The sequence below is a fragment of the Pristis pectinata genome, chromosome 23 (assembly GCF_009764475.1).
Source record: "Pristis pectinata isolate sPriPec2 chromosome 23, sPriPec2.1.pri, whole genome shotgun sequence".
In the NCBI taxonomy this organism is placed as follows: Eukaryota; Metazoa; Chordata; class Chondrichthyes; order Rhinopristiformes; family Pristidae; genus Pristis; species Pristis pectinata.
In genome coordinates, this window is record NC_067427.1 from 2,209,404 (window position 1) to 2,269,075 (window position 59,672).

General features: G+C 48.4%; 1 protein-coding gene across 1 annotated transcript; it reads left to right on the top strand.

Annotated features, from left to right (window-relative positions):
- The first annotated feature begins 6,615 nt into the window (after positions 1-6,615).
- Positions 6,616-59,385, top strand: LOC127582269 (uncharacterized). The gene is made up of 11 exons (XM_052037441.1): positions 6,616-6,720; positions 17,978-18,116; positions 20,257-20,405; positions 30,541-30,642; positions 30,742-31,173; positions 32,367-32,435; positions 36,867-37,473; positions 49,446-49,606; positions 50,609-50,675; positions 53,015-53,228; positions 58,921-59,385. The coding sequence occupies exons 3-11, from the start codon at positions 20,375-20,377 to the stop codon at positions 59,383-59,385; spliced, it is 2,148 nt and encodes a 715-aa protein (XP_051893401.1). The 5' UTR covers positions 6,616-6,720; positions 17,978-18,116; positions 20,257-20,374.
- Positions 59,386-59,672: the final 287 nt, after the last annotated feature.

Sequence of the window (59,672 nt, forward strand, 5' to 3'; positions counted from 1 at the left end):
TGAAACCCACCGGATACCGAAAAGCCTGGATAGAGTGGACGTGGAGAGGATGTTCCCATCAGTCCAGGATCCCAGGGCACAGCCTCAGAATAAAGGGACGTCCCTTTAGAACTGAGATGAGGAGGAATTTCTTCAGCCAGAGGGCGGTGAATCTGTGGAATTCATTGCCCCAGACGGCTGTGGAGGCCAAGTCATTGGGTGTATTTAAGGCAGAGATTGATAGGTTCTGGATTGGTAACAGGGTTAAAGGTTACCTGGAGAAGGGGGGAGAATGGGGTCAAGAAAAAAAAAGCCACGATTGAATGCTGGAGCAGACTCGATGGGCCGAATGGCCTAATCCTGCTCCTATATCTTATGGTCTTATAATGTGGTACAGCAGTGTGTAGACAAAGGTTTCAATATTTATTGAACAAAATAGGAACTCAAGAGTGGAGATTTGCAAATTACGTAAAATGTGTGTTAGGATTTTATATTAATTGTAATTGATTAATTACATCGTTAGAAATCTTTGTGAATATTCTCACTAAACACATGGTGCTGGGCCCATTGTTGCTTACCATCTATATTAATGGTAAACTGGATCAGCAAATTTGCAGACACCACCAAGATTGGGGGCGTAGTGGACAGCGAGGAAGGCTGTCAAAGCTTGCAGCGTGATCTGCACCAGCTGGGAAAATGGGCTGAAAAATGGCAGATGGAGTTTAATGCAGACACGTGTGAGGTGATGCACTTTGGGAGAACAAACCAGGGTAAGACTCACACAGTGAACGGTAGGGCACTGAGGTGTGCGGTAGAACACAGGGACCTGGGAATACAGATCCATAGTTCCTTAAAAGTGGCGTCGCAGGTAGACAGGGTCATAAAGAGAGCTTTTGGCACTTTGGCCTTCATAAATCAGGGCACTGAGTACAGGAGTTGGGATGTTATGTTGAAGTTGTACAAGACATTGGTGAGGCCAAATTCAGAGTATTGTGTGCAGTTCTGGTCACCTACGTACAGGAAAGATATCAATAAGCTTGAAAGAGTGCAGAGAAAATTTACACGGATGTTGCCGGGACTTGAGGACCAGAGTTATAGGGAAAGGTTGATTAGGTTAGGACTTTATTCCCTGGAGTGCAGGAGAATGGGAGATCTTATGGAGGTATACAAAATTATGAGGGGTATAGATAGGGTGGGTGCATGCAGGCTTTTTCCCCTCAGGTGGGGTGAGACTAGAACGAGAGGTCATAGGTTTAGGGTGAAAGGTGAAATATTTAAGGGAATCTGAAGGGGAAACTTCTTCACTCAGAGGGTGGTGCGAGTGTGGAATGAGCTGCCAGCAGAAGTTGTGGCTGCGGGTTCAATTGTAACATCTAAGAGAGGTTTGAATAGGTCCATGGATGAGAGGGGTTTGGAGGGATATGGTCCGGGTGCAGGTAAATGGGACTAGGCAGAAAACCAGGCTGGCATGGACTAGATGGGCTGAAAGGCCTGCTTCTGTGCTGTAGTACTCTATGACTCTATAAATGGAGTATCTGCAGTCTGGTGTAACCCAGCTTCAGTCTGGCCTCAGGACCCCCGGCCAGACATCAGAGCAAAACCTAAATAAGAAACACACATTTATTCTCATATTCTCTCACGAAGTAAGAGACCATTTAGCCCATCAAATCTATGCCAGCTCTCAATGTCGTCCCATCAGTCCCATTCCCCCACTTAGTCCCCTGTGGTTCATTGTCTCTCACACTCCTACCATGCATTGATACGACCTATCAACCAGCATGTCTTTGGAATAACATCCGAGCCTACAGTTCAGCACCTGCAGTGTTTGAAGCAATGTCCCAGCTTCTTTCACACAGTGTCTCTTTCCTAGGTTGGAAAGCCTCAGTTAATCTACCCACTCCTTGTGCAATGACTGTCTTTGTGACTGGTCTCAGAGCTGCCTCTTGTACCTGAACGTACCCCTTATACCTCGCTAATCTGCAGGATTTCGGTTCTGCTGGTGTGGTGTGACTGGAATATCGCACAGTTTGATCGTGTGCCTCCAACATTCTACAGATATTTGAGGCCTCAACCTGCCTCAACCACTTCCTCTGGCAGCTCATTCCATATACACACCACCCTCTGCGTGAAAAAGTTGCCCCTCGGGTCCCTTTTAAATCTCTCCCCTCTCACCCTAAACCCATGCCCTCTAGTTCTTCATTCCCCAACCCTGGGAAAAAGACTGTGTGCATTTACTCTATCTATGCCCCTCATGATTTTATACACCTCTATAAGGTCACCTCTCAGTCTCCTATGCTCCAAGGAATAAAGACCCAGCCTGCCCAACCTCTCCCTATAACTCGGGCCCCAGAGTCCCGGCAACATCCTCGTAAACCTCCTTTGCATTCCTTCCAGCTTAGTAACACCTTTAATCACCCTATGGTTCTGGGAAAGTGGAAAGTTAAAGTTTTTATGGTTTGGCTGATACTCTGAGGTTTGACATCACCTTGTGGGGTATGGTGGGGGAGGGGGAGAGTGGAGGGAGGTTCAGGTTTTTCGGATCTTGTATCTCCTGATTACAAAGACAGCAGAATACCAGTTTATTCCCTCCTGAATTCACCCTCGGCTGGTTCTGCTCACTGAACTCTTCCGTGCTCGATTATACGATCAGCGCTCACAGTCTAACAATGTCCTTACGATCCTCCTCATTCCCGTTCCTGGACCACTTGCTTCTGTTTCCAATCCACGCGCCCGCATTGTCCCCTCGTCTGCGCATACCGCTAAAGTTCAGAAGACTTCAGGCGACAAAAGCAGATGATTCCGTTTTTTGACAATGTCACATTTCCCTTCATTTGTGCTAAAGTGTTTCAGTCTGAGAGCAGCACCCACCCACAGTGTCTCCACACCCGATGGCAGATAATGGGATCTCGAATGTAATTGTATTCCTCCCACAGGTCAGACTCTGTCAACTGTTACACTGGTTCAAGTGCTCGTTTACTGTAAAAGCGTACATTATATTTCAGTTCTCATCAGATTATCATATATTTTCTGCCTCTAATTAATCCACAATTCAATAGATAAGATGAACATGATTCATGGCAGAAGTACACACTTTATTACTCAGAGCTTGGATCTTGCAGTTAGTTTCAACAAAATGGATCGCAACTTTATTTACCTAGTGGCCCAGAGTTTGCAGGTTCTGGTAAGCAGTGGTTCTCACCACTGACTCCGAAGAAAGCTCCCCAGAAAGATCTTGTGATTTCTATCAGGCATAAATTCAAGAAGATCCCAGGCACCCAGTCACTGCAGTCACTGTGCCTCCATCAAGCTGGCAGAGCAGCCAATCACTTACACTAATTCTCACAGACAGCAAACCAGGAAGCAATTTTTAATTAGCTGTTTAAGTTTTATGCAGATAGGTAGAGATGGCCATATACTTGTCTAAGTATGCTGGGATGTGGATTGTTATAAATGGAGTATTGAAGAATGATCCTTAAATATAAAAAATAGTTTTTTATGGCTGGAGAGTTTGTTTAGTATCATTGGTGTGCTATTAAAAACTCTGTTAGATCTCGCGCAGTGAAGATTTTCTGGGTATTTTGCCGGTGAGTTTGTAAATAGCTTAAAGTTCTTGTCAATTTATCTGCTTTCCCCTCAATTCTGGTTGAGAAAGCTGCAACTGCACGGTGTCTGCTGGGGCATTGAATCACTGATATAACTGACAAGCAGCCGAATCACTGAAATCACTGAATCACTGACAACAGCTGAATCACTGAAATCACTGAATCACTGACAACAGCTGAATCACTGAAATCACTGAATCGGTGACAGCAGCTTCAGCATTTCTGAGGTCAACATACGCGTGAAAATCTCACAGTTGCTTCAGTTTTACACAGCAGTTATATTCAATGAACAGCTGCAATATTACGATTGCAGCAAGTGCTGGAGACACTCAGCAGGTCAGGCAGCATCCGCAGAGGGAGAAAAACAGAGCTAATATCTCAGGTCAACAACCCTTTCCCTAATGTTCTGACAAAGAGTCTTTTCTGGTTTTGCTTCACGTTTCCAGCATCTTCAAAATTTTTGATTTTCAAATAAGATTTATGAGGATGGTCCAGGACTCGAGGGGCTGAGTTACAGAGAGAGGTTGGAGCATAGGAGAATGAGGGGTGATCTTATAGAGGTGTATAAAATTATGAGGGGCATCGATAGAGTGAATGCACTCAGTCTCTTCCCTGGGGAAGGAACCAAAAACTAGAGGGCACAGGTTTAAGGTGGGAGGGAAGAGATTTAAGAGGGATCTGAGGGGCAACTTTTTCACGCAGAGGGTGATGCGTAGATGGACCGAGCTGCCAGAGGAAGTGGGTGATGCAGGTACAATAACAACATTTAAAAGACATTTGGATTAGTACATGGACAGGAAAGGTTTGGAGGGCTATGTGCCAAGCACAGGCAAATGGCACTGGTTTGGGTAGGCACCATGGTCGGCATGGATGAGTTGGGCTGAAGGGCCTGTTCCCTGCTGTGTTACTCTGTGACTGTCTGAGTGCAGCCACCTCATTCCCCAGGACTGACTCTCGCCAGAGGCAGCGGTGATAAACAGCGTTTTAATTGAAAATAAAATAATTTTGCTGAAGCAGTTTTATAATCTGAGACTTTTGATTTACAGCTTCATTCTGTTTAATCATTATACATAATGTATTCCTTTCTGCCTTATGAATGTGCATTGCACACCTTTATCCCAGTATGTAACAATGCCAGTTCAGGCAAGAACCTCTCCGACTGATCTATAAAGGCAGAATTTACATTTTCAAGATATTATGCAGACTCCTTATTCCTAATTGGCCAGCTTTCATTTTCGATAACTTTGTTTGAAATTATCTGTGAGGATTTAAAGATAATTCACAGTCGACTGCAAATCAAAATTCATCAATTTTCAAAATAGGCTCAGTTCCATTAACAAGTGGCATGGTAACTGAGTGTTTCTGCTCCCGGATTCTTATTTAGAAGCATTTTAATTGCTTTTGATAGTTTTTTAAAATGAAAATTTGAAAATATGTGTAGTGTCTGCTAGGCTTTAGAGGTCTTACTGTAGTTTTAGGTGAACTAAATATCGCTTTGATCAGTTGGATCAAAGCGACTGAGCGATGGGGCTGTACTTAACGCAGCGTCTATTCCCACATCCTTCACTGGGAGCTGAGCCGAAGAGGCAGCAGGAAAGCCAAGGCAGGCGATCACCATGATCCCAGCACCTTCTGGTAATTGGCTGCCTTCTCACTGACCCCTGAGTCCCTCAGTGGGGAATCTGTCCCCTAGATCTGCAGCAGGCCGGACTTGACGCAGGGACAGCCAGTCCAAACAGAGAGCAGAGGCTGGAGGGGAGAAGGGTAAGTGTGAATAATTAACCTTCCCTTGATTTTATTGTTGATTTCTAACTGTGCTGAGGGTTCCTTCCTGCACCCCCCTTTCAGATGGTGGAAGAAGCTGCCGTTGAACCTTCAGGTGTGGGTTTTTCACGCAGAGGGTGATGCGTAGACGGACCGAGCTGCCAGAGGAAATGGTTGAGGCAGGCACAATAACACCATTTAAAAGACATTTGGTTTCGTACACGGTTTAGAGGGATATGGGCCAAACTCAAGCAAATGGGACTAGCCTAGGTGGGCACCATGGTCGGCATGGACGAGTTGGGCTGAAGGACCTGTTCCCTGCTGTGTCACCTCATTCCCCAGGACTAACTCTCGCCAGAGGCAGGGGTGATAAACAGTGTTTTAATTGAAAATAAAATAATTTTGCTGCAGCTCTTCCAGACCACCAGCACTCGTCGAGGGAAGCAATCTTTCCTCAACTGCCCTTGAACCCCTGCCTCACATCTATTCCCCGGTTATTGTGTCTAATGGACGGTTTGAGGGAATCCGCGGGCTGAGGGTTAGGTTGAATGTCAGTGGGATTTTCACCCTGCTGAGCTGCTACCTGCTGGGCTCTGGCTCCCGTTGTTAGTGTCCGAACAAAAGTCATTTGGAGTTTCCCAGCTGGCCAAAGCAACGATTGACGCTGTCTCCCAGAGTCCGCCAGGGGCTTAGAGCGTCAGAGGGGGTTGGTTTTACGATATTTCGGGAGGTTTCACATCTCCCCTCCTCACCAGGTGATAGCCCTGCCCATTCTTCCAGTTCCATTGTGGGCACAGCTCTCCCCACCATCGAGGACATCCACAAGGGGCGATGTCTCAGGAAGGTGACATCCATCATCTGGGCCGTGCCCTCTTCTCGATGCTGCCATCAGGCAGGAGGTACAGGAGCCTGAAGACCCACACCTCAAGGTTCAACAACAGCTTCTTCCCCACCACCGTCAGGTTCTTGAACCCACCTGAAAAACCCCAACACCACCTCGGACTAGATTTCTTTTTCTCTCTCTCAATCTTGCCCTAGTGTTGTTGTGGTTATTTTGTTGTTCATTTTGGTGCATGTGTAAGTTATGTATAATTTATGTTAATTTACGTTAACCTGTCATGTCTGTAATGTCCTGTGCTGTTGCTGCATAAAGCTTATTTTCATGTCGTTTATACCCCATGTGTGTCTGCCCATGGCAAGGAACTTGAAGATATGGGTTTGTGTCCACAGATTGACCAGACCTTCCTGTTTTCCAGGGTAGGGCATCCTTGCCCATCAGTACAGGCAATGCTGAGAGCACGAAGCGAGGTTCTGCTGCTCTGGAGTTTAATCCGTGTCTGCCGGATTCGGAAGAGCTGCTGCGCCCCGGAGAGCGGTAGGAACCTCACCACGGCAGTTAATGCAGTGGTGGGAGGAAATCTTGGGTCGTGGGTTAAAAACCAGAGAGGGAGAGTCAACTGTGCAAAGCTTGTCCACTTCCTCGAATTCACTCAGCATGCTGGTGGAGTGCCAGAGTTTAGTTGCTAAATTACCCGTTAAAGGAGAAGGCACCATCCTCAGAGACGGCAGGGCTTGTTTATACAGGTTTATACAAACACAGCAAAACTCCACCCGTCCACTGTCCTCCTGTCCCGATCATTTGGCATCAAGCGACCCCGTTTCTCACACTCCCTTTAATTCCACCAGGGCCCTTTTCCTCAAACCCTTCCTTTAGACTCACTGGGGCCACGTTTAAACTCACACAGATCACTGGAAACTCATTATACTGCTGGGAACATCTAAAATAAAGTGAATTAAAAGATTGTTGGGGTAATAGGAATAACATCCAATGGTCTGGGAAGTCTTCCATCCAGCACTACCTTAGTCTTGAGGGTACCAGATTATCAGGGTGTTACTGTAATTTAGTGGGTTTCGGTAGCATTGCTAAATCTACATTGTATAAAGGGACGTAATTACATTGAGACCATCAAGGGGGAACATCAAAACCAGTGTTGGTTTGAATTGGAATTGGAACTGGAACTGGTTTATTACTGTCACAAATACTGAGATACAGTGAAAAGCTTTTGTTCATGTGCCATCCAGACAGATCTTTCCGTACGTATGTACATTAAAGTAGTACAAAGAAAAGCAGAATGCAGAATTTAGTGTTACAGTTACAGAGAAAGTTGGTTAGAGGCCGTGAGGATTTTGATCAATTTTGCAAATGGGAATAGACTTCATGTCAACAACACAAAGAGAATCTCACCCGAGTTGCTGTATCTGGAATGAGCTGCCAGAAACAGTGGTTGAGGCAGGCACATTAGCAACATTTAAAAGCCGTCTAGATAAGTCCATGGATAGGAGAGGTTCAGAGGGCTGTGGGCCAAACGCGGGCAGATGGGACCAGCTCACTGGGCAACACAGTCGGCATGGACGAGTTGGGCTGAAGGGCCTGTTCCCATGCTGTGTGACTCTGTGACTCTGTGACTCTATTCAGAAGTGCCATGTGCATTTTTAGCTTAGATATGAAATTTAAATTATTTTTAGGATTGGAAAAAGGTTTGAATTGATATGGTCCCTTTTATAATCTCTAGACACCCCTAAGCTCTCTTTAGCTAAGAAAGTTGTACTGAAGAATAGATTCTGTCGTAATTTAACAGATGCAGCTCACTCACAGCGAGGCCTCAGAAACAGCAGTGTTATAATGACCTGCTCCCTGGGTTTTAGGGAATGCTGAGTGAGGAGAAATATCAGTCCTCTACCTGACCTTGACCAGTGAAGCAAAAACAGGAGAGTATTTGTTCTATTTTAGTTTACTTTTTTCTAATGTTTCTAATTTCAGCACTTAAAGATTAACTTCATTTTTAACAATTTTTTAAACTGTTTAACTCTATTTGATCTGTTTCTAAATGCCAGAGGCATCTTAAAACTGTTCAAAGGCTGTGAACAGCAGTGAGCTGTCAGGCGTGAATCAGAGCAAAGTGAGGGTGAGGCATCAGGATCTATCACCCTGTCGTCACCCATAGCAACTGGCCTTCCAGGGCGATTGGGCCCCTGGGGCTGGAAGAAGCAGGTGTGACCATGTGTGCACTGCTTCAGGGACCCTGGTTCAATCCTGACCTCAGGCGCTGTCTGTGTGGAGTTTGCACGTTCTCCCTGTTTCCTTCAGGGCGCTCTGATTTCCTCCCACGTCCCAAAGACGTGCATGCTGGCAGGTTAACTGGCTGCTGTAAATTACTCCTAGTGTAGGTGAGTGTAAGGACAATAGCGAGGAGTTGATTGGCATTTGAGAGAGAATAGGCTACAGGGAAATAAATGTAGGAGCAGGATTCATGTGAATTCTCTGAGAGCTAGCAAAGACCATAGGCTGAATGGCCTCCTTTGTGTCATAAGAAGAATTGGGATGTAAGATGTAATAGTGTAGACCTGAAGACATTGGAGCAGAATGAGGCCATTCAGCCCATCGAGTCTGCTCTGCCATTCATTCGTGGCTGATTTTTTTTTCTCAGCCCCATTCTCCTGCCCTCTCCCTGTAACCCTTAACTCACAGAGCAGTCGAGAACCTATCAATCTCTGCCTTAAATACACCCAATGACTTGGCCTCCACAGCCCTCTGTGGCAACGAATTCCACAGATTCACCACCCTCTGGATGAAGAAATTCCTCCTCATCTCTTGTCCTAAAGGGACATCCCTTTATTCTGAGGCTGTGCTCTCGGATCCTGGGCTCTCCCACTGATGGAAACATCCTCTCCACGTCCACTCGATCCAGGCCTTTCAGTGTCTGGTAGGTTTCAATGAGATCCCCCCCCCCCCCCCTGCCATCATTCTGAACTGCATCGAGTACAGGCCCAGAGACATCAAATGCCCCCAACCCGACCTGCAGCATCTACATTCTTCTACTTCTGAGGCTCTTGAGCTGTTGGTGCTACTCCTGTGGCCAGTTACATTTCCCATGACTCAGTTTCATGCCGTTTTTCTATAAGCCCTTCTTGCTGACACTTCCTGACTCAAAAGCAAAATCCTTTAGATGCTGGAAACCTGGAAAATGCTGGAAACACTCAGCATCCGTGGAGAGAATGAGACAGAGTTAATGTTTCGGATCACCAATCCTTCACTAGAGCTGGAAGAAGTTAGAAGCAGGTGTTGGGGTGCAGAGGAAGTGTGGAGAGGAGGAGTTAATGACGGGGAGGTCCGATGAGGGGGTGGAGGGATGGAATGATATGGGAGAGATGGTGCCAGATGAAAGCAGGAAATGAGACAAATAAAGGACTTGGAGGATCATCACCAAACACCCAAATAAGCGGTTAAGATCTAACTCCTGCATGGTTATGAGCTTATTTCTGTATTTTTTGGGAAATTAGCTGCTGTACTGTGATTGGTCAACAGTCAAAGTGGCAAAGCTTCTGTTTTATGAATGTGGGTCTGGAGGAACAAGAACTGAAGGGAACATTGAACATAAAATGAGATCATTTGTAGAGAAAATTTATTTCCAAATTTTAACAAAGAAGGTGAATTATTTGCTGGATAGAAGCTTAATAACCTCCTCATTGGTTTTTACCGTGAGCCCTCGCATTTGTGGGAGCCACAGAGCACCTTGATCTGCTGATGTGGAGGGGTTCTGACATCACACAGGAACAACCTCACCACAGCAGCATTCACATTCTTCCACGTCGAAGGCCCGTGAGCTGCTGGGATATTCATTTTCACCTTTTATTGAGTCATTGATTTCAGTTTAGTCTGTTTTTTTTAGTGGGGGTGGTTAAGACACCATCAAGATGATTAATGATTGATCGTTAAAGTGACTTGGCCCAGTATTGAGAACATACTAAACAAAACTGCTAATGGAACACTGCCCTTGTATTCAAAGAAATAAGATCGACACCAGCTGTGCAAAGCTGGTTAGACCCCACCGGTAGCACCGCGAACCCCAGGAATCCTGGAACCAGTAGGAGCACTGGGAGCACCAGAGGATGCCAAGGAATGGCAGATGAAGTTTAATTCGGATAAATGTGAGGTGTTGCATTTTGTAAGTCAAATCCAGGTAGGACTTTCACAGTGAAGGGTAGGGTCCTGGGGAGTGTTGTAGAACAGAGGGACCTTGGAGTACATGTACATGGTTCCCTAAAGGTGGAGTCACAGGGAGACAGGATGGTGAAGAAGGCGTTTGGCACGCTGGCCCTCATCAATCAGGGCATTGAGTATAGAAGTTGGGAGGTCATGGTGCGGTTGTACAGGACACTGGTGAGGCCACACTTGGAGTATTGTGTTCAGTTTTGGTCACCCTGCTGTAGGAAAGATGTGATTAAACTGGGAAGAGCGCAGAAAAGATTTACAAGAATGTTGCCAGGACTTGAGGGACTGAGTTACAGGGAGAGGTTGGACAGGCTGGGACTTTGTTCCTTGGAGTGTAGGAGACTGAGAGGTGACCTTATAGAGGTGTATAAAATCATGAGGGGCATAGATAGGGGAATGCACTCGGTCTTTTTCCCAGGGTTGGGGAATCAAGAAGTAGAGGGCACAAGCTAAAGGTGAGAGGGACCTGAGGGGCAACTTTTTTTACACAAAGGGTGGTGTGGACGTGGAACGAGCTGCCAGAGGAAGTGGTTGAGGCAGGTACAACAACAACTTTTAGAAGGCAGTTGGATGGGTTCATGGATTGGAAAGGTTTAGAATGTTATGGGCCAAACGCTGGCAAATGGGACTAGCATGGATGGGTACAGACCAGTGGGCCAAAGGGCCTATTTCCGTGCTGTATGACTCTCTGAACTCTTTTCAAGTTATTTGTTGTTGGCTGGAAGTGAAAGACTTTCAGAAGAGGCACTTCATGCTATCTTTTTCCAGAGGGTTTGAGATAATGTAAACAGAACAGTGGACTGTAGTTGGACTGAGATCAGGGAATCCATTCACTGTATCTTATTGTTTGCAGAAGCAGGAAAGATATCTTTGTACTGAAGACAAACATTTACTCCTGGGGTAGTGGTGATGGGGAAATTGCAGATAATACCACTGGGTCAGAAGCAGAGTAGTTTGTTCACAGAATGCAAACTACATTCATTGTCACGTCTTTTGTTGAGAGTGACAAAAGAGCTTCTCTACAAACAGTGGGTAGGTTCCCGTTGCCTGGAAACCCTGAAATCTACAGTTTACCATTTTTACACAAACAAAAAGAGAGAAAATGGAATGATAATTCCGGTTTATTATTAATGCAAAGCTGTCTGGGCAACCCCAAAGACGTGAAGAGCTTTGGGTCAACAGGGTGCAGTTCAATAACAAACAATCTGCTGGAGGAACTCAGCAGATCGCGCAGCATCTGTGGGGAGGGAAAGGAATTGTTGACGTTTCAGGTTGAAACCCTGCATCAGAACCAGAAACGTTGACAATTGCTTCCCCCCCCACAGATGCTGCTCGACCCGTTGAGTTCCTCCAGCAGATTGTCTGTTGCTCCAGATTCCAGTGTCTGCCGTCTCTGGTGTCTGCACTTCAACATCCTGTACATAGATGCAAAATACAGAAATGACTGTGGTTCACCGGCTGTTTTGCTGCTAGGTTTTGCTGACAATTTTGGTTTTACTGACAGATTCTAGGACTCCACACTCAGCCAAATCTTGTAGGGCAAAGATTTAAGAGATAAGAGGGAAAGTGCATTAGTTTTTAAGGAATTATTTTGTTTCAGTTGAACGTTTTAAATTATTTATGTGTTTTAATTAACTTTCCTTTCTTATTTAAGCACTTAATAATAACTTATATTTTTACATTTCTTTGCAATAAGCTGTTAAAAGCAACCACAGCTTTTACAGCCGGTAAAGCCCCACCATCCTGCCTTGTCAGACCGACAAGGGATTCTGAGTCGGGGCTTCCTCATGGTGTTACTTGATGCCCTATTACATGTGACCAGGTCACAGTGCGGAGGGCACCGCTAACAGTGGGGGTTCTGCACATAACCAGCCACTCTGCCTACACGTGTATTGGTTAAGGGCACAACATATTTATGAAGTAATTTGCATCCCATCCAAGGAGGCCACACTGACCAATGCTGGAGGCTGGGAAGTTCTCCTAGTGAGTGATGACGACTTGGCTTCTTTCCCTGAGCTTCCACAGGGGAGACAATTCCAAAGGTTCCCCACCCTCCTCATCTCAGTCTGAAACAGACAGTCCCTTATTCTCAAATTGTGTCCACCAGATCCTGGACTCCTCGGCCGGGGGAAATGTCCCCCCTGTACGTGTCCTGTTGGTCACATCCGGTCAGCCTGCTCTTTGCTTCCTGTCCAATAACCAGGTCTCAATCATAGAACATAGAACAAAGAACATAGACCATAGAACATAGAACATAAACCACAGAACATAGAACATACAACAGTACAGCACAGGAACAGGCCCCTTGGCCCACAGTCTTGTGCCGAACTAATTAAACTAGTAATTAAATGCCCAACTGAACTAATCCCTTGTGTCTACACAGTGTTCATCTCCCTCCATTCCCTGCACATCCATGTACCTATCTAAGAGACTCTTAAACACCTCTATCGTATCTGCCTCCACCATCACCTGTGGCAGCACATTCCAGGCACCCACCACTCTCTGTGTAAAAATCCTGCCCTGCACATCTCCTTTGAACTTACCCTCTCTCACCTTAAATGCATGCATTCTGGTATTAGACATTTCAACCCTGGGAAAAAGATAGACCTGAAGAAGGGTCCTGACCTGAAACATTGACCGCCTGCTTTTCTCCACGGATGCTGCCTGTCCTGCTGAGTTCCTCCAGCATCATCGTGTTTTTCATCTCGATTCCAGCATCTGCAGTCCTTTGTTTCTCTCAAAAAAGATACCGGCTGTCTGCTCTATCTGTGCCTCTCATAATCTTACAAACTTCCATCAGGTCTCCCCTCAGCTTCCACTGCTCCAGAGAAAACAACCCAAGTTTGTCCAACCTCTCCTTATAGCTCAGACCCTCTAATCCAGGCAGCATCCTGGTGAACCCCTTCTGCACCCTCTCCAGAGCCTCTACATCCTTCCCACAATGGGAGCGACCAGAACTGAATGCAACACTCCAGATGTAGCCTAACCAGGCTTTTATAAAGCTGCAACCTAACTTCCCGACTCTTGAACTCAATGCCTTGACTAATGAAAGCAAGCATGCTGTACGCCTTCTTTACCACCCTATCAACCTGTACTGCCGCTTTCAGGGAGCTATGGACTTTAATCCCAAGATCCCTCTGTTCATCAACACTAAGGGCCTTGCCATTAACAGTGTACTGTCCCTTTATATTTGATCTCCCAAAGTGCAACACCTCACAGTTAGCCAGATTAAACTCCATCTGCAACTGATCTATATCCTTTGGCAACCTTCTACACTGTCCAAACGCCACCAATCATTGTATTGTCTGCAAACTTACTAACCCGCGCATCCACCTTTTCATCCAGGTCACTTATATACATCACAGACAGCAGAGGTTCCAGTACGAATCCCTGCGGAACACCACTGGTCACAGACCTCCAGCCAGAATAAGTCCCATGGACCACTCCCCTCTCTTCTATGGGCAAGCCAATTCCAAATCCAAACAGTGAAGTCACCGTGGGTCCCACGCTTCTCAATCTTTTGTCAGTACATTCCCCAATTCCACATGCTCTGACCCTGTTAAATGTCCCGTGCAGAACCTGATCTAAAGCTTCCCGGAAATCCAAATCCGCCACGTGTACCGGTCCCTCCTCACTCACCAGTCAAATCCTCAAACAACCCCAGCAGATTCATCAAACATGATTTTCCTTCATGAATCCATTATTCTTTTCAAGAGTTAGTGTTTCAGTCAGGATTCTGATCTGAACTGTTAACTATCTCTCCCTCCACAGATGCTGCCTGACCTGCTGAGTGTTTCCAGTAGTTTTCATTTCAGATTTCCAGCATCTGCAATATTTTGCCTTTGTTAAAATTGCTGGGAATTGTACTTGCAGTATTATTGTGTGCCAGCAGGAGGGGGCATTGCTCATATCTTTATAGGAAAGGAAGAAGGTCGGAATTAAATTTGTCGTCAATCTAAAGCGGAAAAAACAGCTCCCTGATTTGGTTTGGGGTCTCTTTAAAAAAAAATTTTATTAAATGAACTGAAATGCAGAATAGGTGTTTTCACATGGATTGGAATTGTGGCTCAGTGAGCAGCTCACTTTCCCTGGAGTCAGACGTTGGTGGGTTCAAATCCCACTCCAGACACAGTGAGACACAGGCGGGGCGGGTGTTACAATGACACCAGCACTGGGTGTATCAGGCATCGCCCATGTGGCTAATTGTGGGACATCTTCTATTGGGATGTGACCTCAGAAGCCAGGCCCAGTTTCCTGTGAGCCTTCAGCTGGTACGGACTTGATGGAGCAAATGGCCTCTTTTGCAATATTGGCTGCCACCACTGTGCCGGTGCTGTAGTGTTTACCCTCTGCCCTGCTCCCCTGCTGTTCCTTGGGACCCACTCCCCGCTCCCCCTCCCCTTCTGATGGGGAGCTCCTATCAGAATCAGAATCAGAATCAGATTTATTATCGCTGACTTGTGCGTCATGAAGTTTGTTGTTTTGTGGCAGCAGTACAGCGCAAAGATATAAAATTATCATAAGTTACAAAAATAAGCAGTGTAACAAAAAGGAATAACGAGGTAATGTTCATGGGTTCACGGACCGTTCAGAAATCTGATGGCGGAGGGGAATCCTGAATCGTTGAGTGTGGGTCTTCAGGCTCCTGTACCTCCTCCCCGATGGCAGTAACGAGAAGAGGGCATGTCCCGGATGGTGAGGGTCCTTAGTGACAGATGCGGCCTCCTTGAGGCACCACCTCTTGAAGATGTCCTCGATGGTGGGGTGGGTCGTGCCCGTGATGGAGCTGCCCAGGGTTACTTGGGAGTTACAGAAGGTTGAGAATTTTCGGGAATTACTGATGGCCATTATCACATCTCCTTGCTCTCAGAGCTCTGTTCCTAAATCACTCTTGGGTCTGAAACCTGTGCTCACGTCATGCTGACCTTGACCCCAGTGACGTGTGGCCAAGATCCAATCAATACTTCACACACAGGCTTCAGGGCCTGGTGAAGGATGTGGTACAATGTGTAACTGAACTATATCAGTGCTCAAAACAAGGTAGATCCTCGAAAATACCCACCTCAGCAGGTCAGTGGGAGAAGCAACGTTAAAGTCTCAGGTCGATGACCTTTCATCTGCACAAAAATAGATCCCTGTTCATTCTCTTGATGAGACAGCAGCCACTATCCCTGTGTCCACGGTGCACACCATGCTCAGGAACTCTGAACAATGCTCAACTTTACTTCCTCATCACTGTGAATGAGCTGGTGGTTCCAACACAGACTGAGAACATCACCATCGGACCGGATCTGTGGCAGGTAGTGAGTGAATAAACCTTCTGCGAGGGATAAACCTTGTCCCCTTGACCCCATCTTCAACCACCCACTGGCGGCAGTTGTATCTGCTTATCACAGCATCGATAGAGGTGACAAGTGCCTCTTCCTCGCGGAGGCAAGGTCCCGGCTTCACACCAAGGGCAGGGTCTTGATCCGAAACATCGACAATTGCTTTCCCATTACAGACACTGCTCGACCAGCTGAGTCCGTCCAGCAGATCGTGTGTTCCTCCGGATTCCAGTGTCTGCACCCTCTGTGTGAACACCCCGCATTGTGTTGTGCGGCACTGCTGTTGTGTTAAGTGGAGGAGACTCAGCACATATGGGGCAGCTCAGAACCGGGCATCCATGGGGCACTGTGGACCATCGGCAGAAGTGTCCGCCCCACAATCTGTAACCTCACCGCCCAGCACATCCCTCACTCCACCGCTACTGGGTCAGTGAAAGTGTAGCTAGACATAGCAGCACCAGGTGTATCAACAGGAGTAAAGGGACTTGGGAGTCCCAGTGCAGGATTCCCTCAGGGTTCACTTGCAGGTTGAGTCGGTAGTAAAGAAGGCAAATGCAATGTTAGCATTCATTTCAAGAGAACTAGAAAAGCAAGACGTACTGCTGAGGCTTTATAAGGCACTGGTCAGACCGCATTTGGAATATTGTGAGCAATTTTGGGCCCTGTATCTAAGTAAAGATGTGCTGGCCCTGGAGAGGGTCCAGAGGAGGTTCACAAGAATGGTCCCAGGAATGAGAGGAGTGTTTGATGTCTCTGGGCCTGTACTCGATGGAGCTCAGAAGGATGAGGGGGGATCTCACTGAAACCTACCGGATACTGAAAGGCCTGGAGAGAGTGGACATGGAGAGGATGTTTCCATCAGTGGGAGAGTCCAGGATCCCAGGGCACAGCCTCAGAATAAGGGGACGTCCCTTTAGAACTGAGATGAGGAGGAATTTCTTCAGCCAGAGGGTGGTGAATCTGTGGAATTCATTGCCACAGACGGCTGTGGAGGACAGGCATTGGGTGTATTTAAGGCAGAGATTGATAGGTTCTTGATCGGTTTCGGGGAGCAGGAGAATGGGGTTGAAAAAATGAGTCATGATTGAATGGCGGAGCAGACTCGATGGGCCAAATGGCCTAATTCTGCTCCTTTAGCTTATGGACTTATGGTCATATGGTGGACCTGAAAGTGATGAGAGACCACTGGGCTCCAGACCTCAGCACGGCCTGGGGCCAAGGAGGTGAGCTCTAGAGAGGGTGATTGCCCCCAACAACAAGGCAGCATTCACAAAGGAAGGTGGGTGTAGTTGTCAGAGGTCAGTCCTCCCAGTCCCAGGACATCACAGCTGGAGTTCCTCAGGGCTGTGTCCTGGGCCCAACCATCTGCAGCTGCTTCATCAGTGACCTTCCTTCCATGGTGAGATCAGCAGTGGGGATGCTCACTGACGATTGCACAGCATTCGGTTAAATTCACAGCTCTTCAGCAAATGAAGCAGCCTATGCCTGCAGGCAGAAACCCCTGGACAACATCAGGTACGGGCTGATAAGTAGCAAGTAACATTCGTGTCAGAAAAGTGCCAGGCAATTGCCATGTCCAACACGAGAGAGTCTAACCACCTGCCCTTGACATTCAGTGGAAATACCATCACCATCAGCATTCCGGGAGTCACCATTGACCACAAACTCAGTGAGACCAGTCACATCAATACTGTGGTCACCAGAGCAGGTCAGAGGCTGGGGGTCCTGTGGGAGTGACTCACCTCCTGACACCACAAGGCCTTTCCACCATCGACACGGCACAAGTCAATACTCCTTCCACACTCCAGCACCTCCCAAACCCACCACAGAGGATGGGGCAGCAGCTTCAGGGCAACACCACCACCTTCTGAGTCCCCTCCAATCTGCACACCACCCTGACCTGGAAATATATCACTGTCCCTTCGCCGTCACTGGGTCTAAATCTGGAGCTCCCTCTCACAAGGGAGTGCCTTCCCCAGAAGGACTGCAGCTCACCCTCCCACCACCTCCTCAAGGCAACTAGGGATGTGCAATAAATGCCCGCCTTGCTTTCAACGGCCAGTTCCTGAAAATGAATAAAAGAAAGTAGTCTGAGAGTCACAGAGCCAAACCAATTCTTTATTCTTTTGTTGGCTTTGCTTTGTGGTACAGAGAAGCACAGCACCTGAGTATCTGGTGATGGCCCAGAACGTGATCTACAGAGGGTTGTTGAGGGGAGGTTTGGTCAATGCCTTTCTGTGCTCTCCCTTCAGCTTCCGTGTCTGAACTGCTCATCTCCCAGGACCCACAGAACGTCACCATACACTGCATTGTTCTAGCGCCCTGGCTACACATCAGCTGAAACAGAAACAATGAGGAACGAGGGGGCAGCAGACCATCCCAGGTGTCACGGTGAGAACTTGTACTTTCTTCTGAAGTGAAGGGTCTCAGAGTGAACAGAAGCCTCTCCTTTATGGGTCTGTCCTCTGCAGGCAGAGTTTGCTCAGTCGTTTCAGTTACATTGAGCATTAGTGAGAGCTTTGGAGTTTAGAGTGTTAGTGGGACCTTTAGGGTATTGGTGGGAGCTCTGGTTATACAGGGTGTTATATACACCACTGTACCCAGAGGTAGCAGAGTATCTTTAAGACAGAGGGGGATCGATATTCGGTAAACAAGAGGGTGAATGGTATCTGTGGGTGATCGGGAATGTGGAGTTGGTAAATTGGTTTATTATTGTCACATGTACCAAGGTACAGTGAAAAACTTGTCCTGCATTCTGTTCATACAGATCAGTTCATTACACAGTGCATTGAGGTAGTTCAAGGGAAAACAATAACAGAATGCAGAATAAAGTGTTACAGCTACAGAGAAAGTGCAGTCCAGGCAGACAATAAGGTGCAGGGTCATAACGAGGTAGATTGTGAGGTCGAGAGTCCATCTTATCGTATTCAATAGTCTTATAACAGTGGGATAGAAGCTGTCCTTGAGCCTGGTGGTACGTGCTTTCAGGCTTTTGTACCTTCTGCCCGACGGGAGAGGGAAGAAGAGAGAATGTCCGGGGTGGGTGGGGTCTTTGATTACTTTGGCTGCTTTACCAAGGCAGTGAGAAGTGTAGACAGAGTCCATGGAGGGGAGGCTGGTTTCCATGATGTGCTGGGCTGTGTCCACAACTGTTCACAGTTGAGGTTCTAGTTGGGACAACCAATGGTGGGACAGGCTCGAGGGGTTGAGTTCCGACTCTTGCTCCTAATTCATACATTTGTATTTCACACCTTTGCTTTGGAGTAGAAAGGATTGGTCGGGATCAATAATGAGTGCACCCTGTGTGTGGCAGTTGTAGACCCCGGGTTTTTGGGAGGGTGTGAGGCTGTTCGAGGGGATTCAATGTCTGGCCACCTCTGTCACTCTCCATCACCTTGGACTCCCCCAGATCTCTGCTGCCCCAGGTCTGCCTCCAGCCACTGCCCCTGGTGCTCACTCCTCTACCCTGGGTCCCGGTCAAGAAGTGGCTCCATCGTAGGTGTTTCCCCTGTTCTCAGACCCCTCCCGGTTCTCTGGAACACACGGGCCAGACCAGGTTAAAGTGAGTTGACTCAGCCGTATCACCTGGACAACCCCCTCCTATCACAGACATTCCCTTTGATCTCATCTCCCCCACCCTCTCTGCAACTCCAAGCGCACTTCTCTCACCACCGGAAGGTCTTCAGCCTGAAACTTTAATCCCATTTCTCTCTCCACAGATGCCACCTGACTCACTGAGTGTTTCCAGCATTTCCTGCTGCTGTTTTTAGATTCGCAGTATCTGCAGTTTCCTACTCTTGAGTTCCTGAGAGAGTGCTGTGTGGTGGGAAGTGCTGTCTCTCTGAGTCATTAAACTGAGGCCTCTCGAGTTGACCCACTGGTATCATGCAGAAGACCAATGCAGTTCCCTGGGTGTTGTGGATAATATTTATCCCCTGGGTCAGCATCACACTGCTGTTTGTGGGAGCTTGCTGTGCACAAATTGGCTGCTGCATTTCCTGCATTAAAACCATGACTGCACTTCATTGACTGGATACAGTGAAAGGTGCAGTGGAAATTCAAGTCTTTCCTTCACTTTTTCTGTGTTGTTTTATATCCTTGTAAACCTCAGTGATAAACCTGGTGTGTGATATCAGAAACAAATGCATAACCACATTCCCGTGACACTCCTTTTGTTAGGAAGCACATTGATTACTAATACCACAGAGAGACTTAACACCTCTGCAACACACGAGATGTTGGAGGTTCCGGTATCTCGTGTGTTGCTCCAGAAAGACTGTCCATTTCCCTCCACAAACGCTGCCTGACCCACTGAGTTCCTCCAGCAATTTGTGTGTTGCCCCAGATTTCTGCACCTGCAGTCTCCTGTGTTTCCATTTAACAGCTTTGCCTTTGGCTCCCACAGTTTTACAATGGACAGATAAGCTGCCGAAGAGCTCCATGTCTGCTTCACGGCGACAAATGCAAAGGAAGTGCCAGGGGCTTTGCAGCTTTTGCTGCATCATCAATTCATTCATGTCTCGTTTTGCAGGAACATATATCCACCTGGAACCCAGGAAATTCATGACTTCTTTCCAGTGACTCGTTCCAGACTCCAGGAAGGCAACGGATTCTGCATCTATCGAGCTGTGAAACCCAGTGTCTCTCGCATGGCGTGGTTGGCCAGTCCCCGGGTGCTGGGTGAGTGAAAGTCTTTTTTTTCAATCTTTTTATTAGTTTTCAAATTAATACAGATTAATATATAACATCAATGTTTGTACATGTAATACAAAGAGATCGGGAGAACAATCATGGCGTGGATAGTCATAAAAGACAATAAAGTATGTAAAAAAATCTGTAGATCCAACGATCTCTTAGTGAATGAAAATAATATAAAAGAAAGAAAAGAAAAAGATTTATTATAAAATGTAAAAGAAAGAAAAAGAAATCCCCCAAACACTAAGAACATTTATAAACAATATATCAACCAAACTAAGCTGAGGAAAAAAAGAAGTTCAAAAAAAACAACAGAAAAAAAAACTGGACTAAAAATTTCTCGGTAGAAACAGAGCAATATTATGTCATCAACTCCATTCCTCTAAGTTGAAAGGTTATTACAGGGGGATCTATATCATGTGAAAATATTGAATAAACGGACTCCAAACTTCCTCAAATTGAAGCGAAGGATCAACAGTACCGCTCCTAATTTTTTCCGTTTAAACATGACATAGTTTGAGAGAACCATTGAAAAGTAGTCGGGGTATTGGATCCTTCCATTTAAGCAAAATGGATTGTTTGGCCGTTAATGTGACAAAGGCAATCATACGGTTAGTGGAGGCAGAGAGATGGCCAGACTCTATGCTTGGTAATCCAAAAATTGCAGTGATAGGATGAGGTTGTAAATCAATCTTCAATACAGTTGAAAGAGTGAAAGTCTCCTCACAATATTCCAAATAGGATTGGATCTCATCAGCTGTTGATCTTGGGATTCCTTGTGAATAGATTGGTTTCAAAATGTGCCACTTTGTAGAAGTTATTCATTTTATAACAAACATCCTGAACTAATCATTTTGTGAGCAAGAGATTGCAATTGTCGATTATATATCACCCCCCCCCCCCCGGATAGATTTGAACTGAAGGCGGTATTGGACCGAACTCTGCCTCACCTCGGCTTCTCCCAGTACCACAAGCCCAGAGCTGACCGCTGAGTGAAGATCAAGGCAGACTTACCCCCTCCACCTGTTCCAGCTGGTCAACCGAGACAGAGAGAGGGGGCATCTGAAGGACGGGGGAGATCATAGCTGAGTGGGAGGCTGAGGAAGATGTGGGCAAGACTGCATGTGTGCATGTGTGTGTGTCCACATGCGTATGTGTCTGGAGTGTATGTGCGTGTGTTTAGATCATGCGTGTGTCCATGCACATGTCTAGGTGGGAGTGCCTGGTTCCTGGTTGCCCATTGTCTCCAGTCTTCTTGCCACTGGACACCTCGCTCTGTCCTGTCCGTGTTGACCTGGTGTGCAGTAGTTGCCCCAGGTCTAAAGAACTCACACACGAGCACCTCCATCCTCGAGAGTGGAGAGAAGCCATGTTCGACTGTGAGGAACTGCCTCGGTATAGGAGAGGAGGGAGACTGGGCTCAAGTTCAGTGACAGAGGAGGAGCCATTGTTGGATTTTGTGGCACCATTGCCCAGAGGCGTCCAACACCAATGATTTGCATTGTGCAGACATCGATAGATGGCAAGACAGTAAAATTTGCACAAAAATTCCAAGATGACAATGTTGTTAACGTGGTGAGTAAGTTTGCGGATGACACCAAAATCGCTGGTGTACTGGACAGTGAAGAGGGTTGCCTAAGATTACAACAGGATCCAGATCAGGTGGGTGAGTGCGCCGAGGAATGGCACATGGAATTGAACTCAGACAAGTGCAAGCTGTTGCATTTTGGTAAATTAAACCAGGGCAGGACTTGCACAGTAAATGGCAGGGCCCTGGATAGTGTTGTAGAACTGAGAGACCTAGAGGTACAGGTACATAGTTCCCTGAAAGTGACGACACAGGTAGACAGGGTGATGAAGAAGGTGTTTGGCACGCTGACCTTCATCGGTCAGGGCACTGAGTACAGGAGTTGGGACGTCACGTTACAACTGTACAAGACGTTGGTGAGACCACATTTGGCGTACCGCGTGCAGTTCTGGTCGTCCAGCTATAAGAAGGATGTCATTGAGCCGGACAGAGTGCTGGAGAGATTTATGAGGATGTTGCCGGGACTGGAGGGCCTGAGATATAAGGAGAGACGGGATAGGCTGGGACTATTTTCCCTGGAGCGATGGAGGCTGAGGGGTGACCTTACAGAGGTTTATAAAATCGTGTGGGGAATAGATAAGGTGGATGATCACAGTCTTTTCCCCAGGATAGGGGAGTCTAAAACTAGAGGACGTAGATTTAAGGTGAGAGGGGAAAGATTTAAAAGGAACCTGAGGGGCAAGTTTTTCACACAGAGGGTGGTGAGTGTGTGGAATGAGCTGCCAGAGGAAGTGGTAGAGGTGGGTACAATTTTAATGTTTAAAAGACATTTGGACAGGTACATGGATAGGAAAGGTTTAAAGGGATATGGGTGAAATGCAGGTGAATTGGACTGGCTCAGATAGACATCTTGGTTAGCATGGATGAGTTGGGCCGAAGGGCCTGTTTCTGTGCTGTGTGACTCTGTGACTCTGAGAGTTAAAGGCTGGCTAATTGTCGAAACGGCCAACGTCAGTCCTCTCGGTGAAGCACTGTGCCATCTGATGGTCTGACGTGCTTAGGACAAGCCCAACATCAGCTCATGTCTGGGATCGGAAAGTCTCAGAATGTCAAGAAACAGACAGACACTGGCAGCTTTAAACTGACTGAGCAAGTAAAGAATTTTAATATTTTCAGTCTCATACTTGCCTTATTGACGTAAGGAAATGCAACATTTAATGTACGTTACTGCCTCCTAACCAGAAACATGTGAGAGGCTGCGAGAGGAGGTAAATACTTTAATAAGAGAAATATGCTGAGATGATGTTAATTGTTCATTTGGGACCAGGAATGGTCACAGCCTGTCTTTTATTATTGTAGACTGAATATTTGACTTTAATCCCTGACCACAATTCCAGCTACAACTCCTGCCTCATGTCTTGGCCTCAACTCTGCTTCCCAGCCTGATCCCCTTGACTCCTATTTCCTGTGCCTGACATGTCCGTGCCAGCTCTCTGTGCAATCCCGTCGATCCCGTTCTGCCAGACATTCCCCCATGACCCATTCTCTCTCGCATTTCCATCAACTCCCCTGTCTCTCCTGTCACCTAACCCACCCACACACGAGGGACAACTTACAATTAACCTACGTCTTTGGGATGTGGGAAGAGACCGGAGCACCCACGGGCAACCCAATTGTCATGGAGAACGTGCAAACTCCACACAAGCAAAGTCAAAGTCGAGGTTATTGTCATCTGCACAAGTCCATGTGTGCACAGGTGCGATGAAAAACTTACTTGCAGCAGCATCACAGGCACAGAGCATCAGATAAGCAGCATTCACAAGAAAAACATAAATTAAACATAAATTATACACAATTTTTACAAGAAAGAACACAATTAGAACAAAAAAACAAAGTCTATTTTAGTGCAAAGTGATCAAAGTGGTCACAGTATTGCTAAACTGTAGTGATTAGGGTTTTGCCAGTTGGTTCAAGAACCGAATGGTTGAAGGGAAGTCGCTGTTCCTGAACCTGGTGGTGTGGGACTTCAGGCTTCTGTACCTCCTGCCCGATGGGAGCTGTGAGAAGATGGCACGGCCCGGATGGTGGGGATCTTTGATGATGGATGTTGCCTTCTTGTAGATACTCCCGACGGTGGGGAGGGATGTGCCCGTGACGTATCAGGCAGAATCCACCACTCTCTGCAGCTTCAGAGGTCAGAATTGAACCTGGGTCGTGGAGTTGTATGACAGCAGCACCACCTGTTGAAACTCTGTGCCACCCACTCTAGACTTCCCTAAAGACCATTGACTAAGTTCAATGACTCCATCTCCACAGCCAACGATCCACAGCTCTCCTGACAGCAGAATTCCATCTTGGTTCCCCTGTTCTGGGCGCTGACGGTGGAGGGGTGCCCATCCAGCAGGCTGCTCTGTCAGGGATAAAACATGGAACACGGGACAGTACAGCACAGTAACAGGCCCTTCGGCCCACCATGTCTGTCCCGAGCACGATGCCAAATTAATCTAATCCCTTCTGCCTGCACATAGTCCGTATCCCTCCATTCTCGGCACATTCATGTACCTGTCTAAAAGTCTCGAGCGTCTCTATTGTATCTGTCTCCTCACCACCCCTGGCAGCCCGTTCCAGGTGCCCACCACTCTCTGTGTAAAAAACTTGCCCCGCACATCTCCTTTAAACTTCCCCCCTCACCTTAAAGCTATGCCCTCTAGTATTTGACATTTCTACCCATTTGTGGCTGTGTACCCTATCTATGCCTCCCATAATTTTATAAACCTCTGTCAGGTCTCCCCTCAGCCTCTGCCGCTCCAGAGAAAACAACCCAAGTTTGTCCAACCTCTCCTTACAGCTCATACCCTCTAATCCAGGCAGCGTCCTGGTGAACCTCTTCTGCACCCTCTCCAAAGCCTCCACATCCTTCCTGTAACGGGGCAAACAGAACTGCACGCGATTCTCCAAGTGCGGCCTGACCAAAGTTTTATGCATCTGCATCATGACTTCCTGACTCTTATACTCAATGCCCCTGGTGATGAAGGCAAGCGTGCCGTGCATTTCTTTACCATCCTATCTACTTGTGTTGCCACTCTCAGCATGGTATGGACTTGCACCCCAAGATTTCTCTGTATATCAATAGTCTCGAGCTTCTTGGGACTTGTTGGAGCTGCCTTTATTTAAGCTAGTGAATGTTCCATCACACTCCTGAGCTGAGAATTGGAGATGGTGGAAAGGCCGTGGGGTATCAGGTGAATCACTCACTGCAGGATCCCTGGTCTCTGAGCTGCTCCTGTAGCCACAGTATCTGTGTGGCTGGTCCAGTGCAGTTTCTGCTCAATAGTGATCACAGGACATTGGTGATGGAGGATCCAGGAATGGTAATGCCGTTGAATGTCAACGGGTGGGTGGTTACTCCCTCTTCCTCTCTCTGGAGAGAGCCATTGCCTGATACCTTTGGGACACGACTGTTACTTGCCATTGGACAGTCCGTAGTCTGTGCCTGAATGCTGTCCAGGTCTTGCTGCGTGCGGACAATGGCTGCCTCATCTGCTGAGCAGTTGGAATTGAACACGGTGCAATCATCGGCCAACATCCCCACCTTTGACCTTATGAAGGAAGGTCACTGAAGTAGCTGAAGGTGGTTGGGCTCAGGACACTACCCTGAGGATGATGTCCTGGCACTGGGATCACTGACCTCCCTCAGCCACAGGTATTTTCCTTTGTCCAAGGGCTGACTCCAACCACTGGAGTGTTTTCCCTTTTGATGCCCCTTGACTTCCTAGCGCAGAACCTGGCCCACAGCCCCACCTCGTTGATGCCGACCTTTTGCCCGTGTACACTGATGCCAACAATAGGACTGAATCCTTCTACACCTCATGTACCAGTCTAAGTGTCACCGTGAGTGTGTCTGACTCCACCACTCCTCTGGCAGCGAGTTCCAGACATCACCCGGTCTCTGTGTAAAAAAAGCTTTCCTCTCAAATCCCCCATAAAACCCTTTCCTCCCTCCCTAAACCTCCAAAAAATTTTGTTTTTGATACACTTACCGTGGGAAAAATTATAACTTATTACCCCATCTATGTTCTTACAGTTTTATACACCTCCATCAGGTCCCCCCTCAGCCTCCTTCGCTTCAGGGAAAACAGCCCCAGCCTGTCCAATCTCTCCCCACAACTAAAGTCCTCCAGACCAGGCACCATCCTGGTGAATCCCCTCTGCACTCTCTCCAGCGCAGTCACATCCTCCCTACAGTGTGGTGACCAGAACTGCACGCAGAGCTCCAAGTGCGGTCTGACCAGGTTTTCGTAAAATTGCAACATAACGTTCCAAGTTTTATATTCTACAGCCTGACTCATGAGGGCAAGCGTGCCGTCTGCCTTCTTCCCCACCCTATCCACCTGTGTTGCTTTCAGGGAACTATGGACTTCAACCTCAAGGTCCCTCTGTTCTCTAACATTCCTTAGTGCCCTACCATTTACGTATGTGTCCTACCCTCTCTGACTTCCCAAAATGTATCACCTCCCACTTGTTGGGACTTCAGTTTTACTGGGTCAACCTGATGCCACACTCAGTCAGTGCCTTGGATGTCAAGGGCAGTCACTCTCACCTTACCCAGGAGGTCAGCTCATTGGTCCGTGTTTGGACCCAGGCTGTGGTGAGGTCTGGAGCCCAGTGGTCCTGGTGAGACCCAGACTGGGCATCGGTGAGCAGGTCACTGGTGAGGAAGTGCTGCCTGATGCTCTGTTGGTGACACCTTCCATCACGGTGCTGATGATTGAGAGTGGACGGATTGTGCAGTGATTAGCCGGATTAGATTTATCCTGCTTTTTGTGACCAGGACACACCTGGTCATTTTCCACATAGTTGGGTAGATGCCAGTGTTGTATTTGCACTGGAACAGCTTCACTAGTTCTGAAGGGAACTGAACTGGCTGGAGACTGGCTCCTGTGCTGATGGGGATCTCAGGGGGAAGTCGAGTTGGATCATCCACTCCTGGTGAACATGTGGTGATTGTTTCAGCCCCGTCTCTGGCTCCCACATGTTGGACCCACCATCACTGAGGTGGGGATGTTGTTGGCATCTCCTCCTCCTGATTACCTGTTTATTGTCCATCACCATTCACAACAACATGTGGTGTGAATGTAAACCTTTGATCTAATCATTAGTTGCCAGGTGTATTGCATGCTGTTTAGGACACCTGTAGAAAACAGAAAATGCTGGAAAAACTCAGCAGGTCAGGCAGCATCTGAGGAAAGAGAAATCTTGAACGTTTTGGGTCTGGGCCATCAACTGTTTCTCTCTCCACTGATGCTGTCTGACCTGTGGAGTGTTCCAGCATTTTCTGTTTTTGTTTCAGCTTTCCAGCATCTGCGGTTTATTCGGTTTGCATTTACCGGAGACGTGTGTGGCAGCTTCGCTGGGCTGGTACCTCTTCAGTACTAGGATGCCTGGTGGTGCTGCCAACACGTCCTTCTGCACTGCACTTTGAGCCAGGGCTAGACCATAAGATGTAGGAGCAGAATTAGGCCATTCAGCCCGTCGAGTCTGCTCTGCCAGTCAATCATGGCTGATTGTTTTTTCAACCCCATTCTCCTGCCTTCTCCCCCGTAACCTTTAACCCCCTCACCGAATCAAGAACCTATCAATCTCTGCCTTAAGTACACCCAATAACTTGGCCTCCATAGCCCTCTGTGGAAACAAATTCCACAGATTCCCCACCCTCTGGCTGAAGAAATTCCTCCTCATCCCAGTTCTAAAGGGATGTCCCTTTATTCTGAGGCTGTGCCCTCGGATCCTGGATTCTCCCAGTGATGGAAACGTCCTCTCCACATCCACTCGTTGGACTGAAGGATGTGCCAGACCATCAGCTTCCAGAATGTGGGAGAGGACATTTCTGCTTTTTGGATGCCTGGTTTTGAGTTGCCAGATCTGTTCTGTGTCTGTCCCATTTCACGCAATTGCAGAGGCACACAGCCCTGGTGTTAAGACAGGACCTGTCTCCACAGGAACTAGCAATAACAACTTAGATACTATCTTGTATCTATTTATGCTCAACGTTAATTTACCATTGTTTGCCTGTTCTCGGAGTTTATTGATGTCTTCCAGCTAATTATTGCTGCGCTGGTCTTGGCTTGCTCCCCGAATTTGGTATCAGCCAGACCTTCAGAAATTGCATCCGGTTTTGGCAGCTGGTCAGCTCATGATCCAAGCCACGATAATGTAAAACCAAATGGCTGTGCTACAATGACTGCCAGTGACAATTATTTATGATTATTGAAGGAGACTAGAAATAGATACTCCGAGATTCACATTAGTGAATCTAGAGAGAACTGTCAGTTGACCAAGAGTACGTGACTTGTTTGTCAAGGAAGTTCATTGTAAAACAGCAGTTAATACAGGATATTTGTTGGCAGGCCAGAACAGACTGAAAAGGAGCCAAAACAATCAAACTGGAGGGCTTGCAGCTATAAGGGCAGGTCAGGGGTTGGGGAACCTGCAGAGAGCGACTCACCTCCTGACACCCCAAGGCCTTTCCACCATCTACTCTCCACTCTCTTGGATGAGTGAAGCTCCCACGCCCCTCAAGAAGTTTGACGCGGTCCAGGATAAAGCACCCACTCAATTGACACTCCACCTGCCACCTGAACATTCATTCCGTCCGCCACCAGCTCCCCACGGCTGCAGTGTGTACCATCTACACAAACAGTATGGTTACTCACACAGGCTCCTCCATAACTCCTCCAAAACCTTTACGCCAAGCAGGACAAGGTCAATCAGTGCATGGGAACACCACCACCCCAGGTTGCTCTCTCAGTCACACACCATCCTGAATTTGGATGTATATCACCAGCCCTTCCTCGTCACTGGGTCTAAACCCTGGAACTCCCTCCCCGTCAGCACTGTGGGAGCAGCTTCACCAGAAGGCCAAGGTGGCAGCTCACCACCGCTTTCTCAAGGGGGCAATTAGGGATGGGCAATAAATGCTGCCCTTGCTAGTTGGTCCAGATCCTCTGAAGGAAATGATAGTAAAGAACTCTAGACCGGAGAAGAAACAAGTATGAAATAAGGTTTTCAGGTGATCGGTACCAGGGTAGTTTGTGAGAGTTTGACCCTGTCTGGGTCATGGTGATATGTAACATATTCACACCTGGGCTTCCCTCTCCCTCTGTGCTTTCTCGAAGGTGCTAATTCCTGGGGTTTAATGAGCATCTCTCACACTCGGACACCCAGCCATGGTAAGTCCAGAAGCAAGCCTACAGGTGCCAGGCAACTGGGGGCACAGATAGAGTGAATGTACACAGTCTATTTCCCATGGTAGGAGAATCAGGAACTAGAGGGCACGGGTTTAAGGTGAGAGGGGAGAGATTTAATAGGAACCAGAGGGGCAACTTTTTCACCAAGAGGGTTGTCAGTATATGGAACGAGCTGCCAGAGGAAGTGGTTGAGGCAGGTACAATAACAACATTTAAAATAAATTTGGACAGGTACATGGATAGGAAAGGTTTAGAAGGATATGGGCCAAACGCAGGCAAATGGGACTGGCTTAGATGGGAATCTTGGTCAGCATGGTTGGTTGGTTGGGCTGAAGGGCCTGTTTCCGTGCTGTATGACTACGACTTCTGCTTTGCCTGCTCCTTGCTCGGCATCACTTCTGGCCTCTGCCACCGAGCAATGAAGGGGGGAAGGAGAATCTTTCCCTTTCACTTAGAGCCATAGAGGTGTACAGCACAGAGAAAGGCTCCTCAGCCCACACGTGACCATGCCGACCAAGATGTACATTCAAGCTAATCCCATTTCCCAGCACTTGGCCCATATCCCTCTAAACCCTCTTCATCCATGTACCTGTCCACATACTTCTTCAATGTGTCTACTGTACCTGCCTCAGCCACTCCCTCTGACACCTACCACCCACTGGGTGAAGAAGTTGTCCCTCAGGTTCTTATTAAACTTTTCACCTCTAACTTTAAAACTACGTCCTCTAGATTTCGATTCCTCAACCCTGGAAAAAAGACCACTCACCCTATCTCTGCCCCGATGAGATCACCCCTCAGTCTCCTATGCTCCAAGGAGTGAAGTCCCAGCCTGTCCAACCTCTCCCTGTAACTCAGTCCCTCGAGTCCCAGCAACATCCTTGTAAATTTTCCCTGTGCTTTTTCCAGTTTAATCACACCCTTCCCGTAACAGGGTGACCAAAACTGAACACAATACTCCATGTGTGGCCTCACCAACATCTTGTACAATAGCAACATAACCTCCCAACTTCTATATTCAGTGCCCTGACTGATGAAGGCCAGCGTGCTAGAAGCCTTCTTCACTGCCCTGTCTACCTGTGACTCCACTGTAAGGGAACCATGCACCTGTACTCCAAGGTCCCACTGTTACCCAAGGGAACGGATCCGTTGAAACCCCGAATGGCCTCCTGTTCCACTTTCCCTATCGGCAGCACATTGGGCTTAGATTCTGGGCCTCGGCTCTCCCGTTCTGTGTCGGACTCCCCCAGGGCTGACCCAGCTCCAACCACACGAGCCTGTAGAATGTTGTAAAGAGGAGAGAAGACACTGCCATTCCACAGACCATCTGATTTTCTTTGCCCCACAGGTCAGGAGGAGCCGCTGGTGCCCGGGGTTAATGCGAGTGATGACCACCCTTACGGCAGTGGAGGGGACAGAGACCAGAGGGCAGGAGCGGGACAGCTGAGCGGTAATGGTGCTGAGGACATTTTATTGACTTTTGCGAGTGCTGCAAGTTTGAAGTTCCTGTGCGCTAACATTTATTGTGAATTTATTTTTCTGACCTTAGCTCCGGCCCTGTCCTCCTCCTCGCAACCGTACTCTGCGCTGCTGCAATTCCTTGGCTGCATCTTTGCCCGTTTATCACCTCCATCCCTGGCCGTTTGTGCCCAATGCTTTTGCTTCCTCTGCATCCTCTCTGTCACCCTCCGCTCCCCTTCCACCCTGGGCTCCCGCTTCTGCCTCGCCTCCTGCCTGCTTTGCTGGGGTTTCCCTCCCACCATGGCGGGGTCTGCGGCACCCCCCAGCATCCTCTTCCTGAACGCATCAGCTCAGGTGCACCGCGGCGTGGAGTTCACCCTGCTCTGTGTTGCCTCTGGCGTTCCGGAACCATGGACTTCCTGGTCCTTCAGGGACAGACCTGTGACTGCCGGTGATCGGTACGGGATTCTCACGGAGAATGGAATGCTCACAGTGAGGAAGGCAAAGCCAAACACAGAAGGTGCGTGTCAGCTGGGGACTGTTAAGGAGGACCCTACAGCAACCTCAAAGATCTCAAGGACCCATTGTTTTATAACTGAACTGATGTCCAACAAAATACATCACAGATTCCACCATCCCTCCCTGCTGTGATGTGGTAAAAGAGGCACAAAGGGAGTTTATAGAGGGCAGCATAATGACACAACTCATAGGTCTAGGTTCATAGAGTTATACAGCACAGAAACAGGCCCTTCGGCCCAACGTCCATGCTGACCAAGGTGCCTTCCTGAGCTAGTCCCATTTTGTCTGCATTTGGCACATATTCCTCGAAACTTTTCCTATCCATGTACGTTCCTAGCCACAAAATTTCTTTTAAACATTGTAATTGTACCCACCTCTACCGCTTCCTCTGGCAGCTCGTTCCACACACCCACCACCCTCTGTGTGAAAAACTTGCCCCTCGGGTCCCTTTTAAATCTTTCCCCTCTCAACTTAAGCCTGTGCCCTCTAGTTTTAGACTCCCCTACCCTGGGGAAAAGACTGTGAATTATCTTGCCTATCATAATTTTATAAATTTCTCCAAGGTCACCCCTCAGTCTCTTTCATTCCAGGAAGAAACAGTCACAGCCTGTCCAATCTCTCCTTATAACAGAAACCCTCCCATTCCAGCAACATCCTTGTGAATTTTTTCTGCATCTTCCCTAGATTAATCATATCCTTCCTTTAGCATGACAACCAGACCAGCACACAATACTGTCCCACCGACGATTCGTACGTCTCTGCCTCACAGCTCCAGGGACCCAGGTTCGTTCCTGAGCTCTGGTGCTGTTTGTGTGGAGTTTGCACGTTCTTCCTGATTCTCCCACCACTCACCCGCACCAGGGCCAATTAACACACAACCAACACATCCTTGGGATGTGGGAGGAAACCGGAGCACCCGGGGGAAACCCACGCGGTCACAGGGAGAATGTGCAAACTCCACACAGACAGTGCTGGGGGTCAGGATCGAACCTGGGTCACTGGAGCCGTGAGGCAGTGATTGTATTATCTGTACCACTGTGCCGATGATATTAACCCGTAATGTGTAGAAAATGGCCAACTGTGATTTAAATGAAAGTTAAATGAAATTGAATAAATTTAATCAATGTAATAAATTTAATAAAATAAATTTAAATGAGACAAAAGGTTTCATACATTCTGGTCACTTTATTGCAGGTGTTTACGGATGTGAAGCTGTAAATGAAGCAGGTTCAGCCAAGCGATCGGTGACAATATCTGTCAGTGGTGAGTTTCCATCTGTGGGACTCCGGGTTCGCTGGGGATGGATTCCAACAATCCTGGACTGATTTAGTAGTGACGGCAGAACATTTCTGTTGAAAGATGTGCTCAAACCTTCTGCTATAACCACACGGTTCTCAGGGTTAATGTGCACATATTTGGAATATTGTGAGGAATTTTGGGCCCTGTATCTAAGGAAGGATGTGCTGGCCCTGGAGAGGGTCCAGAGGAGGTACACAAGAATGATTCCGGGGATGTATGAGGAGCATTTGATGTCTCTGGGTCTGTACTCGATGCAGTTCAGAAGGATGAGGGGGGATCTCATTGAAACCTACTGGATACTGAAAGGCCTGGATAGAGTGGACGTGGAGAGGATGTTTCCATCAGTGGGAGAGTCCAGGATGCAAGGGCACAGCCTTGGAATAAAGGGACGTCCCTTTAGAACTGAGATGAGGAGGATTTTCTTCAGCCAGAGGGCGGTGAATCTGTGGAATTCATTGCCACAGACGGCTGTGGAGGTCAAATCATTGGGTGTGTTTAAGGCAGACATTAATAGGTTCTTGCTTGGTAAGGGGGGGTTAAGGGTTACGGGGAGAAGGAGGGAGAATGGGGTTGAGAAAAAAATAGGCTATGATTGAATGGCAGAAGTTACTCGATGGGCTGAATGGTCTAATTCTGCTCTTATGTCTTATGGTCTTATAAGCTGAGTAGGAGTAGGCCATTTGACCCCTTAAGACCACTCCAGCATGACTTCCCGCACAGGAGGAAGGATCCTCTCCACATCCATCCTGTCACTTTCCGTCGTTCTCCTTGTCCACAGCCATTGGCCCACAGCACCAGCAGCCTGTGTGAGGAGGTACCAACCCGGAGCAGCTGTTGTCCTTGAAGGAATCGTGACTGAGTCAACAACTGTAATCCTTAGAGTCGACAGTGACCACGAAATGACTTGTTCGTCAGAAGTTTCTTGGTTAAGGAGGAGTTCCTCTCTGAGAACAGGCTCCAACATACTTCACTTTTAAATGACCACTTCAAATTTCATAAGATAGGACAACACTCTCATGCAAGGAATTAGCCTCGTGAACTGCCAATGTATCCTTAACTTATCCTGCATCCTGACACAGTGACCAAACACAGAACAGTACAGCACAGGAACAGGCCCTTCGGCCCACAGTGTTGTGCCGAACCAATTACATTAGTAATAAAATGCCCAACTAAACTAATCCCTTCTGCCGACACAATGTCCATATCCAGTACTTTATCCGCTGCACCATATCCCATTGGTCTTTGACTAGACAAGATAGAACATAGAACATAGAAAGCCTACAGCACAATTCAGGCCCTTTGGCCCATAAAGCTGTGCCAAACATGTCCCTACCCTAGAAATTACTAGGCTTACCCATAGCCCTCTATTTTTCTCAGCTCCGTGTACCTATCCAACAGTCTCTTAGAAGACCCTATCGTATCCGCCTCCACCACCGTTGCCGGCAGCCCATTCCACACACTCACCACTCTCTGAGTAAAAAACTTACCCCTGACATCTCCTCTGTACCTACTCCCCAGCACCTTAAACCTGTGTCCTCTTGTGGCCACCATTTCAGCCCTGGGAAAAGGCCTCTGACAATCTACCCGATCAATGCCTCTCATCATGTTATACACCTCTATCAGGTCCCCCCTCATCCTTCGTTATTCCAAGGAGAAAAGGCCGAGTTCCCTCAATCTGTTTTCATAAGGCATGCTCCACAATCCAGGCAGCATCCTTGTAAATCTCTGCACCATCTCTATGGCTTCCACATCCTTCCTGTAGTGAGGCGACCAGAACTGAGCACAGAGATGTGGGCAGGTTCCTTGGCTGAGATGGAGAGGAGAGGAGGACGGGTCACAGAGCTAATGGAGAGGGTTCAGCTCCATATAACCCTCCTCCAGCCAGAGGGGACTCCACACCAGCAGAGAGCCGTGTTAAATGTGCACTCAAACCCTTTCTTTTCCCTTTATCACTGACTTCGCAATGCATACTATTTACAGTTTCAAATCACAGCACAGACATCAATGCACTTGAATCATAGAACAATACAGCACAATACAGGCCCTTCGGCCCACCATGTTGTACTGACCTTTAAACCTCGCTTAAGACTATCTAACCCCTTCCTCCCACATATTCCCCTATTTTAAATTCCCCCATATGCTTATCTAACAATCTGTTGAACTTGGCCAGTGTATCTGCCTCCACCAGTACCCCAGGCAGCACATTCCATGCCCCATCCGCCCTCTGGGTGAAAAACCTTTCTCTGATATCTCCCTTGAACTTCCCACCCGTTACTTGAGCCCCAGAGGCGCCCAATGGTCCCGGAAATCCTCCACTGTACCCGTGGATACCGCGTGCACCTTCTCCAGGGACACACGGGCACAGACGTAACCCCGGACAAACACAACCCCTGGCGTGTAGAAGTGGTAGACTATTAATCTGCTTGTGTGACTATCAGTAAACATGGAAACTGTCAGCAGATTTAAGAAGCCAGTTCTAGCTGAGCTGCCACAGATCATCCAACACCTGCCGACAATTAGATTTTGTTTTAATTTATTTGTTCACTAGTTGTGGACATTGCTGTCACTGCCAACATTTCCTGTTCATCTCTAATTCTTCTTGATCTGAAGGAACGGTTAAGAGTCAATCTCATCAGTGGTCAGGGGTCAGGTAGAGGTCAGACTGGGTAAGGAAGGCAGATTTCCATCCCTCGAGAGCATTCATGACCCAGATGGTTTCATTAACAACAATCCAGTAGTTTATTGCTACTGGTTTTTAATTCCAGATACTTGAATTTAAGTTCCCCAGCTGCTGTGGTGAGATTCAAACCTGTGTCTCTGAATCATTGGTCCAGACTGCCGTCTGCTGGTCCAGAAACAACCGCTGCATACCTCATAAACACAGATATGGATGATTGTCAAAGAAAATGTGTTCTTCTACATTTTAGGAAAGATAGGTTAAATATTTTCTGGGCTCGAGGTGTAGGGATCAAATGTAAATAGAACTGGACTCACCACTGGGCTTCATAGAACCCGTTCACCCAGCCTCACGCCGAGTAATCCCAGGTCAGAGCTCGTGTGAGTTTAAATGGCGTCCTCTTGTCAGCTTCCGATTTGAAGGCTGGTGTTGGGGGTGGGTGAGGGGTGGATGGGGTCAGTGTTGAGGGTGGGGGAGTGTGGGTGAGGGTGGAGGAGGGTGGGGGAGGGTGGGGGGGGTTGGCTGGGGGTCGGGACTGTGCCCAGGGGAAAGGACTGTCTGTAAACACAGAAACAGGTCCGACACTTTCCCCAATTCTGTTTCACCCTCACCGGGTGATCCAACAAGCAGAAGTTCTGTCTATGAAAGGTCAGAAGCTGAGGGAAGGTGCTGTGTGTTACAAAGTTAAACACAGTCAATCATCACAAACTGGTTCACAGTTTCAAAGGCAGAAAAAAAATAAAATAGTCACCAACACACACGCTGCTGGAGGAACTCAGCGGGTCGGGCAGCGTCTGTGGAGGGAAACGGACAGTCGACAATTCGGGCCGAGACCCTTCATCAGGACTGGAAATAAAGAAGGGAGATAGCTGTTGTAAAATTTGGAGCGGGGTGGGGAAAGATCTGGCAGGTGATTGGTGGATCCAGGTGAGGGGGGAGAGAGGGAGTGATGTCAGAAACCAGGAGGCGAGAGGTGGAGGAGGCAAAGGGCTGAAGGAGATGGCATCTGATCGGAGAGGAGGGTGGAAGCTGAGTTCCTCCAGCTCCTTTGTGTGTTGCTCCAGATTTCCAGCCTCTGCCGTCTCCTGTGTCTCTAAAAAAGTCACCAGTGGCTTTCCTGAATCAATGAATGATTCTCTGGTGTGTGCGACCAGCTGCCGTTCCACTCTGGAAACCTTTAACACTAACTGCAAGTGAAGGTTGTCCTCCCTGGCTTAAGCCTGGGTTAGGCTGGGTTCGGGAGGGGGTGGGAGGTGGACGGACCAGGGAGTGAGTACTGTGTGGAGAGTGTCCGTGGACCCTGAGAGACCTGCTGCCCTTTGGCACCACCTATTGTTTGAGAGGGACGGAGATCTTGCATTAACTTTAGACCAAACGAAAACAGAAAGTGCCGGAAACACTCTGCAGGTCAGGCAGCGTTTGCAGGGAGAGAAACAGATTAACTTAGGGTCTACGACCTGCAGTCTTGACTCTGTTTCTCTCCGCACAGACACTGCCTGACCTGTTGAGTGTTTCTGTTTTTAAGTCAGATTTCCAGCATCTGCAGTTTTGATTTTCATTTGTTTTACTGAATTTTGATGTTTCAGCGCCAGGACCAGAGCAGTTCATGGGAGAGCTAACCTCAACGTTTCCATATCTCTCTGCCCTCACTGTCTCCACAGATAGGGATCGTACTGTCAGACATTCAGATAACTTGACATCTATTGCATCTGTTTCAGCCTCAGTAAAACCCCTCTGGCTGCAGAGCTCCCCTTCCACACAATCACCGCGATTACAGTCTGAGACACAGAGCTCCTTGGCATCGATTGACCAACAGTCTTCTGTCCCAGAAGTGTCTGCCACTTCGGAGGTTCCAGTGACATCCACAGAGACACCATTTACAGTTCCAAGCCTGCCACTGGGGAGACCGATTCCACCTCAGTCAATATCGACAGGAAAGTCCTTTCCCTTTCATCCAAAGCCTACAATAAGACCCTTTCCAAGTCCAACAGTATCCACAATGAACACTTCCCCAACTTTAGCAACCCCTGTCACTGCAGAGCTCCCACTTAATCTGAAGCAGCATTCAGCTCCAATCAACATTGCCCCAGATCTTACCAGACTTTTCTCAAAAATGAACGCCTCCAACCAGACAAGCAGTGTTACCTCTCTGCTGAAGATACATCAGCCTGCAGATCCAGGGGATGAGAGAGTTTCTGCAGAAGGACTGAGGATGTTTGCTGAGAATGGCACACTGACCAAGTCTGCTGCAGAAACAAATGCTTGGAATCTGAGTTACACCACAAGGTTCCAGCCACCAGATGCCACCAGTGGAACCATTATAAGGTCAGTCCTCTTAATTCTAAGTAGAACCGGGAATGGATGTTTGGCTCGCTGAGACTGGCAGCTACCTTGTGGCAGTGCAGCACTCCCTCAGTACTGCACCGGAATGTCAACGGTGCCATCTCAGGAGCAGGAAGGTGCAGGGTGCAGACCCTGCTCTTGCGATGAGGACATGGCAGGACTGAGGGAGTGCCGCACTGCCGCAGCCGCTGTTTCCTGGATTAAACCCAGGCTTGGTCTACCCCTGCAAGGTAACATTACAAATCCTGCGTTGGGGGTGAGCCCCTGGCTTTCCAACCAGAATTGTTTATCTCTTCTTGGACCTCAGCTGGGTCCATGTGCTGGATAAGCTGCCTGTTGTTTTTCTCACTGAGCAGTGATGACTTCACTTGAGAAGTATTTTGTTGTCTGTGGAGAGCTTTGGGACACACTGAGGCCATGCAACAACATAAATTCTTTTTTTACTGTTAGTCTTGGGAAAATGTCCACTTCCTAATGAACAAACCTGCTCTGCTCAGTATTAACTTGTTCACAGGCCACTTCCTAGCCTGGCAGTGAAGGCATATCGTTTCCTGCCAAAAATGACTTCCTCAGGAGCTACTGAAGAATCCAGTCTAGTGCGTCAGCTGGGCACAGTGAGTAGCAGCTCTCCTCGGCTCCTGACACCGTGGAAACAAGTCACTAAGTCCTGTCCAGCACATTGGTGCAGTGCTGAGGGAGTGTGGCACTGTTGGAGGTGCTGGCTCTCAGCTGTGACGTTCAAGCCTGCTCTTGCTACCTCAGGTAGCACTGCCCTATGGCATTATTTTGATGATGAGTAAAGGAGTCATCCCTTGATCATTCCCACTAAACTCAATCATATTGTCCTCGTCCCATTACTGTGTGTGGGAGCTTGCTGTGCACAAGTCAGCTCCAATACTTCCTACATCACACCAGTGACAACGTGCTACAAGGTAGGTGATTGGCTGCAAAGTGCTCTTGGATGAAAGTGTTCTGTAAGTGCAAGGTGTTTGAGGAGTAAGGGGCAGAGGCAGCAGTGTGCAAAGTGTGGCAGAATTCCTCGTTCTGAACAGTTGGGGCAGCAGTTATGAAGGAGAATGTCATCGCCTTTGCCTATGGCAACGTTTCAGAACTTGCTCGATCAACACCCTGCTCTGCTCCAGAGTTGTTTTGATAGTTAATCTACTTTGACTGAGTTTATTTACATGTGCTTGGTGGTGAGTTGATGGGAACAGTGCTACTGGGAGCAATCACCATAGGGAGCATGGGAAGGCTTCCATTTGACAGCACACCTGAGGGATGGCACTTCCAACAGTGACACACTCCCTCTGTACCGCACTGGAGGGTGCCAGCCCAGATCTTCTGCTCAAGCCTCCGCAATAAGATGCAGCCCCACAGTCTCTGGGCTTGAGGCAGGGGGTCATCCACTGGGCCCAGCCGATGTATCGGTGGTACTGCAGGAGATGTGGGAGGTTCACATGTGTGACATCCATGTCTTATGTGGACACACAGGGAGTTAGCTGAGAGCTGCAAGTGTGACAGGTTGGGACCCACAACTTCTGTGGAGAGATACAGCACTGAAACAGGCCCTTCGGCCCACCAAGTCCATACCGACCATCAGCCACCCTTTTACACTGACCCCCATTCATTCTCCCCACATTTCCCCAACTCCCCACAGATTTCACCCCTCAGCCACACACCAGGGGCAATTTACAGAGGCCAAGGAACCCACCGACCCGCACATCTTTGGGATGTGGGAGGAAACCGGAGCACCCGGAGGAAACCCACACGGTCACAGGGAGGACATGCGAACTCCACACAGATAGCACCGGGGGTCAGGATCGAACCCGGATCTCTGGAGCTGTGAGACAGTGGCACTACCTGCCGCAGCACTCTTCGTCTACTAGCAGAGAGGAAGGGCACAATGTATCCCAGAGAGGTTGCCCTCGATTTATTTGTTTGCAGGATGTGGGAGGGTGTGTGGTGCAGACAAGGAGAGCAGACTTCTGCCCCTGCGGGGCATTAACCAGATGTGTCACTGCAGCCCACCAGCGGTGGGTGCCTTCATTACCACCAGCCTTTCAAGTCCAGATGTTCAGAACTACTTTAATTTCAATTCCCCAGCGGCTGGGGTGGGATTTGAACTCGTGTCTCTGGACCAGGGACCCAGTGACCTAAGTAAACCATGGTTTGGTGGAGAAGAGAACTAAAGGAATAAAGTCTGGAGCAAAACACAGGAGGAACAGGGTGATAGGGCAGAGAGCCGGGGGTGAGATCAGCTTTAGAACTCCTGGAAGCCCGTGTGGAGGAGAGGACCATGTCTGAACCGGCTGAACTGTCCTTGAACTTTGTCACCGACACAGCGACCACAGATCCCACTTCTCCGAGCAGTCGGGGCTGTTTGTGAGCCTCCTTCCTCCTCAGCTCTCGGCTGGGCCTTCAGAAAGGAAGAGAACAGGAACCGGTGGTGATCCCAAAAGTCATCCTGAAACGGACGTCAGTAAATCACCAGCGTTAGCTTACAGGCACGTCCCTGGCTCCCTGACAGTCTGGTGACAGTGTGTGAACCTCTTTACCTCCCTGCTGACAGACGCAGCTGTTGTGGGCATACCTCCAGCTCCTGTTATCATGGCAACCCCATTACCATGGGCAGGCTTGTGTGTCCAAGCCCCACTCTACCCTGTTGATCCCTGTGCGGTACTGCTGAGGCAGGGTAGCACTGTCACTGATGTTGTCGTCGGATAGGACATTAAACTGAGGCCCTGCCTGCTCTCTCAGATGGTTCAAAGCAGGCCCGGGCCAGTGTTTGAAGGAAAGCCTGGGGCCTGGCCAATGTTCATCCCTCAAACAATGCGACAAAACCCACCACCTGCTCAGAACCAGTATCAGGTTTATTATCACTGAGATACGACTTGAAATTTGTTGTGTTGCGGCAGCAGTACAGTACAAGACATAAAAATTACTATAAATTACAGAAATAAATAAATAGTGCAAAAGAGGAACAGCGAGGTGGTGTTCATGGGTTCATGGACCGTTCAGAAATCTGATGGCGGAGGGGAAGAAGCTGTTCCTGAATCGTTGAGTGTGGGTCTTCAGGCTCCTGTACCTCCTCCCCAATGGTAGTAATGAGAAGAGGACATGTACTGGATGGTGAGGGTCCTTAATGATGGATGCCGCCTCCTTGAGGCACTTTCTCTTGAAGATGTCCTCGATGGTGGGGAGGGCTGTGCCCGTGATGGAGCTGGCTGAGTCTACAACCCTCTGCAGCATCTTGCGATCCTGTTCATTGGAGCCTCCATACAGGCTGCGATGCAACCAGACAGGATGCTCTCCACCGTACATCTGTAGAAATTTGCAAGAGTCTTCGGTGGCATACCGAATCTCCTCAAACTCCGAACGAAGTTGCATTGTTGCATTGCTGCATGCAGCAGGTTGCTGCACACAGTTCAGCTGCACCTCTGCAGTACATAGAGTCATAGAATCATACAGCAAGGAAACAGGCCCTTCAGCCCAACTCATCCATGCTGACCAAAATTCCCATCTAAGCTGGTCCCATTTGCCCCCATTTGGCCCATATCCCTCTGAACCTTTCCTATCCATGGACCTGTCCAAGTGTCTTTTAAATTTTGTTACTGTACCAGCCTCAACCACTCCCTTGGCAGCTCGTCCATCAGCCTTGAAGAAGAAACTACCTTGAAGAAGTTTTCTCCTCTCCGACAGGAGTTCTGTGAGACCCTCCCTCACCGCTCCCCCTCTGTGATCTCTGCTGCTCTCCAACTCTTCACCCAGTTTCTTACATCGTTCCCACTCTCCCCCCTCCCCCTGCCTACTGTCCCCCTCACCCAGATCCACCCATCACCTGCCAGCTCTTGCTCCACCCCTTCCCCCCACCTTTTTATACCGGCCATCTCCCCTCTTTCTTTCCAATCCTGATGAAGGGTCTCAACCTGAAACTTTAACCGTCCATTTCCCTCCACAGATGCTACCTGACCCGTTGAGTTCCTCCAGCACTTTGTGTGTTGCTCCGCAGCCCTATAACCCTCTCCTGTTCACCTACTTATCCAGACGTCTTTTAAATGTTGCTAATGTGTCCGCGTCAACCACTATTTCTGGCAGCTCGTTCCAAATACGCACCACCCTTTGTGTGAAGAAGCTGCCCCTGATGTCCCTTTTAAATCTCTCGCCTCTGATCTTAAACCTATGTCCTCTTGTTTTTAGCTCCCCCTCCCTGGGAAAAAGCCTATGTGCTTTCACCTTGTCTATGCCCCTCATGATACCTCGATCAGGTCACCCCTCAATCTCCAAAATTTGTAAACAACAACATAAACAACGATACTAGTGCAAAGTGGAGCAAGAGAAAAGAAATGCAGTTCGAGATAGTGTTAACTATCATGAATTGTTGAATCACCCTGTGGGAACTGCTGTCATTTTATGAACACACCTGAAAATCAGCTTATTGCAAAGAACAAGCAGTCCTAAATAATTCTACGTCATCTGGTAGGGAGTTGGGGCAAATCTGGACTGAACCACTTACCGGTTTCTCCGCTGTCCATTCATTATATTCTTGTATCTTTTTTAACATTTAAAAGCTTTTGGAAGGTTTGGTGCCTGTGCATTTGGAAAAGTCTGGCTCAAAGTGAAGAAACAATGAAATGGTTGGCTGAGGTGTGACATTTCAAGTTCTGGGGGAGGTTTCAGGTGTGGGGCCAACTTCCACCAACCTGATGGAGATGTGGTTTTGACACTACGTAAAGTTTCAGCTGTCCTGTCAGAGCTCACAGCTGGAGGCTCAAACCACTTCTTGCCTTCCTGGCAGATGAAGTGAGTGGTGAAGGGACTGAGGGGTAAACACGGAGGAACTGCAGTGACAGAGCTAAGGAAGGTAATTTGAGTAAAGTGAAGTGGAGGTTAAAGAAGAAGCTGCTCACTCCCTTCCCCTTGATTCACTTCCATCCTACAGGTGTGCAGTCACACCTCCCCACCTGCCCACTGTGATCTCCCCCTCCCTGGCCGGCTGTTCAATGCGATAACAGACCCTGAATGCCTGAATGCATTGAAACACAGCAAACGTTCATCTGGAGAGGTAGAGGTTTATTTATAAGGCATAACATTTACTAATTACCTGTTCAGTCTCCAAGTTGTTTTTGCAACTGAATGTCTGTGAAATAGTTTCATTGTCTGAGAAGCAAGAACATCTGGTGACTCTGCTTTCTACTAAGATCCCAATATACACACACACACACACACACACACACACACACACACACACACACACACACACACACACACACACACACACACATCCCTTGAAACCTTTCCTACCCATGTACCCGTCCAAGTGTCTTTTAAATGTTGTTAATGAACCTGCCTCAGCCACTTTCTCTGGCAGCTCGTTCTACATACTGATTACCCTCTGGGTGAGGAAGTTGCCCCTCAGGTCCCCATTAAATCTCCCCCCTTTCACCTTAAACCTGTGCCCTCTAGTTCTTGATTCCCCAACCCTGGGAAAACGACTGTGCATTCACCCTATCAATGCCCCTCGTGATTTTATACCCCTCCATAAGGTCACCCCTCATTCTCCTATGTTTCAGTGAATAAAGTCCTAGCCTGCTCAACCTCTCTCTATGAGACCAGAAGATCATAAGATTTGGGAGTGGAATTAGGCCATTCAGCCCATCGAACTCAATCTGTTGAGTACTGACAACATCCTCGCAAACCTCCTCTGCACTCTTTCTAGCTTAATGGCATCATTCCTATAGCAGCGTGACCAAAACTGAACACAATATTCCAAATGTGGCCTCACCAACAACTGCAACACAACATCCCAGATTCTCTACTCCTTTGGAAGAGGGTGATGAATCTTGGAGCACTGTGGAGGCTCAGTCAGTGGGGATATTGCAGACAGAGGTTGATAGATTTTTGGATGTGAGGGGAATTCAGGGATCTGGAGTTAGTGTAGGAAAGTGTGCTGAGGTAAGAGATTAGCTGTGATCTTGTTGCATGACGGAAGGTGCATGTTGAGCAGAATGGCCTTTTGCTGCTTTCACTTCTGGTGGTATCTGAAACGCCCCAGCGGGGCCTCTGGATCCAAGGGGGATGAGCGACAGGCAGCAGACTTGCTGGCAATACTCACATCCTGCGGACGAGCTGTAAAGAACTGTGTTTATGTTCATCTGAATCACGGTTCATTCCCATAAGTACAGTCCCATCACAGGAGCAGCTTAAAGAGAAACAGCCCAGTTCATAGCTTGCACCACACCTTTCAGCACAAGGCAGCAATCATTGTAGGTTTTTTTGATCTAATTGTGTCCTTTTTTTGTATAATTTTGTATAATTTATGTTTTCCTGTGACTGTTGTGTATCTGATGCTCTGTGCCTGTGATGCTGCTGCAGGTTTTTCATTGCACCTGTGCATACATAAGACCATAAGATATAGGATCAGAATTAGGCCATTCAGCCCATCAAGTCTGCTCCACCATTCAATCGTGACTGATTTTTTTCTCAACCCCACTCTCCTGCCTTCTCCCTGTAACCCTTAACCCGATCGGTATGCAAGACAAGTTTTTCACTGTACCTCGGTACAAGTGACAATAATAAACCAATACCAATACCTCTGTGGCAATGAATTCCACAGATTCACCGCCCTCTGGCTAAAGATATTCCTCCTCATCTCAGTTTTAAAGGGACATCCCTTTATTCTGAGGCTGTGGCCTCGGATCCTGGACTCTCCCACTGATGGAAACATCCTCTCCACGTCCACTCTATCCAGGCCTTTCAGTATTCGGTAGGTTTCAGTGAGATCCCCTCCTCATCCTTCTGAACATCAAGTACAGGCCCAGAGACATCAAACGCTCCTCATACATTAACCCTTTCATTCCTGGGCTCATTCTTGTGAACCTCCTCTGGACCTTCTTCAGGGCCAGCACATGCTTCCTTAGATACGGGGCCCAAAATTGCTCACAGTGCTCCAAATGTGGTCTGACCAAAGCCTCAGCGTTACATCCTTGCTTTTCTGTTCTAGTCCTCTCGAAATGAATGCTAACATTGCATTTGCCTTCCTTACTACCGACTCAACCTGCAAGTGAACCTTTAGGGAATCCTGTGCTGGGACTCCCAGTTAGAATATAGTCTACACCTTTATTCTTCCCACCAAAGTGCATAACCCCACACATCCCTACGCTGTACTCCATCTGCCACTTCTTTGCCCACTCTCCCTACCTGTCGAAGGCCTTCTGCAGACTCCCTGCCTCTGCAACACTACCTGTTCCTCCACCTATCCTGGCATTGTCTACATATTGGCCACAATGTCATCAGTTCCTTCATCCAGGTCATTAATGTATAAAGTGAGAAGTTGTGGTCCCAACACTGACCCTTGTAGAACTCCACTGGTCACCAGCAGCCATCCTGAGGAGGACCCCTTTATCCCCACTCTCTGACTTCTGACTCTCTGCCAATCTTCTATCCAGACTAGTACCTTGTCTTTAACACCATGGGCTCTTATCTTGTTTAGCAGCCGCGTGTGTGGTACCTTGTCAAAGGCCTTTTGAAAATACAAGTAAATAGCTTATACTTGTGCATACAACAATAAACTTGACTTTGGCATTGACTTTTCAGTGGTGTATAATTTGGTATTGAACTGTGCCCTGTGATTGGTTGGGTTTGACTCTTCTAGATGATTGGTGGGACGGTGGAAATTTCTGGGACAGTTGGGGAGATGAAGGGGTAATTCTGAAGTCTGTATAGGGCACTGGTTTTGGAAACACAGGCAGAATCTGTTGGAAACTTCTGAAAGAGAAAAGAAGGTCAGTTGAGTTTTCAAGAAACCATTTCAATGAATTAGTGACAGTTAAGGAGAAGAAACATTATTTAAGTTATTTACAGAAGTAAAATAAGTTCTTAAACTTGCACATATTCTAATTACTTGGCTCCCTCAGGGATATAATGTAAGCAGATAAGGTAGCAAAAATGCTCATTTATTTGCCTATTGATTATTTAGTGAAATTAAAACCAGTTTTGACAGTCAAATGAGCTGCGTTGGATCCAACAGACATTTGGCCTTGTTGTGTGAATCTGTGCCACTCTTAAAGACGAGTTAGAACTGGTGCAGGACAGGATCATTACAGTGCTCAAAAGCGGTTAGTGAGTGAGCCTTTGTTGAAGCATTTTTGGAACTACCTTACTGAAAGCTGGTCAAGGAGTGATAGACTGAGTGAGGTGTCAGAGGCAGAAATCTCCCGAGGGTACACGGAGAGAAATAGCCCTCACAACCCAAGCTGTCAACAGCAATGGACGAAAAAGGGTTTACAAGACCTAAAAACACCTGAAAATGTTTTGACTATCTGTTCAGAGCCAGAGTTAAAAGTTATTTGATGTGAATTATGCCAGTGGGTTAATATATCTTTGGTTTACATGAAATGTCTTTATCACATGAACAAAATGATATTTCCACGGTGTTTACTGAATGTGGAATCAATGGTTGGGTTTCAGTCATACAGCTGTGGGACAGCTGTTCACAACAGTCCAAATGTTAGCTCACTGAATGGGCGGCTGTTCCCACTGACACACCAACTAAACAATGCTGTTCCCATCATACACACTGCTTGGATGAATTAGAATTCATGAAGTGGATCATCAGAGATGTTTCTTACTTTGTGCTCTCAGCTGGGAGGCTTGTACCCCGGGACCTTGTCCTTTTCTCATATTTTGGATGATTTACCAGATCCTTGTGCAGGGTGCTGGTGAAGCCACTTCAGAGCATTGTGTTCAGCTTTGGCCACCCTGCGATAGGAAAGGTGTTATTGACCTGGAAAAAGTGCAGAAAAGATTTTTGAGGATGTTGCCAGGACTTGACAGACTAGGTTATAGGGAGAGGTTGGCCAGGCTAGGACTTTATTGCTTGGAGGGTAGGAGAATGAGGGTTGATCATATAGAGGTGTATAAAATCATGAGGGGCATAGATAGGGTGAATGCACTCACTTTTTCCCAGGGTTGGGGACTCAAGAACTAGAGGGCACAGGTTTCAGGTGAGAGGGGAGAGATTTAATAGGGACCTGAGGGGCAACTCTTTTACACAAAAGGAGGTCAGTATGTGGAACGAGCTGCCAGAGCAAATGGTTGAGGCAGGTACAATAACAACTTTTAAAGGACAGTTGGACAGGAAAGGTTTCAAAGGTTATGAGCCAAATCCTGGCAAATGCAACTAGCTTGGACGGGGCATCTTGGTCAGCATAGACCAGATGGGCTGAAGGGCCTGCTTCCATGCTGTATGGCACTATGACTATCCTGGTATTTCTGTCCATGGAAAAGCCAGGACTTGCTTCATGGGATCGGGTTCCTGGGACTTGCTCAGAGGACCAGCTGCCTTTGCATGGACTGTAGTTGTATCTGTGCAGAATTACCCAGAGTGTACAGAGTGAACAACTACTCTCCAGCATTCCTCTCTCTGGCCAGCAGCTCAGGCAGCAGCTGTGGGGAGAGAGACAGAGTTAAAGCATCAGCTCAATGCCCCCTCGTGTCAACCTCGAGGGTTGGTTTTGTTTTTCTCTCCACAGTCGCTGCCTGAACCGCTGAGTATTTGGTACCTTCTGCGTTTATTTCAAGTATCTGTCATCTGCGACATTGTATTGTGTTGGACCGATCAGATTTGGTCAGCGTAGGAAACCACAAACCATCTGGAAATTCTGTTTAAGGGTCTGAGAAACATTGACTTATTTCTTCACATTAGAAATAAGGCCCAAGTAAAGCAGATTATCCTGACTCTTGTTTAAGATCATTAGATTCAGATTTATCAGAATCAGGTTTATTATCACTGACTTAAATGACGTGAAATTTGTAGTTTTGCGGCTGCAGTACAGGGCAAGACATAAAAATCCATAAATTGCAAAAATAAATAAATAGCGCAAAAGAAAGGAATAACGAGGTAGTGTTCATGGGTTCATGGACCGTTCAGAAATCTGATGGCGGAGGGGAATCCTGAATTGTTGAGTGTGGGTCTTCAGGCTCCTGTACCTCCTCCCCGATGGTAGTAATGTGAAGAGGGGATGTCCCGGGTGGTGAGGGCCCTCAGTGACGGACGCCACCTTCTTGAGGCGCCGCCTCTTGAAGATGTCCTCAACGGTGGGGAGGGTTGTGCCTGTGATGGAGCTGGCTGAGTCTACAACCCTCTGCAGCCTCTCGCGATCCTGCACATTGGAGCCTCCATACCAGGCGGTGTTTTTCATCTGGTGTGTGTACTCCTGACTTCCCCTTCCAGAAGTCCACAATCAGTTCCTTGGTCTTGCTGATGTTGAGTGCGAGGTTGTTGTTGTGACACACTCAACCAGCCCATCTATCTTATTCATCTAAGCCTGCTCATCGCCGTCTGAGATTCTGCCAACAACGGTGGTGTCATCGGAGAATTTATAGATGGCGTTTGAGCTGTGCCTAGCCACACAGTCCTGAGTGTAGATAGAGTAGAGCAGTGGGCTAAGCACCTATCTCTGAGGAGCACCTGTGTTGATTGTCAGTGAGGAGGAGATGTTACTACCGATCCGCACTGACTGTGGTCTCCTGATGAGGAATTCAAGGATCCAGTTGCAGAGGGAGGTACAGAGGCCCAGGTTTTGAAGCTTGTTGATCAGTACTAAGGGGATGATGGTGTTGAACACCGAGCTGTAATCGATAAACAGCAGCCTGACAGGAGTTAATTCTAGCCACAACCAACCTCTGGAAGCTCTTCATCACAGTAGGTGTGAGTGCTACTGGGCGATAGTCATTGAGGCAGCTCACCCTGCACTTCTTGGGCACCGGTATGATTGCTGCTCTTTTGTGCAGGTGGGAACCTCCGACGGCAGCAGTGAGAGGTTGAAGATGTCCTTGAACACTCCAGCCAGTTGGTTGGCACAGATTTTCAGATTAAGAGCTTCACACACCAGGACCAAATCGCCCCAGTCACACTCCCAGAACTCACAGATGATAAGCAATTGACTGACTTCAAACATCATGGGCTGGAGTGCGGCTGATACCACTCAGTACCGCCCTGTTTTTTCATTGTTAATCTTTATTGCATATTTCACACACACGTCAGGTTAATTTCCATCTCACACTGCAAAAAGAACACAATTCTACCGAACACCTTGGTAAACACAACAACACCCGCCCTGCACCCCCCCCCCCCCCAACACAGTCTCGGACATGGCCTGGAAACCATAGTCCAGACCAACTGATGGAGGCACAGAACTACGCACAGCATTTTACAAAGTCAACAGACTGAAAGGTGATGTCTGCGCAGGAGCCACGTCTCGAGGAACTGCAACTGCTGTGTAGGACCGAGGCCCCGCCATCTTAGAGCCTTTACAGCCGCCGTGACAAGGCACTACGCAGTCAGTAATCACAAAACACTGCTGGTGCGATGAACAGCGACACAACCAGCTAGGCACACCAGTAATTAGTCCCATAAAGGAGCAGTGCGGAGAAAGGAGAGGTGGGAGTCCTCTCCAGATAAGCAGACAGTCTGTGTGATGAAACACCAGTGCCGTCCCTCCCACAGCGCTCGGAACACAGACTCCCAACACCTGGCAATACAGAGTCCTTCCAAGAAGAAAACTGCTCCAGCCCACCACTCCAGATGTAAACCACAATCCCCCACCGCCCAACATTCTCCACAACTGCACCTTTGGATTTATACAATCATTATTATCAGTTCGATGGGAAAGCGCTCTCAGTAGCACTGCTCCCACAGTGTGACCATCCCTCAGTACTGTCCCTCCCACAGTGTGACCCTCCCTCAGCACTGACGGCCCAGATTTTAGTGCTGGAGTGTTTGGGACTTCCATCCCATTGCAAAGGTCCACTTTAATGTTGGTCTGCCAGCACCACTTGTGGCTGCCCTCGTGTGATGTCTGAGCTACTATTTCAGTTGTTGGAAGTGTCGGGCGTTAATACTAGGAAGAGGAAGTGTAATTATTCCATTGAATTAACTCTGTTCCTCTTGGCAGGGAGGAAGCCCGGGTGAAGCTGCCGTCGCCCTTTTCCCTGGAGAAGCACGACATTCCCATTGTCATTGGAGTCACTGTTTCCCTCATCCTGATCTTTATTACAATGTGCGTTTACTCCGTCAGGCAAAAGAAAGCTGGGAGCAGGGAGACAGAGAGACGCAGTAAGTGGCCAGGTGGCCTCAGCTGGGCAGTAGAATCCCGTGCAGTCTGTTGGCAGCTGAAGTGTGGCTCCCAGTCCAAAGGAAGATGCAGAGAGCTGGCCAGGTGTAGGGCAGCACCATCAGTGTCAGAGCTGTGTCAGCTGGCTGTGAGCACAGTCCGTGGCACAGTTCCCAAACCGTGCAGTTTCCCAGGCTCAAGAGCAGTGCTGAGGGAGTGCTGCATTTCCACAGATGGAGCCTTTTGGCCAAGACTTTAAACTGGGACCCAGCTGCCATCTCAGGCACAATGACAGGTCACACAGACCATGGAACGATCGACCCCTGGTGTCCCAGCCGGTATCTCTGCCAGCCAGTCACGTCACTCAACCCATGAATCGACTCACATTGTTGTGGGATCTTGCTGTGTGATGTGGTCTGCTGTGTTTCCTGCTGTACAGAGAGAACCACATCATTGGCTGTAAAACACCTTGGGAACATCTAAGTGGAAGGAGAAAGGTTCTATAGAAAGGCAAGACCTCTTTTCTAAGCTGTTTCCTGAGGTGCAGATGGTCATGTGAGCACAGACCAGAAACTGTCTTGAGCTCCTGACAACAAAAAAAGGGCCTGTTTTGATAAATGAAATACATTTTATTATAAACAGCCTCCTTGTGCATTATCGGGAGCTTGAACAGTTTTTGGTCTGTGCTTTGGGTGGTGCAGGTTAGACACTCGATAGTAATGTTCCTCCCGCTCCGGGTTAAGAGACCATTGCAGAAACATTCCTATTTTAAAACCCCACAAGCCACGGAAAATTGAAGTGTTTGATCATTCAGTGATGAAGTTACTTCGACTCACACTACCGCAGATCCTTTAATTAGCTGGACCCGGGGTCTGTGTCAAAGATTCCACAGACCAGGCTGTGTGATCAATTCCTGTTCTTATACTTACATGTTCTGTGGAGATACTGGAGATTGTGCCAGATGTTAGATTATGTTCGCTGACAGATGTTTCGTTGGCTTTCAGTGCTGCCAAACTCCAGGAGGCAAAGCCATGATCAAGGACATCTGGAGATGAACACACATGACAACAGGTATGGCAGGAATTTTCATAACTTCTCTTTCCCAGAGTTTTTTTCTGAAAATATCTGTGCCATCTTGGGCACGGGTATGAACCAGAAACATGCAGAACTTGAGCTGTAAGGTTTTGCGGGCAACACAACAAGTTTCACACAACTGGGTGTCAAAATTATAAAATTAACTATAGAAACACCCCTGTGATTAACCTCCAATTGACCCCAGCACTGACAGCCTTTAGCAGACATCCTTCACTAAGTGTAGCCCTAATTCTGCAACAGACTAATGAAAGGACTGTTTGGCTACTGTCACCCTTGTGATCTGCTCCCACCTGCCCAGTGATTCCTGAGGAATGCTGAGGTAAAAGGGCGATATGTAAACCACCAGCAGCTACAACACATAGCCCCAATGTTTGTAAAACCAGAGTGGGACAGGAGCCAGAAATTCTGCTGTGTGGCCAATGCTCTCTGTGTGCTCTACAAGGCAATGTGTGGTATACATGGCAATGTATTCTGAAGTCTGATTCTTTATGTTCAAGTCTCACAGTTTGCTAAGTTTTTACGGGATCTCCACACATAGTCATAGAATAATACAGCACAGAAACAGGCCCTTCAGCCCAACTCATCCATACAGACCAAGCCAGTCCCATTTGCCCACGTTTGGCCCATATCCCTCTAAATATTTCCTTCCCATGTACTTATCCAAATGTCTTTTAAATGTTATTGTACCTGCCTCAACTACTTCCTTGTTGTATATACTCACCACCCTCTGCGTGAAGAAGTTACCCCTCAGGTCCCTTTTAAATCTTCCCTTCTCACCTTAAACCTGTGCCCTCTAATTTTTGGTTCCCCTTCCCTGGGAAAAAGACTGTGTGCATTCACCCTATTGATGCCCCTCATGATTTTATACACCTCTATAAGGTCACCTCTCAGTTTCCTATGTTCCAAGGAATAAAGTCCCAGCCTGGCCAACCTCTCCCTATAACTCAGGCCCTTGAGTCCCAGCAACAGTCTCGTAAATATTCTTTGCAATCTTTCCAGCTTAATGATATCTTTCCTATAACAGGGTGACCAAAACTGTACACGATACTCCTAGTGCGGCCTCATCAACACCCTGTACAACTTGTATAATGTTCCAACTCCTATACTCAGTGCCCGGACTGACAAACACCTTCTTCACCACCCTGTCTATCTGTGATGCCACTTTCAGTGAAATATGTACCTGTACTCCTAGGTCCCTCAGTTCCAGGGATCTACTGTTTACGATGAAAGTCCTACCCTGGTTTGACTTCTCAGAATGCAACACCTCACATTTATCTGGATTGAACACTATTTGCCACTCCTTGGCCCAATTACCCAGCTGATCAAGATTTCCCTTTTGATAACTCTCTTCACTGTCTACGATATGCCATGTGAAATATGGTGACAGGTGTGGAAATCCATGACACATGTATGGGCATTTGTGACACATCTCATGTCGATGCTCTCTTGTCAACCTCGAGGGTTGGTTCTGTGTCTCTCACTGCAGATGCTGCCTGTACTACTGAGTGTTCGGTACCTTCTGCGTTTACTTCAGATTTCCATCATCTGCAGCATTTTATTGTGTTGGACCAATGAGATTTGGTCTGTGTGGAAAAACCGTGTCAGTGGCCATAAACCATCTGGAAATTCTGTTCATGGGGTTTAAACCCAGACTGTCAGAGATGGAAAATGGTGCCCACGTGTTATCTACAGGATGTGTGGAGCATCTGTAGAGCATCAGAGTTAACATTTCAGGTCAGAGGAAGAAGGGTCCAGACACATTAACTGTTTCTCTCTCCACAGGTGCTACCCGTCCCACTGAGTGTTTCCGGCACCTTCTCTCTTTATTCTGAGACCTGTGCCTATCTTGCCAATCAATGGCACCTGCTCTGTGTGAACCAGATCACGGGTTGGAAACAAGAGCAGAAGCATCCATTGTCCATTCGATCTTACGTTCCAACAATTCCTTCCCCCCCCCACCCCCGCCGCAGACGCTACTCGACCCGCTGAGTTCCTTCAGCAGATTGTTTGTCGCTCCAGATTCCAGTGTCTGCAGTCTCCTGTGTCTCTCAGTCCTGATGCAGGGTTTCAACCTGAAATGCTGACAATTCCTTTCCCTCCACAGATTCTGCCCGACCTGCTCGGCAGACTGCTTATTGCTGGACTACACCTGTTCTTATCATGAAGCTCTCTGGAAGGGATGGGGTGGGTGTGATCCAAGGGCATGTCTTTTTCCTTTCACATTACCACTGTCTTTTAATTGGGAGATGTGAAGTCTTGCCTTGTCAAATCTACTGTGAAATGAAGGGACTGCCAGATACTTTTCTCCCACACAGAGCCTTTGTTGAGGACAGTGTAGGAGCCAGTACTGAGCACGGCCATGGTGAGAGGGAGTCCGTGTCAACATCCTCTCTGAAACAGCCGGCTGCCAAGGCCATTACCGTGAGGGCAGAGTTCGCCCTGGTCAGACAGAATGAGCATCACTTCTCCGTCAGTGGAAACAGCAGTGCCCCCATCCCATACAGGAGCCCCCCTGAGGGAGAGCCGCAGGTGAGTGTCATAGAGTGAGGGAGTCCCACGGCACACAAACTGGCCCTTCGGCCCACAGGCGCCAGTAAGCATCCATCTATACTATCCCCATTTACCAGTGCTTTGTCCGTAGCCCACTAATACTGGGCAATTCTAGAGCTCATCCAGATGCATCTCAGGCACTGTGAGAATCTCTGCCCCCAGCACCCCTCAGGCAGTGTGTTCCAGATTCCAACCCCCTTCTGGGGGAGAAAGTGCTTCCTCAGATCCCCCCAAACCTCTCAATCCTCACCTTTCCGGGTGCTCCGGTTTCCTCCCACATTCCAAAGACGTACGGGTTAGGAAGTTGTGGGCATGCTATATTGGTGCCGGAAGCATGGCGACACTTGCGGGCTGCCCCCAGAACACTCTACGCAAAAGATGCATTTCACTGTGTGTTTCGATGAACATGTGACTAATAAAGATATCTTACCTTATCTTATCTTACGTTGCCTTAACTTACCTTACCTTATTTTACACCTATGCCCCCTGGTCTTGGACACCCGTGCCATAATTTCTCACTATCTACCCTATCTATGCCCCTCATAATTTTGTACCCCTCTATCAGGTCCCCCCTCAGCCTCCTTCGCTCCAGGGAGAACAGACCCAGCCTCTCCAGTCTCTCCATCCCAGGCACCATCCTGGTGAATCTCCTCTGCATCCTCTCCAATGCTGTCACATTCCCATTGTGTGGTGACCGGACTGAACAAGTACTCCAGCTGGAGACACCAGAGACTGCAGACGCCGGAATCTGGAGCAACAAGCAGGATGCTGGAGGAACTCAGGCAGCCTCTGGGGAGGCAAATGGACTGATGAAGGGTCTCGACCTGAAACATCAACTGTGCATTACCCTCCATGGATGCTGCCTGACCTGCTGAGTTCCTCCAGCATCTTGTCTGTTGCTACAGTACTCTGGCTGTGGCCTGAACAATGTTTTATAAAGTTGTACCAAGACCTTCTTGCTCCTGTAATCAATGCCCCTGCTAATGAAGGCAAGTATCCCATATGCCTTCTTCACCACTCTGTCTACCTGTTCTGTCACCTTCAGGGATGCTTTGGATTTGTCCACCAAGGCCCCTTTGTTCTTCAACACTCCCCAGGGCCCTACTGTTCATGGTACATGTCCTATTGGCTCACCAAAAATGCATCACCTCACACTCCCATCTGCCATCGCCCTGTCCTGCTGATCTATATCATCCTAGGCTACACTAGGTCGAAAATCCTTACTCCCAACACCAGCTCAGTTCACCATCCAGTGACCTTGTACGTTCCTTTCCATTGTTGGAAAGATGACTTTTGGTGAATGCAGAGCAGTGGGCTTCGTTTCAGTTACTGGGTTTCACTCTGAGAGATCACGACAGCCCATGTCCCACACGATACCTCACGTCCCACACGACTGCCCACTTCCCAATGATACCTCAGGTCCCACACAATATGCACACCCCACACAATCAGCTACTGTTCTATTTTCTGATCTGTTGCATTTCTCAGACGAAAGTGTTTTGCATTTGAACTTCAGAGCCTCACCCTGCACACCGCTGCACTGTGAACTGGTTTTCAGATGTGTGAGCTCTCGCTGTAATTCTTACAAAGAGTATGCTGCAAGATTGCAAAGGGTCTCTGTAAACAAGGCAGGAACATGTAGTTTAGTTTATTAACAAAGTTCTGGTGTAACCGGGAAGGTGAAATAAAAAATGAAAATGCTGCAAGCACTGAGCAGGCTGAGCGATGTCTGTGGAAAATCTGTTGTCACAAACAGCAAATGTTAGAAATCAATCTTGTTTTAATTTGCAGAGCGGAGAGGTGATGGGGAGAACTGAGTGAACGTTGTGCCAGAGACTGGGGAACAGAATGACCCAAGTAGAGGTGGTGCTGGCTGAGAGAGGGTGGGGAAATCTTGTTAATGGCAGCTGATCTCTCTGGGGGAGGTGTAAACAGAGGGGGGGAGGGGTGGATGAGAGCAGAGGGGAGAGGAAAAGAGGGAACTAGTGTTGGATCAATGAGATTGAAAAACATTGCAGAAGCGTAAAACTGCAGATGCTGGAAATCTGAAATAAAAACAGAGTGCTGGAAGTACTCAACAGGTCAGGCAGCATCTGTGGAGAGAGACAACTAGTTTTCTTTTAGGAAGTGGTCTGTTCTGATACAAACTGGAAAGGCTTGTTAACCGAAGATATTGAATTAATGTTTTGTGCTATGGGCATTACGAGATGGAAGATGAGATGCTGTCGCAAGCTTATGTTGGACTTCTCTGGACGAGTGTGAGAGAAGGCAAAGGCGGGTTAAACCAGAGACAGTGCAGAAAAGGTTTACGAGGATGTTGCCAGGACTAGAGGGCCTGAGTTACAGGGAGAGGTTGGCCAGGCTGGGTCTTTATTCCTTGGAATGTAGGAGAATGAGGGGCGACCTTACAGAAGTGTTTAACATTATGAGAGGCAGAGATAAGGTGGACAATAACAATCTTTTCCCCAGGGTAGGGGAGTCCAGAACTAGGGGGCATGGGTTTGGGGTGAGAGGGGAAAGATTTAAAAGGGACCCAAGGGGCAACTTTTCACGCAGAGAGTGGTGAGTGTATGGAACGAGCTGCCAGAGGAAGTGGGTGAGGCAGGTACGCTGTATCATTTCAGAAGCACTTGGATAGGTACATGGAGGGGCGGGGCTTGGAGGGATATGGGCCGAATGCAGGAAATTGGGACTAGCTGGCTGGGCACCGTGGTCGGCATGGACTGGTTGGGCCGAAGGGCCTGTATCCTTGCTGTATTGCTCTATGACAGGTCCGAGTGGGAGCGGGACAGAGATTAAACTGACAGGCAACTGGACTCTCTGGGTCTCCCTTGCAGACTGACAGCAGTTGGCAGATCTGTAGATGGTTCTCCAGGGCAGGGGAGACCACGCCCCGGGCAGCAAACAGAAGATGGGAGATGGTGAATCACTGCCTCACCTGGAATGACTGTTGGGATCCCTGGATGTGGGAAGGGAAGAGGTGCAAGGCAGGTGTTGCACGGAGAAGTGCCTTGAGGAGGGGAATGATTGGTGAAGATGGAGCAGGGAGTTGGCAAGGGAACGGTCTCTCCGGAGTGGTGAGAGGGGAGCAGAGGCGAAGATGTGTCTGGTGGCAGAATCTCTCTGAAGGTGGCATGTATTACAGAGGATGAGCCAGTGATAGGCGAGGACTCAGGGAACCCTGTCCCTGCTTCACCAGGGTGAATACATTTTCCTGCTACTCAACCCTTTCAGACGAACACCTGGCTCCATTTGCACCAACTCTCATCAGACCCCAGGTTCCACACCCTGACCCAGCCTTCGCTGGGTGATAAACACAGGCCTGTCCAGACCAGGAGAAATGTAACTGACCCTCCTCAGTCACCAGCAGCTCGTTGTCCCCTCTGACCACAGGAGGTACAACACGGGTCCTTTCATCCCTTCCCTTCCCACCGTCCAGGAAACACACCTCTCAGTGAAGCAACGATCCACCTGCCCCTCTTCCATCCCATGCACCACGTTCAGTGTTCACAATGTGCTCTCCTCTACACAGGGGAAGTAGAACTAGACCCAGCAAACCCCTTTCAGTTCAGCTCCATTCAGTTTGCAGGGATGGTGCTGAGCATCCAGTTACCTGTCACTTTAATTCTCCATCACCTCCTCCCCAATTCCCCACTCTGACCTTCGTCCTCAGGCTCCTCAACGCACCTCACCTTCTGACTGGGTACATTGCAGCCTTCCAAGTCAACGGCAGCTCTAGGTAATGATCCTGCCGTTCCTACTTACCCCTCTAGCCTTAGGGTTAGGGTTGTCCCACTGCCACCTTTAACCCTCTGTCCTGTCACCTCTCTTCATTTAACCTCTCCTTCCTTCACTTCTTCTCTCAACCCCGATGTAAGTCACCCACCTGGAACGATGGACTGCGTTGGTGACCATCCAGTGATCTATAGAACCACTGGCTGTCCATCTCCTAACTCTGTATCTCTCCCCACAGGAGCTGCCTGACCTGATGAGTATTTCCAGTTTGTGTTCCTATCCCTGACCATTCTGGGTCCAAGGGTTGCTTCACGACTCCCCGGGACCATCCACCAACCTACTCCCCAACTGTAGTCCTCTCGATCAGTGACCTGGCAGCACAGCTTTCCTCCATGGGTAATCCCAATCCCAATGCTCACAGAGCGAACGCCCTCCTGCTGTCTCCAAACCCCTCTCTCCAATGTTACACTGGAAGTACCACACTGCCAACGTACACAATACACAAAGTGCTCCCCCAAATGTAAATAGCACCAAGTATTCCCAGTGTAGAATTTCCTACCATCCCCACTCACTGCAAACCCTCTCCTCAGAGAGGTGAATAATAGCCACAGAGTCACACAGCATGGAAACAGGCCCTTCGGCCCAATGTCCATTCTGACCAATATGCCATCTAAGCCAGTCCCATTTGCCTGTGTTTGGCCCATATCCCTCTAAACGTCTCCTGTCCATGTACCTGTCCAAGTGCCTTTAAGTGTTGTTATCACGCAATTGAAGGGGGTCGGTAGAATGATGAGAGGGGATTTGAAACGTTACTTTTCATCGGGCCTGGAATCCGCTTCAGGAAGCGGAGCCCTTGTCGTGTGTAAGAGGAGCTGGATGGGTTTTGAAGAGCTGTGAGCTGCAGGAGTAAGGCCTAAGAGTTGGGAAGTGGGATAGGTCTTGGTGACCCATTGCTGACCGGCTGCATGGTCTCCTTCTGTGTCATCGATCCATGTACCTACGCGCCTGTGGCACTGCTGCAAGGTTTTCACTGCGCCTGTACCTCACCGTACCTTTGCACACAACAGTAAACCCAATGACCTCCTGCCGCTGGTGCTACAGTCCATCGTCCCCCCACTTTCCACCACCCCTCTACACCCCTCACTCCACCACCCTAATCTCAGAGGCCAAGGCCCCTTCCCCTCACACCCAGGACCACCATCTCCCATTCCCCCTCCCCCTCCTGGTTCCATCCACCCACCACACACAGGATGCCCCCCACCCCCAGCTCCCATCTGGTTCCACCTGCAATACACCTCTCCCCCAATGGTCCCCATCCTCACCTCCTTTACTGACCTGATCCCAGCTCTGGCAGCCCCTCGTGTTCCTGATTACCTCCCTCCAGCAGCCGTCTCCCACCTTCACCTCCCCTGCCCCCACCTCGCTCCATCTGTTGTTTTCCCCTTCTCCCTCCCCTCCCTCTCTCTGTCTGCCTCATTCACCTACACTGTCTCCCAGCTCCACTCCCGCTCCCCTCCCCTACCTGCCTGTCATCTTGCACCCCTCTTCATTCCTCCACTTACCTCGAAATCCTTTCCCGCCTCTCCCCTCCTCCTCTCTGTAGCGGCCACCTCCCCTCTGCACTCTCCGTCCCGACGCAGGGATTCCACCCGAAACATCGACAGCTCCTTTCCCCTCACGGACGCTGCTCGGCCCGCTGAGTTCCCCTGGCAGCTTGTCCGTTGTTCCACCATCTCCAGCGGTCACAGACGTCAAATCCCACCCCACGTTCCCAGGGCCAGGCACCGCTTCACCCAGGGTGTCAGCATTTGATTAAGGGGCGTTTCTGCAACCAGCAACAGTTGGGATGTTTTCTTCTGCTGCAGATGTTCACACATCTGTCCAGTGACATTCACGCTGCATGTACTGCCTCTACTGTCGTTTTCTTGTTCTTCAGGAGATGGAGCCCACTGTCCTGGGAGGCAGCAGATCCTCCCATGCGAAAGGCATGGTTGACGTCCCACACACTTGGGAGAAAAGTCCTTCATTCCAGGGGAGGCCGCTGACTGCTGTGGTGATGGTGGAGCCCAACAGCAGCTCTTGCAGGAAGGCGGAGGTGCTGACTCGGTCCAAGTCTATCCCCTGCTGCCTGAGGCAGAGGGAGGAGCAGCTGGTCAGGAGTTCCGGCCTGCTCCTGGACGGTGAGGCAGTGGGACCCTCCTGCTTCATCCTGCAGCAGCTCGTCCACCCTGGAGTGATGCAGGGCCACACCAACTGGTCAAGGGCTCTTCTGGACACGGACAGGAAACGCTCGGAGATGGTATCAGATGTTCTCGTCCCTCCCCAGGAGTCAGCCTCCTCTTCCCTTCCAGCCCCGGAGACCAGCTCTGCTGTCGGGTTGTCTGTACCTACTCCACGTTAACGGGTGATACGGATACCAGCGTGTGCACAGTGGTCACCCACTGAGAGGCGTTACTGTAACCTGTGTGGGGACGCTGTTTCAGCCATGGCTGCATTGCGATCGGTCAGTTCGGTGAGGCCATGTCTTGTGCTCGTGTCAATGACGAGGTAATAAAGTCATTCACTTATCCCGGTCTGTGGCCATACAGCTGCTGCTCACCAGACCTCGAGCTGGGGTTCGAAGCCATCGCCAGTGACGGGCGCAGGTACCCAGCCTGAAACCCCTTGTTGATGCTGGAGGAGCTGATC

Coding starts and splice junctions, on each gene's coding strand:
- LOC127582269 (XM_052037441.1), top strand. CDS start 20,375: ATGGCGTGGTTGGCCAGTCCCCGGGTGCTGG. Junction 30,643..30,741: donor AGGAGCGGGACAGCTGAGCG/GTAATGGTGCTG, acceptor TTCTGACCTTAG/CTCCGGCCCTGTCCTCCTCC. Junction 32,436..36,866: donor GGTGACAATATCTGTCAGTG/GTGAGTTTCCAT, acceptor CATCTGTTTCAG/CCTCAGTAAAACCCCTCTGG.